The 72089-nt window shown below is 36.6% G+C and overlaps 2 protein-coding genes across 9 annotated transcripts; one reads left to right on the forward strand and one right to left on the reverse strand.

Annotated features, from left to right (window-relative positions):
- Positions 1–17180: 17180 nt before the first annotated feature.
- Positions 17181–31270, forward strand: LOC127138422 (omega-6 fatty acid desaturase, chloroplastic). 8 transcript variants are annotated; one of them, XR_007808770.1, is made up of 11 exons: positions 26933–27202; positions 27286–27337; positions 27650–27897; positions 28450–28593; positions 28745–28896; positions 29328–29450; positions 29570–29747; positions 30049–30167; positions 30407–30521; positions 30668–30884; positions 30975–31270. XR_007808770.1 is itself a non-coding variant. In XM_051064871.1 (11 exons), exons 1-10 carry the CDS (start codon positions 27164–27166, stop codon positions 30827–30829), a joined length of 1332 nt encoding a protein of 443 aa, XP_050920828.1. In that variant the 5' UTR covers positions 26933–27163; the 3' UTR covers positions 30830–30876; positions 30975–31270. The 8 variants fall into 8 exon arrangements, 6 of the variants coding, with proteins under 6 accessions (XP_050920831.1, XP_050920827.1, XP_050920828.1 ...); XR_007808771.1 differs by having other exon boundaries at positions 30991–31270; XM_051064871.1 differs by having other exon boundaries at positions 30668–30876.
- Positions 31271–31892: 622 nt separating this feature from the next.
- Positions 31893–33660, reverse strand: LOC127138424 (BTB/POZ domain-containing protein At2g24240). Its single transcript, XM_051064875.1, has one exon. It carries the CDS (start codon positions 33362–33364, stop codon positions 32039–32041), a length of 1326 nt encoding a protein of 441 aa, XP_050920832.1. The 5' UTR covers positions 33365–33660; the 3' UTR covers positions 31893–32038.
- Between the last annotated feature and the right edge of the window lie 38429 nt (positions 33661–72089).

The raw sequence follows: 72089 nt of genomic DNA on the forward strand, positions 1-72089 counted from the left end.
TCCATCCTTCTTAGGTACTGGAACGATATTTGCAACCCATGGCGGATAATTTGTGACTGCTAGAAACCCTGCATCCAACTGTTTTTGCACTTCTTCCTTTATCTTGACAGCCATCTCTGGTCTTGTTCTTCTGAGCTTCTGCTTGACCGAAGGACAACCTTCTTTGAGAGGAAAACGGTGTACCACAATATCTGTGGCAAGCCCTGGCATGTCCTGATAAGACCAAGCAAAGATGTCGACATAATCTTGCAGCAATTCAATCAACCTCTTCTTCACATTATCTTCCAAAGAAGCCCCTATCTTGATTTCTCTCTTGACGTCCTCGGTGCCGAGATTAATCACTTCCACAGACTTTTGATGCGGTTGAATGACCCTTTCTTCCTGTTTTAATAGCCTGGTAAGTTCTTCAGGGAGTTCACAGTCTTCATCACCCTCTTCTTCAGCTTGAAAGATTGGATTTTCAAAGTCGAAGCGAGCCATAGCAGAATCGTTATCAATAGGATCCGGTGATGTGCATCTGCATGAGTGATGGTATGTGCTTATGAGTGTGAAAAAATGAAAACTAAACAAAACATTGCCAAATATTTTTTTGATTTTTGAAAACTGTAAAAATGGAAAAACAGTGAACGAAATATTTGAATGCAAAAAGACGTCCTTTATTTATGATAAAAAATGCAGGTATCCACATAGATGAGCCCTACAATGAGTCATTACGCCTTGGGCGGAACGTAAGACTTGGATATGCATGAACAAACAAAGAAAATTACTCCTCCAGAAAAGTGACTTGGACAATCTCCTCAGAAGACCAATTATTGATGACTTCACCCGGGATCCTCGGACGCATCCAGTTGTCGATGTCGCAATCACTATCCTCATCTTCATCGTTGACCGCAGAGACCTGGCCATATTGAATGACGCCAGCGCTGGAGAAAGTAATCGGCCCCTAACGAGTCTGAAGTATTGGCATTGTAGAAGTCAGAGCCGGCTGATACCCAATCCCGAACTTGTCTTCTTTCATTGGTAACACCAACAGACGTCCCCAACCGGGAGCAACACCTGAATCTACCAAGGCATGTGCCTGCTTGAAGGATGAGATAGAGGCACCCATTTTAACTTCTTCCACCAGAGCTGCGTCCTTAATCCGAACTGCCTCAAAGGCCTGGCATAGGGTCTCATGAAATTCACCTTCTACCTCTACATACTTGAATGTAGACAGGTTACTGACCAGAATGTCCTCCTCACCACAAACAGTGATAATCCTTCCATTGACTGGGAATTTAATCTTCTGATGTAGAGTTGAAGAGACTGCCCCAGCATTGTGGATCCAAGGACGACCCAGCAGGCAACTATAGGAAGGACTGATATCCATCACATAGAAGATAGTGTTGAAAGTTTGTGATCCAATCAGAATTGGCAATTTTACCTTTCCGAACACTGACCTCTTAGAACCATCAAAGGCTCTCACAATAAAGTCTGAGGGCTTCAGGACCAAACCCTCCACTTCTAACCTTGACAGGGCTCTCTGGGTAGCACATTGAGAGAGGAACCTGTATCCACCAGAACATGAGATAACACGGTGTCTCTGCATTCCATCGAGATGTGCAGAGCCTTGTTATGATTGCGTCCAGCTGGTGTTAAGTCAGAATCAGTAAAACCTAACCCGTTGCTTGCATGAACATTTGCAACGATCCCTTCTAGTTGGTTCACTGAGATCTCCTGAGGCACATATGCAGCATTTAGGACTTTCAGCAGTGCCTCCCTGTGCGCCTTCGAACACAATAGGAGTGAGAGAATGGATATCTTGGACGGAGTCTGAATCAACTGATCGACTACCTTGTAGTCACTTCTCTTTATAATTCTCAAAAGCTCGTCCACATCCTTCGCAAAAGTAGGCTCAGAACCAGCCTGTGGTGCAGAGGCACCCTCGTTCATGACCTGCTTGCCTTTGGCGTTTGCCGCAGCATCAGCACTATCAGTTTGGGTAACGGGTGGTGAGAACAGTCTACCACTCCTGGTGAATCGCCCGATTCCACCAACATTGTCCACTGCGGGACCTTCAACTTCAAGCTCAGACTTCTGACCCTCTTCTACCTTCAGTGGTCGTTCTACCCCATGATCGTGCGCGTACACACTCCCCCCATAATGCCAAGGAATGGCCCTTTCGCTGGTGAAAGGTAAAGGACCAGGGGTTGTGATAGTCATAGTGGACGGTCGCGCTGGTGGCACCGGCTGCGCTTCTGGTACATTGATCTGATTAGTTTGGTAGAAAATGGTGATAGTAGCAACATCATAGTCATACTCTGAAATCTCATTCATTGAAGCATAAACATCCGAAACATCGGAATCAAGTTCAATTACATCAGAATCAACCACATTGGAAAAATTAAATACATCATCATGGATTACAGAATCAGTAGGAACAACATCTGCGAATTCATCAGTAGCATCTTCAAACACTTCTTCCTCAACCTCTTCCACAGACTCTTGGACAGACAAATCTTCAACCTGGAGGATACCTTTGTCAAGCAAGGCCTGGATACCCTACTGTAGCTTCAAACAACCTCCACTTTGAGTAGCACAATCCAAACAACCCTTCCCACAACCGGGGAAAACATCGGCCTTCAACAAGTAGCCCTTGATATCCAACAACGGGGTCTTCAGCTTCAACACATCTTTGACGGGTCTGGCTTCCCCTTCCATCATATTAACATTTGCACTACCATGCTGGGGCATGGGATTATTGACGACATTCGGAGCCGGTGCAAGGTCGATGGCCTTTGAATCTATGAGGTCCTGAACTACGTGCTTAAAAGCTTTGCAGTTCTCAATATTGTGGCCAGGTGCCCCAAAGTGGAAGCTACACCTAGCGTTGGCGTCGTAACCCACCGGAAGTCTACCAACGGGAGGAGCCAGAGTGCGCAACTGCACAAGTTGTAGTTGTTGAAGACTAGAAAGTAGCTGAGCGTACGACATTGGAAGAGTGTCGAAACGTCGGTCCATCGTCCTTTGCCTCTGTTGATAAGCGGGTCTGTTACCCGGTTGTTGTGGTTGGTACTGAGCTGGTTGACGCTGGGGTTGTTGCTGTTGTAGTGGTGCTGCAGCTGGAATGGTCACAGCCGCAACATACGGTTGCTGATGATAGTTCTGAAAGTTATTCCTCTGGTTATCCCTGTTCTGATAAGAAGATATGGCACTTGCATCCCCTTCTCTCCTCTTTTGTCCCTGAATGAACGGCTTCTTCACCCCTGATGAAGATCCACCTCCACTCTGGGTCTTGTATGTCTTCAGGTAATTCTCCACCCTCTCTCCGGTAGAGACTACATCAGCAAAGTTGGAGGCATTGCAACCCACCAGGCGCTCCAAGTAAGGTCCTGGCAGAGTGTTCATGAACATATTAGCCATTTCCTTCTCCAACATAGGAGGTTGAACACGGGAAGCTGTCTCCCTCCAGCGTTGAGCGTATTCCCTGAAGCACTCATTGCTTTTAAGAGACAGATTCTGAAGTTGAGTTCTGTCCGGAGCCATGTCTGCATTATACTGATACTACTTCACGGAAGCCTCAGCCAACTCCCTCCAGCAGCGGATGTGGGCTCTGTCCAGCCTCATATACCATTCCAGGGATGCCCCGGCTAGGCTATCTTGGAAAAAGTACATAAGCAACTTTTCATCGTCAGAGTATGCAACCATTTTACGGAAGTAGGCTTGCACATGGGTCTTCGGGCAAGAGTTGCCACTGTATTTGTCAAATATCGGGACCTTGAATTTCGGTGGCACCCTCACGCCTGGGACCAATCCCAAGTCAGCAACGTCTACTCCCAGAGGATTCTGTCCTTCCACTGCCTTCAACCTCTCTTCCAGTCTCCGAAACATAGGGTCCATACCATGGCACATACCAAAGTCCTCCTGAAGCAAGGGGAACTGATCCTCCTGATCATCATGGATGGGTTGTTGACCAAGGTTGCCATGTGGGATCGGGATAGACCCCGGTCCACTGGGTTCGTTAACCTCTCCAGCTGGAGGATCAGTCAACGTCTCTGGTTGAGTAGTGGCGGGATTCCTCTGCATCATCTGCCTGAGCTCTTGCTGTCCCTGAGCCACCCCTTGAACCACATCCATGAATTGGTTCATGCGGATCTTCATCTCGGCGAACTCTGCTTGTAGGCTTTCCATTGCTCTCTGGTGGTTTCTGCGGGTACCGTACCGGTGAATGCCTGAGTCAGCTATCCTGCTAGTGGAACACCAAACAACTGAGAACACTGCGGCAGTACCTGTTATGCAAGACATGCTAATGAATATGCAAATGCAATGACATGTTTATCAGTTCCAAAGGTATTCTACCCCCTTGATTCCAGTCTCTCATCAGATAAAATATCCCTTTTAAAAAGTACCAGAAAAACCCCGACTAGAATCAAGAAGAAGATATAAACCCCACAGAAATGGATAAACATGTGTGAATGATATGAATGCGAATGATGTGATGCAATGCAGTGACATGCAAATCAAGGTTGCTGTATCTACTTGAATATCTGTTGGGTTGCACTGTCTGAAGAGAAACCCACTGAAGAATGTAATACGAGATCAAAACTCTGCTCTAGAAAACCGGGTTGGTTGTAATTCACGAGGCACAGGATCAGAACTTTAGCATGAATTCGGAACTGGGAACCATAGAACACAGTCATCGACTTAGAACCCATACTTCAGAACCAACGGTCACGAACAAGAACCAAACAAAAGTCACCAACAGGACACGGTCACCAACAGAACAAGTCATCATCAGTACCTGTAAATGGTTCATTCCTGCCCCACTCACGGGTGTAATCTAGGCCAGGGCAAGGTCAAGAGAAACGCAGGATAAACAATCCTTTCAAGAATATCATCATGTGCATACCAGGTGTATGCAACGATAATACCCCATCAGAATCTGAACTGCTCGTGATACCATGTTCCGCTAAGTGGCGCCACACCACCCGCTTCCCATGAATCACTCTATTCCTAGGTGTCCTAAAGTTCACTCATAGCCTGTGTATTGGGCCTTTTACCTCTTGTGACTCCCACCCAACAGTGAAACAGATAACAACCAGCACAACATGCATGAAACAGTAAAGCGCACATAGGATGCAATGCAAGCAGATACGTATGCAAAGCAATAAATAAACAACCCATAATAGACAATAAACAAACAAACGCTAGGAAAGGCCCACTAGGGAAAGTAAGTGTTGGTGTAAGCCCTAGAGGCCAATACTTTTGGTACTTGTATCGAATTATTTATTAATAATAAAAGGCTTTTTCTTTATTACGTTTGTTTAATAAAGTCCCTAGAATAGCTAGTCTGTTTAATGTATCAAGTATGACTTAATCATGAGATCACATTAAACATAAGGACACTATTCTTAAAGTATCCGTAGTCGAGCTTTAGTGTGAAGTGGGATAACATTAAAGCATTAAGACTATTATGTTTGTAGACTGATGATCACATCTCATGGATCATGGATAAAGAGGTATCAAGTCTTAAACATAGGTATGAATATTAGGAGTAATATTTATACCGGATTGACCCGCTATGAGAATACTATATAGAAAGTTATGCAAAGTGTCATAAGTTATTCTCATGGTGATAATAGTGTATACCACTCTTCGACCTGAAACCACTATGGATCCTAGATGTAGAGTCGAGTGCTTTATTGCTGATCCAACGTTGTCCGTAACTGGATAACCATAAAGACAGTTGATGGGTATTCCACGAAGCATGCTGAGGGACATGAGTGACCTAGATGGAATTTGCCCATCCTGCATAAAAGGATAAATGTCTATGGGCCCAATATTGAATTGGACAAGGATGACACGGTCTATGCCTTGTGTTCAATATAGACATAAGGGCAAAAGGGTAATTATACACATAAGTATTATCACAGAAGGTTTTGTCAGATCACATGACATTTTCGTGTCTTGGGTAGCAGTGATGTGTTGCTAGATACCGCTCACTGTTTATTATGTTAAATGCGTGATTTAATATAATTGCCAACGTCACGAAAACCTACAGGGTCACACACAAAGGACGGGTTGATGAGAGATAGAGTAACTAAGGAATACCGTAAGGTACGGTGCCCTTAAGTGAATTATAGAACATCGTAAGGTACGATATACTTGAGTAAAATACGAAATATGGTAAGGTACCATGGGCTTAAGTGATTTTGGGCATATTATAAGATATGGGCCAAAATACACTTAAGTGGACTTTTTAGCTTGAAGCCCACACAAGTGGTTCTATAAATAGAACCCTTGTGCAGAAGCATTCATTGCGGTTGCATTATTTTCGTTTTCTCTCTCTCTCACTCAAAGCCTTCACTCGCACCAGCTAGCACTGAGATTGAAGGAATCCGTTCGTGTGGACTGAGTAGAGACGTTGTCATCGTTCAACGTTCGTGATCGCTCTGTGGATCCGCATCAAAGGTTTAAATTGTCAAAAGAGATCTACACCAAAGGTTTCAATCGTCACAAGAGGTAAATATTCTATCACTGATCATGACCATTCGTAAGGATCTCTAAAGGAGAAAATTTTAATTTCCGTTGCGTTTTGGACCATAATTCTCCTTCAGTGGTATCAGAGCCACTTACGAAACCATGAATCGGATAGCTGTTTAATTTCTGTATTAATATGATTAAAAGACAGAATGAATCAATTAATTAAACGGGTAATAAATTTGGCATCATGAGTGTACGAGTTGGATGATTGATGTTGACTATGCTTCGGTACCGACATTAGTATGGTGAAGCAGCGATACATCGATCGTCCATATGTTACGCAATTGAGACCGATCAACTTATATATGATACAAGTAATCCTAATGCAAAGTATGGTATATATGATATACTGTTTCTGTTTCGTTCATTCAAACACTAAATGGTTGTTTTCCTTTGAGCGATCAATGGTCATTTGCTTCGGAATCTGACATTAGTATGGGGAAGCAATGACCTGTTGATCAATCATACTGAATCAACAATCGAGATGTGTTTGACGGTCTGAAATTGGTGCATTAAGGTTGGTGACGGCGCAAGGGTTGTGCCGTCAAGGAGTTGTGAATTTAGGGCTTTTTGGAACACGTGTGTTGACTATTTCAAAGTTTGTTATTTTGGCCGCGTGACGTTCGTCACGAGCTTGTGACGATCGTAACAAGCTAGACGTGACGGTCGTCACGTGCTTTGTGACGGTCGTCACACTCACATATCCAAAATTCTAGGCATTTTTGTTTCTGGCCGCGTGACGGTCGTAACATGCCTGTGACGGTCGTAACATGCTTGTGACGGTCGTCACACTCACAGAATCAGGGGTTTCTGTTTTGTGACTGCGCAAGAGTTGTGTTGATGCAAAACGATGTCCTTAGTTATGATCGGTCGCCGAAATTTAATTTGGTTTTAATTAATTAAAGGAATTAAAAATTGATAATAATAATGTGTTTGTTATTATTGCCTTATGGTGATCAGTTATGGCCTTAGTTATCCTTTATTTTGTTTTGGGTTTTAAAATACGACCTGCGTGTCGTGCCTCTCCTTGTAATCTCTTAATGTAACTTCTTTTCTCATCTCAATCCCTCGTATGTAAAACGAGTTTCTTCTATAATGTAAAGTTATGAAGAAAGAGAAGAAGACAATGTTATGAAGAAAGAGAAGAATTCAATATCAAAGGAGGACAATGTTATGAAGAAAGAGTAGAATTCAATATCAAAGGAGGACAACCTTGAAGATCTTGCTTGGAGAAGCTTAGATCGTTATTAGGTTAGCTTAGGTTCTCTCATTGGCTTGGGAGAACAATTGCGCTAGGGGCCATAACTGTTTCATTGTGTATGTATGTTGATGCATGTGTATGTATGTTGATGCATGTGAATATATGTTGATGCATGTGAGAGACGATTTATATGATAAATAAGCCGGTGAGATCATAACAATTACAATTCCCTCAAATTAAATATTAAGTTTATGCTTTCCAAGTTTTAGCACTCATCAAGACTAGTATCGGATAATGTAGGTTTCGCCTACGCGAGGTGCATGTTCTATATTAGTAAGGTGCGATGGGATAATTGTAATATCCAACTGCTAAAACAATGGGTCAAACTTAACTAAACAAATTATAATAAGATTATATATGTTTAGAAGCAAGAGTTGGAAATGATCCATATGATGGATTGGAATAAGGAGTTATTCACCCAACTGAAATTTTCGAGAGTTGTATGAGATACAATTGGAAGGAGTTCCTACCTAAATAACCTAGTTTTATGTAATCCGCCTACGCGGACTTAGAACAAAGTGAAATATGGATCTCGACCCACTAGAAAATCTTCCAACGGGATTTTCCGAATCAAATGATGAGGGTCATTTGTTTTGAGTAAAATAGTGGGAGCATATTTAATTAAAGGCCTAATTAAATATGTTATTGATACTTATATTTTCATTAATTCTTATGTAGATTACCATGACAACAAACACCTCTAACAACATCTTACGATCAATCCTTGACAAGGAAAAATTGTCTGGGACAAATTTCCTGGATTGGCACCGAAACCTGAGGATTGTCCTCAAACATGATAAAAAGCTGTATGTCTTGGAGAAACCTGTTCCTGAAGAGGAACCTCCTAGTTCTGCACCTAAGGCAGAAAGAGATACTTATAAGAAGCATGTCGATGATGCCAATGAAACTGCTTGTCTCATGCTAGCTACCATGAACTCAGAATTGCAAAAGCAACATGAGAACATGGCAGCGTTCGATATGATCGAACACTTGAAGATGCTCTATCAAGAGCAAGCAAGGCATGAGAGGTTTGAAGTTTCAAAAGCCCTTTTTCAAAGCAAGTTAGCTGAGGGAGCCCCTGTAGGTCCCCATGTGCTCAAGATGATTGGGTATGTGGAAAACCTTGAAAGGTTGGGTTTTCCCCTCGGAAAGGAACTTGCGACTGATTTGATCTTGCAATCGTTGCCAGACAGATTCAGTCAATTTGTCCTAAATTTCAATATGAATGATATGGATAAATCTCTTCCTGAACTGCTAGGCATGTTAAGAACAGCTGAGCAGAATCTGAGGACAAAAGGGAAGTCCATTCTGATGATCGGAAATGGAAAGAGACAGAACAAAAGGCCCACCAAGCAGGGTGATAAAGGGAAAGGCAAGGAAGTTGCCAAACCCAGACCCACTGTTGCTGCTTTGAAGCCTAGTGGAGGCATAGCAAAGGCAGGCACCTGCTTCCATTGCGGTAAGATCGGACACTGGAAGAGAAACTGCCCAAAGTACCTGGAAGATACGAAGAATGGAGTAGAGACTTCAACTTCAGGTATTTTTGTTATTGAAATAAATTTATCTACTTCTGCATCATGGGTATTAGATACTGGATGCGGTTCTCACATTTGTACAAATGTGCAGGGGCTAAAAAGAAGTAGAGATTTGGCAAAAGGTGAAGTTGACCTACGAGTTGGCAATGGAGCAAAGGTTGCTGCTTTAGCCGTAGGAACTTATGTATTAACTTTACCTAGTGGTTTAATAATTCAGTTAGAGAACTGTTATTATGTACCTGCAATTAGCAGGAATATTATTTCCATTTCTTGTTTGGACAAGTTTGGTTTTTCATTTATAATAAAGAACAATTGTTGCTCAATTTATTTGAATGATATATTCTATGCTACTGCACAAATGAGCAATGGACTGTATGTCCTTGATCTCGAAATGCCTATATATAACATTAATACTAAAAGGATGAAACCTAACGAGTTAAATCCAACTTACCTTTGGCATTGTCGATTAGGCCACATAAATGAGAAACACATTTCCAAACTCCATAAAGATGGACTCTTGGACTCTTTTGATTATGAATCATATGAGACATGCAAGTCTTGTTTAATTGGAAAGATGACAAAGTCTCCATTCACAGGAAAAGGTGAAAGAGCGAATGATCTTTTAGGCCTAATACATACTGATGTATGTGGACCACTGAACATACCAGCCAGAGGAGGTTTTCAATACTTCATCATATTTACTGATGATTTCAGTAGATATGGTTATGTGTATTTAATGAAACACAAATCAGAGTCCTTTGAAAAGTTCAAGGAATTCAAGAATGAAGTACAAAACCAACTAGGTAAGAATATTAAAACTCTTCGATCAGATCGAGGTGGTGAGTATTTAAGCCTAGAGTTTGATGACCATCTGAAAGAGTGTGGGATCCTATCCCAACTTACTCCTCCTGGTACACCCCAATGGAATGGTGTATCTGAGAGAAGAAATCGAACCTTGTTAGACATGGTCCGATCCATGATGAGTCACGCCGATCTTCCAAACTCCTTTTGGGGACATGCACTATTGACAGCAACTTACACACTAAACCGTGTTCCATCCAAAAAGGTTGAGAAGACACCATATGAGATATGGAGTGGTAAGAAACCACATATGTCTTACATAAAGATTTGGGGTTGCGAGGTTGATGTGAAACGACAAATTTCAACTAAGCTTGAGCCCAAATCTGACAAATGCTTATTTGTGGGGTATCCTAAAGAAACAAGAGGGTATTACTTCTACAATCCTTCTGAGGGCAAGGTGTTTGTCGCTCGAACTGGAGTTTTCCTAGAAAAGGATTTTATTTCCAAAGGAACCAGTGGGAGGAAAGTAGAGCTTGAAGAAATTCAAGAATCACAAAGCATAGATACACCTATGGAGGAATTAGAGCAGGAAACACAAGAAGTTGTGGAAGAGCAACCTGCTCAAGTAGAACAAGACCAGCGTAGGTCAAGCAGGATACGTCAACTACCTGAGAGATATGGATATCTCATAACTGATCAAGGTGATGTATTACTCATGGATCAAGATGAGCCTGTGACCTACCAAGAGGCCATAACTGGTCCCGAGTCTGAGAAGTGGCTAGAAGCCATGAAATCTGAAATGGATTCCATGTACACAAACCAAGTTTGGACCTTGGTAGAGCCTCCTGTAGGAGTTAACCCTATAGGATGCAAGTGGGTCTTCAAAAAGAAGACTGACATGGATGGTAAGGTACATACCTATAAGGCAAGACTGGTTGCAAAAGGATATAAACAAATTCATGGGATTGACTATGATGAAACCTTTTCACCAGTTGCAATGCTTAAATCTGTTCGGATTTTACTTGCTATCGCTGCATATCATGATTATGAAATATGGCAGATGGATGTCAAAACTGCTTTCCTTAATGGAAATCTTCTTGAGGATGTGTACATGACACAGCCTGAAGGATTTGACATACCAAAGGAAGTCCAAAAGATATGTAAGTTACAAAGATCAATCTATGGATTGAAGCAAGCTTCCAGAAGCTGGAATCTTCGTTTTGATGAAACAGTAAAACAATATGGATTCATCAAGAACGAAGACGAGCCTTGTGTCTACAAGAAGGTTAGTGGGAGCATGATCGTTTTCCTGGTATTATATGTAGATGACATATTACTCATTGGAAACGATATCCCTACCCTACAACAAATAAAGTCTTGGTTGGGGAAATGCTTTTCTATGAAGGACCTAGGTGAAGCAGCCAATATATTAGGAATCAGAATCTATAGAGATAGATCACAAAAACTGCTTGGCCTAAGTCAGAGTACATACATAAACAAAGTGTTGAGACGCTTTAATATGCATGATTCCAAGAAAGGATTCATACCTATGCAACATGGCCTGTGTCTATCAAAAACACAATCCCCTTTAACTAAGGAAGAAAGGGATCGCATGAATAAGATTCCATATGCATCTGCAATAGGATCTATCATGTATGCCATGTTATGTACTCGACCAGATGTCTCGTATGCTTTAAGTGCAACGAGTAGGTACCAATCTGATCCTGGTGATGTTCACTGGGTAGCTGTCAAGAATATCCTTAAGTATTTAAGAAGGACTAAGGACTCATTCTTGATATATGGAGGTCAGGAAGAGTTGGCTGTAATTGGATACACCGATGCTAGCTTCCAGACAGATAAGGATGACTTTAGATCGCAATCTAGTTATGTGTTTTGCTTAAACGGTGGCGCTGTGAGCTGGAAAAGTTCAAAGCAAGATACAGTTGTTGATTCTACAACCGAGGCCGAGTATATTGCTGCCTCAAGTGCAGCAAAGGAAGCTATTTGGATCAAAAAGTTCATTAGTGAACTTGGCATAGTTCCTAGCATTGTGGATCCCATTGGTCTCTACTGTGATAACAATGGTGCTATCGCACAAGCCAAGGAGCCTAGATCTCACCAACGATCCAAACACATACTTAGGCGTTATCATCTCATTCGAGAGATAATAGATAGAGGAGATGTGAAAATATGCAGAGTACCTACACTTGACAATATTGCTGACCCACTGACAAAGCCTCTTGCGCAGCAGAAGCATGATGGCCATACTAGATCTATGGGTATTAAGGGTATGCCTGATTGGCTCTAGTGCTAGTGGGAGATTGTTGGTGTAAGCCCTAGAGGCCAATACTTTTGGTACTTGTATCGAATTATTTATTAATAATAAAAGGCTTTTTCTTTATTACGTTTGTTTAATAAAGTCCCTAGAATAGCTAGTCTGTTTAATGTATCAAGTATGACTTAATCATGAGATCACATTAAACATAAGGACACTATTCTTAAAGTATCCGTAGTCGAGCTTTAGTGTGAAGTGGGATAACATTAAAGCATTAAGACTATTATGTTTGTAGACTGATGATCACATCTCATGGATCATGGATAAAGAGGTATCAAGTCTTAAACATAGGTATGAATATTAGGAGTAATATTTATACCGGATTGACCCGCTATGAGAATACTATATAGAAAGTTATGCAAAGTGTCATAAGTTATTCTCATGGTGATAATAGTGTATACCACTCTTCGACCTGAAACCACTATGGATCCTAGATGTAGAGTCGAGTGCTTTATTGTTGATCCAACGTTGTCCGTAACTGGATAACCATAAAGACAGTTGATGGGTATTCCACGAAGCATGCTAAGGGACATGAGTGACCTAGATGGAATTTGCCCATCCTGCATAAAAGGATAAATGTCTATGGGCCCAATATTGAACTGGACAAGGATGACACGGTCTATGCCTTGTGTTCAATATAGACATAAGGGCAAAAGGGTAATTATACACATAAGTATTATCACAGAAGGTTTTGTCAGATCACATGACATTTTCGTGTCTTGGGTAGCAGTGATGTGTTGCTAGATACCGCTCACTGTTTATTATGTTAAATGCGTGATTTAATATAATTGCCAACGTCACGAAAACCTACAGGGTCACACACAAAGGACGGATTGATGAGAGATAGAGTAACTAAGGAATACCGTAAGGTACGGTGCCCTTAAGTGAATTATAGAACATCGTAAGGTACGGTGTACTTGAGTAAAATACGAAATATGGTAAGGTACCATGGGCTTAAGTGATTTTGGGCATATTATAAGATATGGGCCAAAATACACTTAAGTGGGCTTTTTAGCTTGAAGCCCACACAAGTGGTTCTATAAATAGAACCCTTGTGCAAAAGCATTCATTGCGGTTGCATTATTTTCGTTTTCTCTCTCTCTCACTCAAAGCCTTCACTCGCACCAGCTAGCACTGAGATTGAAGGAATCCGTTCGTGTGGACTGAGTAGAGACGTTGTCATCGTTCAACGTTCGTGATCGCTCCGTGGATCTGCATCAAAGGTTTAAATTGTCAAAAGAGATCTACACCAAAGGTTTCAATTGTCACAAGAGGTAAATATTCTATCACTGATCATGACCATTCGTAAGGATCTCTGAAGGAGAAAATTTTAATTTCCGCTGCGTTTTGGACCACAATTCTCCTTCAGTAAGTCCCCAGCAGAGTCGCCAGCTGTCGCAACCTAAAAAATATAGTATGCGAAAAAACACCCGACGAGAAAGAAGTGACAGAAGAGTCGCCACCGTGCGTTATTTATCCCAAAGGAGGGAATGTAAACGCTCGAAGTAAACCTGGGAGAAAGGAAAGGAAAAGACAAGGTCTCGCAACCAAATCTTGGGTTCGGGAGCCAATTATGCGAAGGGAAGGTATTAGCACCCCTACGCATCCGTAGTACTCTACGGGATCCACTTTTGTTGTTCTTGTCTAAAGGGTGCGTGTATATCTAATGTACTACTTACTAAAAGGGGGGTCAAAATAAAATGACTCGCACGGATGTCGCGTCCACTGCATACGTATCTCATCTGAATATGAGAATCAGAGTCTTTGTAGCTCGGCTACCTAGGGGTTAAAGAGGAGTGTGCTCGCTAAGACATCGCGTCTTATGCCTACGTATCTCATCTGGAATGAGAATCAGAGCAAGCCGTAGTTCGGCTACCTACGGGTTAAGGGTTGTGTTTTTTAGATGAACGGCGTTACTACGCAATCTACCAGATGCTCGACCTTTGGAGACTTACTCGCCTGTAGTAGAAGGAGTTAACGTGTTCTTAGGAGAAGAAAAATCAATGAGTTGGTTTATGTTTTAGGAATGCTCATGCAAAAAGGAAGTCCTAGACGAAGGAACAGTGCTACCTTAATTGACATGCAATGAAAGGCTATACGAAACCTAGCAACCTTATGGGGAGACGATCACACCATACAAAACAAACATGCATAAAGTAAAATGCCAACAAGGGGCTCAAACATACATGGGTAGGGCTTTAGTCAAGAGGGGTCATATCAACCTCGACAAACAAGCCATGGAAAGGTAATCAAATGGGCTCTTAACCACTGACATTGAACGTCAGGGTGAGCAGATCAAAAGGGTAATGAGGATAAGACCTCATAGCTCTTAACCCTTGCCAGGGTGAGCTTATGACAAAAAATGGGGATTCAGGAAGGTGGAACCCTCTCCACTGACTGACCGGACAAAAGATCTTGGGCTTTTGTTCTGAAGCATCGACACGTAGTGTGATCTTAAAGAACGACACACTGAATAACGGGGGATTGACTACTAATCCCTTTTATCCGTCAATTGCCTCGGAGGGAGGTCTTTAGCACTGATGCCTCTTCTTGGAGGTCTTTGGGCACAAAAGTAAACAAACAAAAGAAAACATTGCCTCCTATTGAGGTTTTCCAGCTAAGAAAGCGGTAAAATGCGGGAAAGATAAAGGATCAAGAGATCTACCACACGGATAAAGATCCGAAGTAATAACAGCTAAAGAAATAAGAAACCCAGAGATCTCTCGAGCTGACACCATCAAAGAAAGCAAGTCAATACAGGTAATCGGAATAAATCTCCGAATGGTATAATAAAATGGAATGCCAAGCAAGCTATCCTTTCAGGAGTCATGTGAGCCCTCACAAAAAAACTCAACAAACAGGTTAGAGTGACAAGATGGGGCGCAATCAAGAGTTGTCCCAAATCAAAATGTAACCACATGAATCATGCCATTAAAATTCACAAAAAGAGCTCACAAAAAGCAACCAAGTGTAGGAGGCCTAAACCTCTTGTCAAACACATGCATCAAAAGGGTATCAAAATTCAAAGTCAGGGGGCAAGGATCCACACATCAAGACATGACATGCATATTAAAACATGTGCCCACATGCAAAACCTAACGATACCCACTCTTCCAAATTCACCCATAATACCTCATACATTCAGAGCATTCAAATTGAAAGCATAGAGTAATGGAAATAGGGCAAACCTGATTGGAGAGATCGAATGAAATTGAATTGCCCGGTTGGGTTTGCAAAGCAATCTGAGGGTTTATATGAGATGGAATTGGCTCTTTGCAGATGAGTTCCTTTCAGTCTCTAGAGGTTGCTCTGAACTCTGTTAGCTCTTCTCTCACTATCTTTTTCCAGGGTTTTTTGGGAGATGGAAGTCTAGAATTTATAACCTGATTTTTGTGACTTTGTGGGCTCAAAAGAGAGAGGTCCAAGTCCAAAATTTTTCTGTTATATTTTATTTATTTATTATTTTTTTTTCTTTTTCGTTTTTTTTTCCATTTTTTTTTATTTTTTTTTATTTTTTTTTTTAATTTTTTTTTTCGAAACGCGTGGGCTTTGCCTAGCGAGCATGACAGTTCATGAACAAACTTTTGCTCCTTCAAGATTAACGTTTTGACTGATGAATAGACCCCATTTGAACATGTTGGAAGTATCTCAAGTCATTCCCTTGTGTTGACTGATCACCCAGATAGGACCCACAAAGTGTCTTGGATGATATTCAAGCTTCTTGGATCTAATTCCGATTGACATGATGAAATGCAATATGAAATGTTAAATGACCTAAAAATGAATGCATGAATGAGAGGGGCAAATTTTGAGGTATTACAAAATGCTATTAAATTATATGAATAATTTGAATTTTGCATATGGAATAAAGAAAATTTTAACCAAATGGGTTAATCATTGTTAATTGTCATCCGATTCCTTAAGGCAGATTAGCGTGCCTGACTTCAATCTTCATCAAAGACTGCTTCCTGCAACATTAAATTATGGTTATTCGTAAAATATCTGCCAGGAACCCCCTGTCCTTTTTTTTCTTCCAGGAGGTACAATTACCATTTACCATAGTTATTTGATGAAGGAGACTACATTAATCTTCATAGATTTTTCCTTGTCATTTCGTTCTGAATGAATTGCAAGGACTTATATATCCTCCGAGAACCCTTGTTACTTCTCTCGAAAATTCAATTACCATTTCCCCTAGCTTGTTTGGTGATGGAGACTATGTTAGTCTTCAAAACCTTTTGTTTGCGTTGAAAATAGAAGACCAAAACCTTTTTGACCGCGTTGAAAATAGAAGACCAAATTGCAATTAAATCCATTTTTTAATAATATTTATAATTAAAATATCAATGAATTTTATTTTGATTTAAAAATTTCAACAAAAAATTAGAACAATACTCCATGTATGTGGTCATATATGGGTTTTTGATTAACTGCATATTTATAGCAATTACTACTAATAAGTCTTCTAAAATCATGACGACGATTGGGTATGGTACACAAATTTGACCATTAGTATTCTAAAATGCCACCCTAATCAAATATGCATCTCGTGAGAAGTGAAGCAAAAAGATACATATATGCGGCTGCAATGGGCTATCCATTTGCATCCATATTTGGTGGGGCCCACAACTAAACAATCTCGCTAACTTCCTCTCTTCTCAATCCAATTGAACTCTCTTTCTCTCTCTCTCTCTCTCTCTCTCGCGCGCGCGCGCGTCAAATATAAAAACAAAAAAAAAGAAGTTTATCTTTTTTTCAGAGAAAGCTCAATCTCCTCTCAACATGGCTTGCACCTCTGCAAATTCATTACTCCAATTAAAGGTTTTCATTCTTTTCCCTCTCTTTCCTTTTTCTCCTTTCAATATTTCAACTCTTCAATTCAAATTCACCTTTTCTTTTTGCAGTGTTCTTCTTCCCACCAGACACCACTTTTGAATTCAAGGAGAAACATTTATGGTATTCCATGTATCTTACTCCTTTACTTAACTTTTAATGAATTATTTTATTAATCACTAGTTTGAGTTTACCATTGTATTGTCTGGACTAACATTTTGTTTCAAATTTCTCTATTCTTGATTTGTCTGTCTTTTACTCATTGATACCATTCTTAGTGCTAAAGTTTCATTCAGTATCAGTATACTTAAAACACATAAGTAAATTTTATATAGAAATAGAAGACAAACGGGCAATACATAAAGTTTATACTTAATGAATAATGTATGGATGATATGGATGCCTTTACAATAATGAATTGCTATCATTTCGCAGGCTCGTTTAACCTAAAGGGTGGCGGGTTAATCCATAAAGGGTTTGTGTATCGAAGTCAAAGACAATTTATACCTAGGAGTAAAGTGGCGAGTTAATCCATTATTGTTCATAATTAGTTAACTTTATTTTCTGTTTCTAAACAACTATCACCTTTGAACATCATGCTTGAACCACCCATAAATGTGTCTAGTGGAAAAGCTTCTTCTTTTAGCTCTGAGTCAGAATATGATGAAGTTGGATTTGAAGCTCACCTTAACCTCAAACTTGTAATCCATACATCTGTCTTTACTAGACCTATCCAAGCCATTCTTATTCAAACATTCTCTCTTCAAGACCTACCATCTAATTAAACATGCTCTGCTTCTGAAGTTGAACATGTAACCTTAATCCAACCAGAACCTACTTCTCCACCAGAAACTCAACCACCTCAACCATCTCCCAAATCTAGCCTCATAAAGAACCTAGCCATGTTCAGACTCAACTCCAGAATCATGATACATTTGAACTCTAGATTGAAACTGAATAAATTGTTCAGGATCTATCTCTAGTTCAATTTGTATATGAACCTATAATTGAATCCGAACATATCCCTTTTGACCTTCTTCATATAGAAACTCCCATAAACCTAACTATCCAATAAAACCAATCCTCTGGCCATTCACAAACTAACACTTCATCTCTTCCACATGTTATCCAAACAAACCTAGAAGAAATCAAATTTATCTTTCTTGATAAAGTGCATGATTTGGTTGATGAGAGAACTTATACTTCTGACCTAATACCTTATACTTCTAAGTGGGATTCTCTCCAAACCTCTGTTGTATCAGTTATTCAGATTTTGAAGGATGCCACTTCAGAATCTGTCACCTCTTCCAGGAAAAGACAAGAGCTTTTGGAAGCGAAATTGGCCTCTTTTGCTGCTACTCAACAAGCCATGGCTATCAAGCAAGCTGAAATAGATGGGAGGATGAAGTCTATGAATTCCATACAGGACATCATGGGTGATGATCTTAAAGTTGTTCTAGATCTTCTGAAGAAACCATAGGCTTAAGACTTATAACCTGCTTCATGTTTTCTTTATTCATCTTCTCAAAACTGATTTTATTTAATGTTAATATTTACTTAAAAATCTTATCTTCTTTTTTCTGTCTCATTTGCTTGTGTGTGTTATGTTATGAGCTATATTCTTCGGGAATCTTTATGGCTTCTGATAAAATTAAAACTGCCTTTTTTAATTTGTACTCAATTGGTTGAAATTTCTTTTACTTCTTTAACAATGGGATCATTGAAAAGGAATCGAGTGACTATGAACATTATCATTGCAAAAAGATGAAAGCAAATTCATATTCATTAATTGTTTTTTTGAAGAAGAGTACAAAATAATAAATCTACGTAATTTTATCTAAATCACCAAAATATCCTCGAGCATAAAAGGTTGTCTCATACTCTATATCTGGCTCCTCCGAACCTTCATCAGAGTCAAAGTAGACAATCTTCTTTAACACCTTCTTTTTCTTTTTATTGAGTGTATTCTTCTTCTTGAATCCTTCCTCATCCCGAGTGCCTCTATAACAGTGGTTGACCCATAAGGTTGGGCTTCCTCATTTGTTGATTGCTGGTGATCCATAGTAGTGTTGGTCTCTCTCACCATTGCGGTCTCTGTCGAGACAATGACTTTGGTTGCTTTAGAAGGAGTGCCTGAGAAGGAAAATAGTTGGATGAAGATGTAAGAATTCAGACTATGGAGGTGTGATTTTAAAGAGGATCTTGAGTGTCTCTTAAGTTGCTTATGAAGGTTAAATCACTTATGCTCTTTAATGATACTCTAGGTCTTCTAGCTCATTATTGCAATAATTACTTATGATGATTCAAATTCCTTGAAACTGAAAGACGCGAGTCTGACCATCTTGAGAAGTGAAGAATTTTTTTCAACCAATCTAAGTCATTTCTCTTTCCTTTGAAAATAGTGATTAACTTTTCTTGGAAGTGCAAAAGTTGTTTTTACTTATTTTTATCATAATTTAAATTTTCCCACATATTTTTATTCACTTTTTGTTGATGACAAAAGGGGGAGAAAATTATGGGAGTGTTTAAGAGGATAAAAGTATTTTTGAAATGCTTTTATATACATGAATACCTGAACCCTCATCAGAACTTATTTAATGCTTATATCTGAACATATATGTTTTATGCTATCAAGATAAGTTTAATTAACTTGGATAAGACTTAGAGGGAGCTTACAAAACTCACCCTTGGAACTATTAGACTCAGGGGGAGCTTACAAACCTCAGATTCTGATGTTGTAAAGTTAGTTAAACTGACCAACCATTATTCTTAAATACATTTGTTTGTCATCATAAAAAATTGGAAGATTACTGGAACAAGATTTGTTCATATCCCTCGAGTTTTGATGATAACAAAATACTTAAAGAACAATTGGGTATAGTAACATATGTTCAACTGTGCAGGATCATAAAGCTTGAAGTCCACTCAGAAATAGCCCTACTAAAAGGATTTGTTGACAAGCTGAATGTCTTAGATTCTGATGGATCAGAATATGATGACTCTGAAGGATTAACTTCTGAAGGTTCAGACTCTAATCATGGTGCTTCTGCTCCTAGTGATATCTCACTCTCTAGAGACCTCAACTTGAAAATCTTTGCCTCTTATCTATTCTCTGTTCCCATAGCAAACTTATCTTGTCAACACCAGACTTAAGGAAAAAGTCAACTAGAGTCCCTTAGTGCAAGGTTAAAAAAAATTTGATGTGACTTCTCTATTTCGCCCCCTCATCTAGTTTATACCTAGTTTGATAAAGATTCATTGGATTATGTTATTACTCGTTGGTTGAAGATCTTAACATGATTCATCTTCCAACTTCTCTCTCTTGGAGCTGCTGTATTTCAAAAGGTCACATGTGCAAACAACTTTCCAACGACTATTTTTCCGTCTCTATAAAAGGGAGTTGTAGATTTGAAAGAAGGTTAAAAATCATCAAATATCTTAACATAACACATTGAGTACAAACTTTAAGCTAAATTTTCATCTGTTTGTTTGCATAAGCTCTTAAGAATTCTTATCTTTGTATATTTTAGAAATCTTACCTCGTTGACATCCCTAATCCTGAACGAGATATTTCCTTTTGTCATAACGGCTACCATAGCCAATTTTGATATGTTCAGGATCTTCATTAAAGGCAATAATTCCTGTGACATCATGTACACATATCTTTTTTGAAAGATTGAGACTGAAAAAGGAGAAATTATGGTCTTATGAGGGATATGAGCAACATGTTTTCAATGACACTGTAACTCACCCATATGGATGTATTGAGTTCATCTTAACCTTGGAAGAAGGGGGAGACACCTGGGGGAAATGAAGGGGAATCAATATTTGGCCTGACACAAGCCCCAGAGATATCCAATGAAACTTCGAGCACAACCTCAAAGAACAAGCTATATCCCAGAAAAACAAACTCGTGACTTAAAGTAATGTTGTAACATGTAAAAATAAAGGTAACTAATAGATATTAACATACACACTTCCAAGCAAGAACCATGAAGTTTATTTATTCAATGGAGTTACATTGTGTACGAACAACCCGGATAAAAAAATCAACAAGGGACTAAGCATCTGACTCATCCATAACGAAGATTAGCTTTCCATTAAGCATTTCTAGATCAGGACGAACTCGTTTTCGCGAAAAATTCACTTTAAGATAAAAATATTTCGCATGCTGCAATGTATCATCGAAAGATACATGCACGAAGGAGAAACTCTTTTCCACTATCTTTGCATACTCTTTTGATCTCCCGTAGACCGTCCTTAGTATTCTTCCAACCTTCTCGACCCTCTTTTAGAGATTCCTTCAGCTCCTCTACCGTCTTGTTACTTTTCTGGAAAATTCAATTACCATTTTCCTTGACTTGTTTGGTGATGGAAACTATGTTAATCTTTAAATAAGTTGATTGCGTTGAAAATAAAAAAACAACATTTTTTTCTTACGTAGAAAATGTAAGAGATTAATGGAATGCGTTGCCTTTTCATTAATCTGAATAGGGTATATATACAACAATGTGTAACGTATGTAATTATGATACAATCCTAATTATAGGAAATTATTTATGACTAATAATAATCAAATATTCTATTCTATCACACCCCCACAGTCGAAGCGGGAGGTTCACGGACGCTTAGACTGTTCCGAAAATCATCAAAGAGAATGCGAGGAAGTCCTTTGGTGAAGATGTCTGCAATCTGATGTCTGGATGGGACATGAAGGACGCGAGCCTGACCACGCGCGACCTTTTCCCGAACAAAATGAATGTCCATCTCAATATGCTTAGTGCGCTGATGCTGCACAGGATTACCAGATAGATAGATGGCACTAACATTGTCACAATACACCAAAGTGGCCTGAGGAATAGGAAAATGGAGTTCTAGGAGAAGATTGCGAATCCAACACGATTCTGAGACAACATTGGCAACTCCCCTATATTCGGCTTCAGCACTAGAACGGGAGAGAGTAGGTTGTCTTTTTGAAGACCAAGAAATAAGGTTGTCCCCTAGAAAAACACAGTAACCAGATGTAGACCGTCTGGTGTCAGGACATCCACCCCAATCAGCGTCAGTGTAGGAGATCAGTTTTGTAATAGGAGATGGTGATAAATGTAATCCAAAATGTAAGGTGCCCTGAACATAGCGCAAAATGCGCTTAAGAGCAAGCATGTGTTCCGTGCGAGGGGCGTGCATATGAAGACAAACTTGCTGAACAGCATATGATATGTCAGGTCGAGTGAAGGTGAGATATTGTAGGGCCCCTGCAAGACTCCGATACATGGAAGGATCCTCATAAGAAGTGCCGGAGGAGGTGCTGAGTTTCTGTTTGGTGTCAATAGGAGTGGCTGACGGTTTACAAGACGCCATGCCAGCACGTGCAATGATATCTGAAGCATAAGTGCTTTGACTGAGAAACATACCTCCAGGATAACGAGATACCGCAATACCCAAAAAGTAACTCAGAGGACCCAGATCCTTCATTGCAAACTCAGATGCTAAGAGTGACATAATTGATTTGCAGAGGACCTGAGTGGAGGTAATGAGGATAATGTCGTCTACATACAACAAAATGTAGGCGATGTCTGAACCTTGTCGATATATGAAGAGAGAGTGATCTGATGTGCTATGACGAAAACCAATAGTGGCGACGTAGTCAGCAAAGCGTTGGTACCATGCCCTGGGCGCTTGCTTAAGACCATACAATGACTTCTTCAACCGACATACATAATCTGGATGACGGAGGTCGCGAAAACCCAATGGCTGATGCATGTAAACAGTCTCATGAAGATCACCATGTAAAAATGCATTCTGGACATCCAGTTGATGAATGGGCCATGATTTGGATAGAGCAATGCTGAGCACTGTTCGAATGGTAGCTGGTTTCACCACGGGGCTGAAAGTCTCATCACAATCCACACCTGCAATCTGTGACCTGCCATCACCTACAAGACGAGCCTTATAACGCTCAAAGGAGCCATCAGAATTCTTCTTATGTCTAAAAATCCACATACATCGAATAAGATTAGCATCACAAGGACGGGGAACTAAATCCCACGTCTTATTTCTAATAAGAGCATCAAATTCAGATTGTATTGCAGATTTCCAATTCGGGTCTGATAAGGCTAGTTTAGGATTTTTAGGTATGGGAGAGATGGTGTGGTCGGAGTGAGAGATTGATAAGTTAAATATTTTGCGGGGTTTAACAATGCCTTTCATGCTACGTGTGGTGATGGTTCGTGTAAGTGGAGGTGGATGTTGTTGAATTTGTGGTGATGTGGGAGAGTTTATTGGAGTCGGTGGGTTGGTCTGAGAGGTAGGAGATGATGATTGTTGGTTTATTGAGGGGAGTGGCTGGTCAATTTTGCTTGTGGGTGTTGATTGGTTATGTGCAATAGGTGGTGAAATTTGATTTTGCCACTGATGTATAAGGTAGGGGTGAAGGTCATCATCTAGGAATTGATAAGAGTGAGGTGAAGGGGAGTGTATCTTGGTGAAGGGAAATTGAGTTTCATCAAAGATAACATGCCTTGAAATTATTAATTTTCTATTAGACAAATCAAAACACTTGTAACCTCTATGATTCGGTGGATAACCCAAGAAGACACACGGAGTAGAGCGGGGTTGTAACTTATTGATGGTAGACGACGGGAATAATGGATAACATAGACAACCAAAGACTCGAAGGTGTGTGTATGTGGGATCACGACGATACAGAAGTTGTGTTGGTGACTGATTATGACGTGTTTTACAGGGAATAATATTTAACAAATAAGTTGCCATGAGGAGAGCATGATGCCAAAATGAGGGGGGGACATAAGAATGGGCTAGCATAGTGCGTATCATATTATTAATGGTTCTTATTTTACGTTCCGCTTTCCCATTTTGTGAGGATGTGTGTGGACAAGAGAAACGAAAAATTAGACCATGATCTGTGCAATACTTTTGAAAAGGCTCATTATTATATTCACCGCCATTGTCACATTGAAATGTTTTGACTTTTTTTGAAAATTGAGTTTGAATGAGTTGAGTAAGTGACTTGAACGTTTCAAACACATGGGATTTTCTGCTAATAGGAAAAGTCCACAAGAAGTTTGTAAAATCATCTAAGTATAATACATAATATTTATGACTAGCAGAGCTTAAAATTGGAGACGTCCATAAATCACTATGTAAAATATCAAAAGGCATCAAGGTCGTAGTTTGAGAATCAAAAAATGGCAATTTAACCTGTTTGCCTAAAACACAAGAGTCACAAACAACAGAAGAATTAAAAGGTTCACAACATATGAACTTATTTTTGCGAAGGGAATTTAAAACAGACACGCCAGGATGACCAAGACGACTATGCCAGAGACTGGAAGTGAGACCGGCAAAACTAGGAGAAGTGGTAACTGGATAAAGATCTCCACGACTGTCACATCTGAGAAGGGAGATCCCCGTCTGAAAGTCAGAGACAGTAAAACCAAAAGGGTCAAAGGAAACAGAAACATTGTTGTCAGTGGTGAGTCGTCTCACAGAAATTAAATTTTTAATAATTTTCGGGGCATGCAGGACATGTTTAAGGTGAAGTGGTTGGTGAGATGTGGTTATTTGTGTGTGTCCGGTGCCGTGAATTGGAATTTCATGGCCACTGCCAACAATAACTTTCTGATTTGAATTACTTATAGGAAAATAAGACGAGAGATTACCTTGTGATGCAGCTGTGTGAGATGTTGCGCCCGTATCCATGTACCACTGATTGTCAGGAGTGTGGAGTGACATTGTGTGCATTGCGGTCTCAATGTCTGTCGGTATCTGAGAGGAGGTAGAGGCTGCATACACCTGAGGACGTTGTCCTAGAATGCCTGGTTGCTTAGGAGGACCGGCAGGGCGTGCCCACTGAGAGGTGGGATATGGACACGGTGGCATAGCCCATGGTGGTGGAGTCCAACCCCATGGTTGCCAAGTTGGGTACTGTTGTTGCTGCTGCCAAGGAGGAGAGGACCATGATGGAGGAGTGTTGGGAGCTCCAGGCTGAGGACCACTGCGGTTATTGCGTCCCCCTCCGCGGCTCTGGTTGCCACGAGAACGAGAACGGTTGTTGGGGCGGCGGTTGCCACGCTGAGAGGTGTCTTCAATAGGTTTTGACTGAGTGGTGTGCATGGCAGCATGAGAGCCTGTGTTTGCCATCTTAGCCATACCGGCTTCTTCCAAAGTGAGCATTGAACGAGCCTGATAGAATGCAGGGAGAGGATTACTCTGGCGAATCAAGGTGGCAACACTACGGTAAGCTTCTGGGAGACCCGATATCAGCTGAAGGACAAGACGATGATTGTTGACAGGGGAGCCGACATTTCTCAATTGATCAGAAAGCATCTTAAGACGCTGACAGTAAGCAGAGACATTTGGAAAATCCTCCATACGAGTGTTAGAAAACTCTTGCTCAAGAGTGACAACTCGAGCATTTTGGTTGTCCTGAAAGATATCTTCTAAGCGATTCCAAGCTTCTACTGCAGTCGAGTTGGGTTCCAGGATAGTGGTCAGCAAATCAGTAGAAATGGTGGAATAAATCCACTGGAGAACGGTGGCATCAAGAGTGGTCCATTGTTCATGCTCGGCATCGGTAGGGGCTGGAGGTGCTTTTTCCGTAGATGGAACAATGTGATGCAAGACTCGATGTGAGCGAGCATGAATTCGGAAAAGCTCGGCCCATGTTCCATACTGATCTTTTTCCATCTCAAGAATAATAGGAATGTGGTTCCTAATGTTGGAGACAGCAAGAGCGGGATGAAAATCATGTTTTGAAACACCGGTGGCAGCGACGGACTGCTCGGAAACATTGGCTACAGTGGGAGTTTTCTGAGTATTGTGGTCGCTATTGCTGTTTTCGGAATCAGACATGACTGCTTCTTGTTTCACAGTAACAATTCACGAGTAGAATACAACAACAGTGGACAACACGGACGCGCAGAGGAGAGAAATCACGGCGTTGTGGTGTGCTATCGTCGGAACAGAGATGTGAAACCCAAAAGAAAGGAGATCTGAATTGCGAACAGAGGCGAAGAACCAGAACAATCCGCGGATTCGGCGGTGGTTTTCGTGCACGGTGGTGCGACGGCGGCGGCGCGAACAGAAAAGAGGATGTGTTCGGCGGCGGCGGTATGTAGAGGACGAAGGTCCGGTGGCGGCGGCGGCGGCTGCTTCACGAAGGAGAATGAGGAAGGCGGCGGCGGCTGCTTCACGAAGGAGAATGAGGAACGCTTCTGTTTTGTTTTTCTGATACCATGTAAGAGATTAATGGAATGCGTTGCCTTTTCATTAATCTGAATAGGGTATATATACAACAATGTGTAACATATGTAATTATGATACAATCCTAATTATAGGAAATTATTTATGACTAATAATAATCAAATATTCTATTCTATCAGAAAATAGAAGATGAAAGTTATAATTAAATTCATTTTTTAATATCATTTATAATTAAACATATCAATTAATTTTATTTTGATTTAAAAATTTCAACAAAAATTTAGAACAATACTCCATGTATGTGGTCATATATGGGTTTTTGATTAATCGCATATTTACAGTAATTAGACTCATAAGTCTTCTAAAATCATGACGACGATTGGGTATGTGGCACACAAATTTGACCATTAGTGTCCTAAAATGCCACCCTAATCAATGGTGCATCTCGTGAGAAGTGAAGCAAAAAGATACATACATGCGGCTGCAATGGGCTATCCATCTGCATCCACATTTGGTGGGGCCCACAACCAAACCACTCTCGCTAACTTCCTCTCTTCTCAATCCAATTGAACCCTCTCTCTCACTCGCCAAATATAAAAACCAAAAAAAAAGTTTATCTTTTCTTCCGAGAAAGCTCAATTTCCTCTCAACATGGCTTGCACCTCTGCGAATTCATTACTCCAATTAAAGGTTTTCATTCTTTTCCCTCTCTTTCCCCTTTCTCCTTTCAATGTTTCAACTCTTCAATTCAAATTCACCTTTTCTTTTTGCAGTGTTCTTCTTCCCACCAGACGCCACTTTTGAATTCAAGGAGAAACATTTCTGGTATTCCATGCATCTTACTCCTTTACTTAACTTTTAATCAATTATTTTATTAATCACTAGTTTGAGTTTACCATTGTATTGCCTGCACCAGCATTATTCTGTTTCAAATTTCTCTATTCTTGATTTGTTTGTCTTTTACTCATTGATACCATTCTTAGTGCTAAATTTTCATACAGTATCAGTATACTTAAAACACCAAAGTAAAGTTTATACAGAAATAGAAGACAAACTGGCAATACAGAATGTTTATACTTAATGAATTGTGTGTAAATGATATGGTTGCCTTTAAAATAATGAATTGCTATCATTTAGCAGGCTCGTTCAACCTAAAGGGTGGAGGGTTAATCCATAAAGGGTTCGTGTATCGAAGTCAAAGACAATTTATACCTAGGAGTAAAGTTGGAGTTATACGAGCTGTGGCAATTCCGCTCGAACCAGCTCCGGTGGAAAGTGCGGAGTACAGAAAAGAACTAGCAGAGCGCTACGGTTTTAACCAAATTGGAGAGCCGCTTCCGGATACTGTTACGTTGAAGGACGTCATCACTTCTCTTCCTAAGAAGGTGAGGTGTTTTTTCTTATAATCTATGTCATGTTTTGTAGTGTCAGGAGTTTATCATGAAATTTTAGAATGTAGGGTCACTTCTTTAGATTCCTTTATATTCCTTAGGGTGTTTCTTCTTGCATAACAATATTAAGGAGTCGTTCCTTGTAGCACGATTCGGTACATGTTTATAATTTATAATAAAACATCAATGACGAGAATAACATTTGCTTTATGAGTAAGAGAAAGTGTCGATGACTATATATGATTAATCTATCTCTACGCCATTTTTTTTTTCTTTCACCCTATGCTTTGGGCGGAAAATTATACTAGCCAGAAAGAAAGAAAGATAGGATGTGTTCTTCCTTTTGTAACTCTTGAAATTTGGGTTGGGTCTAACTCAACTCTTATAAAACCGGCTTGTAATGTGAGCTATCCACTACTTATAAACACAAAGTCATACTAAGACCGTGTCTCATCTAACGTGAGACTCTTAAGAGTAACCATTCCACGATATTGATATTTTCAATATTTATTTATATTTAAATAATAATCACTTTACATTTTGAAGGTTTTTGAGATTGATGATGTTAAAGCATGGAAAACTGTTTTGATATCGGCCACTTCGTATGCGTTGGGGCTTCTTATGATTTCTAAAGCACCCTGGTATCTACTTCCTCTGGCTTGGGCTTGGACGGGGACTGCTGTAACTGGGGTTAGTTCAACACGTATTTGACTTATGATTATTCGTTACTGATATCTCAAATCATTTTAACTCATATCTTGAAGATCTTGGCAAGCTTCTTCATTTTAACTCATATCTCAAATCATAAGTTTTGTAATCCTCTTTCCATTATTCCACACAGTTCTTTGTTATAGGACATGATTGTGCTCACAAATCATTTTCAACAAACAAATTGGTAGAAGACATTGTTGGAACTCTGGCCTTTTTACCACTAATTTATCCATATGAGCCATGGCGATTTAAGCACGACAAGCATCATGCAAAAACAAACATGTAAGTGGTGTTCCCTTCTATTTTTTGTTTTTTAGGTGCATCTTGTAAATCATTTGTAGCATTAAATTTCTGTCGTAGAGGGACTTACTAATACTTATACTCAATGCATGAAGTGTGAAACTTGTGTTTTTTTGTGCCTTGAAAAACCATTATTAATATATACTTCAGTAGATTGGTCAAGGAAGAAAAAAGAGATTCATAGCTTACTTAAAATTATTAACGAGGTATCACGTAGTTCTGTTAAATGTGATATTTCCTTTTCCAACGTACATGCATGTAATCCAATTGAAAGTGTAAAATTCAGGCTGCATGCCGTATGCATAAATCAAAAGCACTGTATAAGATGTGTAATGTTAACATCCATGTATGGACTGAAGCTGTAGCTTTTCTGTTTCATTACTTTCAATTGTAAGTCATCTCTAATGATACAGGTTGAAAGAAGATACTGCTTGGCAGCCTGTTTGGAAAGACGAGTTTGAGTCAAATCCACTTTTGAGGAAAGCAATAATAAATGGATACGGTCCACTTCGATGCTGGATGTCTATAGCTCACTGGTACGATCAACTATGCCTTGAAATGCATTATACACTTCCTAATCAGCCCTGCTTTCAATTATTTTGACATTTAGTATTTTAGTTTATACAGAATCATGACGTGTCCTAATTTCTTTCAGGTTGGTCGTTCATTTCGATTTGACGAAGTTCAGACCAAATGAAGTAAAGAGAGTGAAGATAAGTTTAGCTTGTGTTTTTGCCTTCATAGCAATTGGATGGCCATTAATTATTTACAAGACTGGAATCATGGGATGGATAAAATTCTGGTTGATGCCATGGTTGGGCTATCACTTCTGGGTAATTTCACTTGTCGCATAAATTAATATTTTGTTTATCACCATTTACCTCAAAAGAGAAAATTGAAAGGAAGATTGAAGCATATCCAGATTAGTGAAGATTGATTTTCAGGATTAACTTGGATGAGTATAGTTATATTAAAAAAACTAAACAACTCAAGGCAAATGAATCAGAGTATTCATTTAATAGCTAGAGCATATAATCAACTTCTGTATCTTCATTGAATTGTTTTACAATGATTTAATAACAGTTGAAATTTATAGTCCAAATTTAAGAGGTATTCTTTTGCTCTCAATCATAGATGAGTACTTTCACCATGGTACATCATACTGCACCACACATACCGTTCAAATATTCAGAAGAGTGGAATGCTGCACAAGCACAGCTTAATGGAACGGTTCATTGCGCTTACCCTCAATGGTAATGTATTTTTTCTGCTCTTTGTATTCTAATGTATGTTTTTCTTGCCAATAAATAGACGCATGAATGTGGTATATCCTGCATAATAGATCAGCTGCTGTTGAATGTTTTTTTTCTTTCATTGCTCATTGAAGATATCTGTTCTTTTTATTCTGTTGATGTCTTCAAAGTGCACGTTTGCAGAAATAATTTGATGGCAGCTTGACTAATTGGTATATTCTGACTTCTTTTTTGAACAGGATCGAGATCTTATGCCATGATATTAATGTCCATATTCCACACCATATATCCCCGAAAATACCGAGCTATAATTTACGAGCAGCCCATAAATCTCTCCAAGAAAATTGGGGAAAGGTAACATCAATAATGCCAATATCTTTTTATGCTTCTTCATGAAATAAATGAGGGCCAACATTGAACTCTAAAACATTACCAATGTCCGAACTAAAAAACACTTCAGCTAACTATTGGTATCTTAATTTTCTGTGTTGGAAAAACAGTATCTGAATGAGGCTAGTTGGAATTGGCGATTGATGAAGACAATCCTGACGGTGTGTCACGTGTACGATAAGGAGCAAAATTATGTTTCCTTCGATGAAGTTGCCCCTGAAGAATCTGGTTCAATAAAGTTTTTGAAGAAAGTAATGCCTGATTATGCTTAACTAGGTCCGAATTGACTTATTCTCATACAAATTTTTTATGTATCAAAGTAAGAAGGTATACCATTCATTTTCTTTTATCCGATCAATTTTGTTTAGTATGGTTCCATTTTTTGTATCACATATAACAAGAGGAAATTGTTCGAAGCTCTCTTAAAGTTCAGGTTTTAACAAGGCAAGCCCCAAGAGACATTCGGCGTGTGTTTACTTTCATGGTGGAAAGCCTCAAATGCACGAATAATACGAAGCTACAAAAGGTAGCTTCTACTGGAACGCGATATTAATCGAGGAAACAAACATACTATCATTAGGTCAATGTAGACGTTATAGTAATCTCGATCACATTGGAAGAGTGTTATTATATTATACTTAAACAAATGTCTAACAGATAAAATATCACGTGGAGTGTGTGGTTTGAACTTAATGCATGAATGAGTTCTGACATTTTTGATCCTTTGTTTTTATACATTACTGACATACTAACATTTAAGTAGTTGTTTTCTTTTTGGTCTAAGAAAAAGCTCATATTCAACCATAAATGTTTGCAAACTTCAAAGTGAAGCAATATCCTAAACAATACGTCAATATTGTTACTATCTTCTGTTCCACTGCATAATATCCAAGTTTGATTAAATTAATATTTAGAACTTCTGCATAGAAGATAGTGGTTTGGTTGATTACCACATGTTAACATCATAATAACTTGAGACCTTTGATTTATGCAACATTTGATGGATTTGGTGCAATGCAACCTAAAGAATTCAAAGTACTTTTATGCAATATTAATTAAATAGGGAAAGTAAAAGTGACCTAAAAGCTGCAGATGCAACTCACCCCACCCACCACATGCTAAGAAATTTCTCATTATTCTCTTCACCATTCTAATGCTATCAAAAGAACTTCACCTCATTTTACTCCATGTTTGTAAAAGAAAAAGGTTAAAAGAAACAAGTACAAAGTTGGATATGACCATCTCAAAAGTAAAAGAAGGGAATAACTTAATGATAGTGAGAATTTAGAATCTTCAAGAGATATAAAGTGATGTATGAAATCTGATTCATTAGAGTATAGAAAAAGAAGCAATCCACATTTATAATATCTTCTGTTGTGTATATACAATGTTTTAGATTCAGCACTATCTATAAAATTGCAGAAGAAGCAATTTGGTTATGAAAAAACTAACCTTAAACTAAGCGAAAAAACACAACTAAATCATATAATTGGTGGTGTTGGAGTCTCCCATATATCAAAAACATTCTCTTCACTATGAAGTGCAAAAAGCCTATCACCTCCAATGGAAAAATCACAGATTGACCCACCATAGCTACGTCGAAGTCTCGACGTTAAAACCCATTCAGGTCCACAAAACACCGAAATACAATCATTCATGGAAGAGAAAAGTTGTCCCCCATGCAATGCCAATTTAGGGTAACATGGTTCTTCAGGCATCTTCCCTTTCATCAACCTACTTCTCGAACTCCACCTCACACTTGCAGCAGCAGAGCTTCTCAAATCCATGAAACCTAATTCCTCAAACTCATTCACCACACAAATTGATCTGTTACCCTCCATTGCTATAGCATCTCTCACCCTTTTCTCATCCACAACCAATGTAGCACCTACATCAGACCAACACCAAACCATTTTCTTCTCTCTGAAATCCAAAAGACTAATGTAACAGTTATCTTTTCTAGGAAACATTGTAGCAACTAACAAACAGTTACTACCCTCTAACCATTGAAGCTTATCAGCATCGCCGAGCGACCAACCTAAAGGCTCATAAAAAAAATCAACTTGTTTACCAGTAACTTGGTCCCAAACACCAACACCATACTCATTACTTCTACCTTTACAGCTAGAAAAAATCTTGTAATCAGAACTAAAACTCAAAGCACCAGCAGTGTAACTTTTAACATGATTTTCATGACTAACATGAAACTTGTACCTAAGTTCACCATTATGTGAACTAAACAAACCCATTCCACCATCACCACGACCAAGTCTTTCACTCACACCTATAACTATGTTGTTAGGGTCAACCCAACCAACATCGTTGACTCTTTGGTAATCAAGGTTAAGAGGATTGTGTTGATCTAACATCCAATCATAAACATGAACCATGCAACCATGTGCAACACAACAACCACCATCTGGACCAGCTCGAATTGCTGTTCCATCACCAGGTGCTTGTCCTTGAACAGACCTAGACAACCTTAACCTGTTCCCATCAAATTGACCCCATTTTGCAGAGCGAACATGGTCTAGAACACCATAATAAAGAGCTTCTCTGTATAAAAGCTTCTCAGGAATGTTCTGTGGGATGTAAAGTTCACCAGTTCTTAACAGATCCAAGATAACAGAGAAGCAATCTGCGTTACGATCCATGAATTTCTCACTTCCATTATCTAACAGATTCCAATTCTCATCTAACATTGCACCCAACATGGAATCTCTCCCAGCATTTGCAAGTGTTGTTGATGTCGTTTCAAATACTCTGCCTCCAACATTGAATTTCACCCTATCGTTTTTAACCCCCATGATTTCTTTCCTTCAAATTTCGAAACTTTTTCAGAAACCCAGATGGGGATTGAGTTCAATTCAACGAATTGAATCAATTAGTTGAATAAAAACACGGTTTCGGAAATAATGAGGTTGTCGTAAAACAAGACATGGATGTACACTGAAGAAGGGAACATTAAAAAAAGGTTTAATGAAATTGTGGGATTTGGTGAAAGAAAGAGAAAGAATAAAAATTTGTTGGAGCGGTTGGAATTCAAAACCGAATTGACTCAGTTTCATGATCTCTTCTTTCTTCTTCTCCCTTTTAATAACTTACTCTGTTTTTCTTTTTTTTTTCTTTCTCTTTTGTTTTTAATAAAAAAAAGAAAAAATGAAGAATTTCCACGTGTTGGGTTTATTGATTTTCATTGGGTTCGATATTTAATGTAATGTATCTTTTGTTATTAAATAAAATAATTGAAGTGGGGTCCATTAGATCGAACGGTTGTAATGAAATGAGCTTAGGGTGAGTGCGGTTGCATTGGATAGTTACTCTTTTGCTGGCTGGCTCGTTTGTTAGTTCTTCACACGAAGTCAGATTTGCGCGGTCTTCGCCGTAAAGAAACCGCGTCATTATGATTAGAAATTGATTAATTTAATTTATTTAATTTGGAATAAGAAAGTTTTATTTAATTAAAATAAGATAATTGAGATTTTACGAGTAATCTCTTTTTGACTCAAGATTTTACGAGTAATCTTTTTTTTGACTCAACATTTTATGAGTATCCTATTTTGTTTGAAATATCCTATTTATCTAATTTTTCTTTTTTAATATAATAATTATTTTAAAATACTAATACAATATTTTTTTAATTATAATTATTTTAATAAATTATATTAATTTTATCTTCAAAGTTAAATCCATTTCATTTTTTTTTATGAATGAACTACATACAAAACAATTAAGGTGTTTTAGAGTTATTTTAAAAAGTTTTATTTTATATAAATATCATATAACTTTTGTGAGATTTTAATTTTATAAAAGTATTTAAAAATAAATATATAAGTTATTGACCATTACAATTGTATTTTTTATTTATAAAAATTAATTTTAAATATATATTTTATTTTTATATTTGAAGAATTTTATTAAAAAATACAATTTTTTAAATCTAACAAATAAATTCTATCGCTTTAAGTTTATAGTTTTTTTAATTTTTTTTAAACAAGTCAAAATTAATCAAATAAATAGAACAAATTCAATTAATTATTTTATTAACTATCTATCAATAATTAATTTATAAATTATAAATTTTTATACGCTAACAATTCATTTATTATTTTGAGTGATTCACAAATCTCATATGACATATGATATGACATATGACAGAAATATAAGATTATCCATTGAATCTAACCAAATAATAATTTATATGAATCAAACATGAATATTCTAATAGATTATTCTTACTATTTTTTATTTATTCATGTTGAACTAAAATTTATCCATTATGGAAAACTCGTTTCACCGATGCTATTTCACTTCAATCATAAATTATTTCTAATTTTTGAAGTGAACATTTTTAATAATTTATAATTCTTTTAGAAAAGAAAAGAAAAATAGAGACATAAAAATATAAACATAATAATTTGGTTGTTTCTTCCATTGGCTACTTTATTGACTAGTTACATGTCAATTTTGTTGTTTAGTTTATTATTATTACTTCATTGAAGTATTTTTTCTTCTTCTTTTGTTTCTATTCCAATCCAAATAGAATGCAATCCTTTTCATGTTACTAGTCAAGGTAGAGGAAATTGCACTATCTTGTGTGACATTTGATTGTACCAAGTTTCACCTAATAATACTAAATTAAAAAAAATGTCCACTAGAGAGTTTTTCCTTTTGAAGAAATCGATGGTTATCTTTAACGTAAGATAGATAAACACAACAAAAAAAAAGTTACGTGTCAGCGTTTATGAAGTAGATTTAAACTTTTCTACTTTGTCTTTTCATGATAAGATAGTACTATTATTGATAGTAGTAGTAGAAGTTTGTTTTTCCAGTTTGTGCTAAAACAAATCAATAAAAACTCATAGTATGTGCCCTCTAATTATAGTATTATTAATTCTTTACCAATAAAAATGGAGCAAATATTGAAGTATGAAAGTCTATTTCGACCTTTGTTGTTGTATTGGTTTGAAGTAGTGAGTGACCCACCACCACCACCACCGCTTTAACTCCAAGTAGCGGGCCGTGGACGGCAAAAAATCTTTGTATTACAAAGCAGCACAACTTTCCTACTTGACACTAATTTATTACACATTTCTTTAGAATTGCTAGTGCATTTGAAATAGTCTATATATTTTAAATATTACTTCTGTTCTTTTATAAGTGTAGTTTTTTTTAAATTATTATTTTAAAATTTAAATTAATATTAATTATCTTTTTGTCAAAATTATTCCTAAATAATTATATAAAAAAAAAGATAAAATAGATAAAAAATTATTGTTTGCAAAATACTCGTTCCGTTTCTTTTTTAGTGTCTCTTTTTTGAAAAAAAAATTATTTTTTTAATTGTCATTTATTAAATTTAAAAAGTAGTATTAATTATATTTTGTCAAAATTATCTCTAGTTAATTATTATAAAAAGAAAAAAATAAAAGAAAAATGATAAATAATTAAGGATATCATAGGTAAAAAAAAATTATTATTGAAAAAATAAAAATAATGATTAACATTTATGTAAAAAGTAAAAAAAAAGGTAAATAATGATGATGATTAACTTTTTTAATATATAAAAAATAGAAAAAATGATAATTAAAAAGGAACGCAAAAAATAATACTAATTTATAAAATAAAACATCAGTTAACAAAATAACACAATTATTAGTTTAAGATTATGTAGTTTGAATTATTGGTGCGTCAACCGAATTATCTTCCTTTGAAAAAAATTAATTAATAATAAAATCAGTTAATTTAACATGTATTAAGACTATAAAATTGAAATAAAATTTTATTTTAAAAATAATAGAATATAAAAGAAATTAAATTATTGTATTTTATATTTTAAAGATCTAAAACTGTTTCGGTAGAATGACTTCAGTTGATTAATTTAAAATAATTCTTTTTTAATTTTTTAATTTCCATATATTTCTCACAGAAAAGTAATAATTTTAGAATATTATTTTTTTCAATGAAAAACTATATATTTATCACATGTGAAAGCTTAAAATAAAAATAAAAATAAATAATATTTTTAAAGTAATCCAACTTAATTTAAGAAAATGTGTGTACACTTTTAAGATCTAAAAGCCTTGTTTGATTTAAATGTTAATGAGCTTACGAGAATGAGAATAAATATGACATATGAGGGGTGGACCTTAGTTTTGATAATTGATAGCTTGACAATAAGATTTCAGACCATATATTGCTATACCGTTCAGTCTCTGACAATGTTTGTTGCCTGCTATGTGAATAGGATGGTCACTATCTTCTTTTTCCATTTTAACTTTTTAGATAAGGGAGAGAGGAACATTATAGGTGTAAGATTAGTTCAACAATTCCAAAACTTCATAAATACATAAACATAATTAGATAACTATTTTACTATTACTTAGTCTCAAAGATATTATAGAAATCATATTTAACTCATTATCTATATCTTCTTCCTCTTATCTTACTTTTGGTGGGTATAACTTAACATTTCACTAGCAACTCACAACTGTCATACCATATATTTGTCTAGTAAGTGTCATTCATTATGTTTGCTTGTAACTGTGATATTTCAAATCCAAATCAGATTTTTTTTTTATGTCAATATTTAGAAGCATTTACAGACTAAAAATAATTATAGTAGTTGGACTTAGATCGGATACTCTATATTTTAATATTAATATTAATTTTCTTAAATAAATATCAAATATAATATCACAACTATATTAAAATATTAATTTTATTAAATAAATATTATTTTCACTTAATGCTCTATATTAAGTGAAAATAAAAGACTTAAAAAAATTATTTTTGAATATTTATTCAATAATTTGTTTTTATTAAAAAAATATTTAGAATCATTTTTTTAAAATTAATTTTTATTAAAAACTAATTTTATCACGATAAACAAATACAAAATAATTTTTTTTAAATTGAAAAAACTAAAAAAATTAATATATAAACTATTAAATATCAATTTTTTTTATAATTCTCATAACAAACAAATTATTCTAAATTGGACTCAAAGGCCCAAATCAACTTTGGACCAAATCTTAAATATAAACAGGCATAGGTTGGATATCTCCTTCATGAAATTTTATATAATATCTTCTCGGACATTAAAACTTATTACGACTAATCACTCAAAGTTGTTTAGAAATTATGGTTTTTAACCGCCTATCATTACTCCTTCCCAAATATGATTGATAATAAGATATATAATCTCTAATCTTAATATTCCACTCTCATTGCTCTCATCTACTTCAGAAATATGAGTGTTTGTGGGTATCCCCCTCCAATCACATCGTTGTGAATTTGACTTTCGAGTCTGACCAACATTTTCCGTTTAATAAGATCAATAGCGCTATCTAAGGAAAATAGTTTCACTCATCTCAAAATAAAGATATAACCCATAACTTATACTAATCAAATATGTTCAACTAAGAATGATTTTTGAAGATAATACTCCATGATTTGGTTTTTATGACAATACAATGTTAGGGAATATTTTTATAGTCTAAATGTTTGTTATTTGTGTTGAAAGTTTTAAACAGATTCAAGTTAATCTATGCTTTAGAAAAAGTAATAAAGTTTGAGAAATGATCATACGGTATAATAGATTAATCTAGAAGATTTCATCTAAATACAAGTGATCGTTAAGCACAACCATGAATTGATCCAAGAATTGTAGGTAGGGCACGATCTCCATTGATCTATCAAGTTCATATCTAGGGTTTGAGACCCTCATGACAAAGAGCACAACCATGAATTGATCCAAGAATGGTTATTAGCATCATATATGAGTTCCATTTATTCCTACATGTTATATTGATCACGTTTTCTTCAAGAGTTTGGAGGTGATTTGCCTTGGAAACCCTAGTTTGTCTGGGTATCTTGAGTAACTTCTCCAATAAGCTATCTCACCAATTGATCAAATTTCTTAAGGGACACTTAAAAATTAATCATCTTATGCATATATAATCTACCATGAGCCAATAAAGTCAAGAGAATTGAAGGATAGCAAGTTGGTTGATGGTGGTTGGCCAGATGAATTCATCTGATCAAAACTGGGTCTCCCTAGACCCTATCTCCTACAATTTTCACCATATGAAAATGATTCCAAGATCAAAGTTACTCTAAATGACATGCAAAAGAACTTTCATGTTGAGACCTAGAGCTAGTTTTTCTTGGAAAATCATTTTATATGTTGAAACATTATATGTCATTTTGTCTAAACCTTAATTTGAAAGTCAACTTCCCAAGGCCATAACTTGCTCAATTTTTATGATATGAAAGATTTTCAAGCTGCACAATCAATTTCAAGATATCTAATTTAACTTTTATGTTTAGAGTGAGAGCTAATTCAACTTTTATGAGCATGTGATATGAGGTTACATTATAGGCCACTTTTGACCTATACCATTGAACAAGTGATTTTTCCAAACTTTAAAAATGCATAACTCTATCATTCCAAATCCAAATTACATGAAATTTATGACCATTTGAAGGTATTTGAAAGAGATACAAGTTTGATGAAGACACGTTTCTCATTTGAAGCTCACATAAAAAGTTAAGCAAGATGGAATATTGAGATATATGGCTTGACACTTAGAAATTTTTTCAACATGTTAAAATTTCCAAACTTCCACCTCAAACTTCATCATAATACAAGCTTCAAATGGAAAAGTGTTGAATTTGAAAGTTGTTCCTCTTGATCTAACCTTTCCCAAAAGTCCAATTTCATCCATTTTGGACAAGAATTGCTAGGGCTGCGCATGGCATGAATATTGCATCATCAATTGGCAAAGATCAAACTTCAAGTCTTCATATACATTTGCCTTGCATCCCAAGTTGATTTCAGACTTACTCACGTTCAATTATGGATCAAATTGAATGATTTCATAGACCTGTACACGCCCATGCACACATGCATCACTCATTGCCAATTTTGGAAAGTCATTTGGAAGGTGCAAATATCACATGATCCAGCTATAAATAAAGCTCCATATGCTCAGAATTGAGGACCCCTACACGCCAGCTTTGATCCCAAACACCTAACCCTTCCATTTGAGAGGATAAGCCTGAGAATTTCCTTTGGAAATTGAGTTGAATTCTTACTTGTCGCACCTCGAAAAAATGAGAACACGACTTAGCGAAGCGCAATCGCACGCTCGCATGATGGACTGAACAAAGTTGCCACCGAACTTTATTTCTTCCCAAATAGGGAAAGGGAAAATATCTATAAAACCCCTAAAAGAAAGGATAAGATATGGTCATCGCAACCAATATCTGGGTTCGGGAGTCAGTTACGTAAGGGGAAGGTATTAGCACCCCTCACGTCCGTTGTACTCAACGAAAACCATTAGGTTAATTGTGCGCGTTAGTGTTAGCTTAAAATGTTAGGCTTCTCAAGATATTAGGAGGGAAAGAAAGATAGGATCAAAAGAAAAGAGAAGATGTTTTTGGATTCTTGCAATAAAGGGGACTAAACCTAAGTTTTTTATTAATGGGCCTGACAAGATTTTGCAATCCTGCTCCTACGTATCTCAATAGAGAACTCAAGGCTTACCTAGTTCTGGGTAGAAAATGTTTGTTTATTGGTCGATTTTAGCGAAAGCTATATTATATTAATCGACGAAAACATTGTTTTACCCAAAACAGATGAGGAGCGGACATATACCACACATCGAATGGATTTACAAATCAACATTCGGAAAAACGTCACTTATCTCAACTCAACAATTATGGCCGAAGCATTGCTTTGCATCATCTCAAGACAAGATGTCTTTCGTTTATGAAAAGAGGTTTTTGATTAATCGCACGGCGGCGAAAAAGAGTTTGATTGGTTGGATGTATTTTTGGGCTTGAAAGACGAGTATTTATGACTTGGAAGCTCTTACAACTTGGGTCTAATACTCGGGACTACGTCTGGATATTTCACTCAGGTAATCTTTTTCTTCCAATTTTATTAAGAAAATGGTTTTAATATTTACAAGGGTTTTGGAGGGAAGACGAACACTTATGGCTTACAAGCTCTTACAACTTGGGCCTAGCATTCGGGACTACGACTGGATATTTCATCAAGGTAATCTTTTTCTTCCAACTTACTTATGAAAATGATTTGAATATCAGAGCGTTTTGAAGAGAAGACAGATATTTATGGCTTGCAAGCTCTTACAGCTTGAGCCTAATATTCGGGATTACAACTGGGTATTCCATCCAGGGTAATCTTTTTCTTCAGATTTTCTTATGAAAATGATTTGAATAAAAAGGTTAAAGTGAAGGTTTGAGACTAAAATAACCGAAATAGTAGTTTAAAAAAAGAAATTGAATGGAGGATCCAACAAAGACTTGATGTGGAGGAAACCAAAATATGTTGATTATAAATAAATAAATAAAAATAAGAATAAAAAAAAGGGGTTTCGTTTTGAAGCATAAAAAACAAAAACAAAATAATAATAAAACAATCTTTTGGGATAATTTGAATTAAATGAGATAAAAAACTAACCTAAATTAAATAGTTAAAAAAAAATCTACCAAAAAAAATTAAATGAGAACAAAATACCTAAGCCAAGAATTGAATTGAGAACCTAATAAGAGACAGAAGAAGTCTCAACCACCGGGCTAAAAGCAGTTGGTTGGAAGAAGTCTTCACCCAACAATATAAGACATGATTTAAATGAAAATTTTTAAATAAAAAAAATGGTCCACGGATGAATGGCCCATATGGGAAACTTTTGGGCCTTGGACGTGGGTCAGGAGCTCCGGGTCGGAACTCAACTGACCCGCCCGAACTAAAATACAAAGAAAAAAAGCTCTTCCTTTGGAGGAAAACCCTAACGGCCGTTCACTCTCTTTCTTCATCTGTCTCCCATCTTTTCATGAATCGTGACCAACAGACACAAACACAGAAACAACCCTATGGACAAATGAAAGAAACGACGGTCGAATGGAGCGTAGCCAACGGAGTTCGTCGTCGACTCTCTGATGGCATTCCTGCTTAGAAATCAGATGTTGCTGCTCCTATATTGACAAGAAAAGATGTTGTAGCTACACACATACAAACAAAAAAGACCACTAACCAAATCAAGTTTTAAGGGTACCTCACTTGAACATATTTTCTTTTTTTTTTAAAATATAATTTGTTACTGTAAAAAAAAATTTGTACATGATTATAATGTAAGAAATTATTTTTATATTTTCTGAATTTTTTCTATATTTGTGATGTAGAAGACAAATTATAATGTAAAAACATATTTTCTGAATTTTTTCTATATTTGTGATGTAGAAGACAAATTATAATGTAAAAACTTATTTTTTGAATTTTTCTATATTTGTGATGTAGAAGACAAATTATAATGTAAAAACTTATTTTCTGAATTTTCCTATGTTTGTGATGTAGAAGACAAAGTGAAATTAAATGTAACTATTTTTTTGAATTTTAAGATATAGCAATGATATTTATTTATAAAATGTGACCAAATATTTTACTTAAATCCAATTAACAGAATCAAAATAAATTACCATGACCATGAGTACCTTTTTTTTTAAAACAAGCTTTAATTATTATTATTACTACCACTCAACATAAAAAAATCTCTTGCTATAACCTAAGAACAATACCATGACAAGACCATTAGAACCTAATTTTTTAGAATGCAAAAATATAACTCTAAATAATTAAAGTTAAACCCACAAGCACCCAATGTAATGCAACAAGTGTCGATTATGGGTATGTAGTGTATGATAAAAAACTTATGAAAAACAAATGTATGAATGACATGGTAAATGAAAATCTTATTATAAATATGAATGCTTATGAATGAAGATCCTATTTTTTTTTATGTGAATTGGTAAATAGAAAAAAAAATCGAATGAAAATTAAATAAATGTCATTGAAATGAAATAAAAAAAATGGAATAATTTATGAATATGAATGCTTATGAATGAAGATCATGTTTTTTATGTGAATTGCTAAATAGAAAAAAAATTCTAATGAAAATTAAATAAATGCCATTAAAATGAAATTAAAAAAATGGAATAATTTATGAATATGAATGTTTATGAATAAAGGTCATGTTTTTTTATGTGAATTGATAAATAGAAGAAAAAAAATCTAATGAAAATTAAATAAATGTCAGTGAAATAAAATTTTAAAAAATGGAATAATTTATGTCAATGAGTGGATGCAAATTGATAAATACAAACGCTTGAAATGTAAATGAATGCCTTTAGGCGGGGCAAAATTTAAGGTATGACATCACTATTTTGAGATTCAAAACTCTAGGGATCCAAGACCTTTTATGCATTCTAATCTACTCCTGCAAGACACGAGCCAAACCAAGAATAGTTGAATCCAGACCTGCATTGAAGGTATTTTCCAGAAAATTTCATCTATTCGATTCTTTCTTAATTCCACTCAATTCTCTTGAATCTTTGGTTGTCTGAAGTCCTACCAATGTAGGCAAGAAGATTGAGTTGCTTAGAGGTCAAATCGAAGCAACTCAGTTGACACACCTCAAAATTCAACTCCTCATATCTTTCTATATATGTGGAGTTAGTTAAAATTGAGGTCAGATTCGTGCTCTACGCCATTTTTTCTTTCAGATCATGTCCTCCTTTTTCATTTTCTTGATGGTGATGAGTGAACCAGTCCTGCCAGGGTCACCGGAGAAGATGATCGACCTTTGGACGCCGGTGATGTGTTGGCATGGTTTAGAGCCATTGATCCTTTTCAATTTGTTTTAATCTCACGCGTTGGTTCTGATTACCATTCTTGTGGCGCATTGACTCAAGTCCACGATGGAAAGCACGCTGAGGACCACTTGATCTGCCACCTCAATTAATGAGGGAGATCAAGTGGTCTACGTTTTTTTGTTATTTTCTGATTTTCTTTTATTCCTTTTATTTTCATTAATTCATATTAATTTCAATATTGATCCAAAAAATATGAGAGTTTCACCAAAAATTTTCAAATAATTTCCTCTTTCATATTCTGAATTAAAATTATTTTTTGGATCATTATTAGTATTTTTCATGATTTAATTGATTTTGCATTTGTTTTTAATTGTTTAAAAATACTTTTAAGTCCTTAAAAATTCTGAATTTTTTTCTCCAAGGTACTTTGACATTGTTTGACCTATGATAAATTTCATGACCATTTATTTGGTGTTTTGATGAGCTTTTAGGAATTTGACAAACCATATTTAACTTAAATGCCTTATTTTAGTATTTTTAATTTGAATAAATGCCAAATAATTTTGTTGACCAATTGTGATGACTTGTTTGTGTTTGTCTCTTGTTGTTGGGCCTTGGTCAAGGTTGATTTGACTTTGTCAAGTTAATATCATTGGATTTAGGGGATGGATGGAATGTACATTCCATCTCCCAAAATGAATGGATGATATTAATTTGGTAAAAATCCTCCTTTGATCAATTTGAGTTTTGATCCATTCCCCCCCCTCTTCATCTCATTCCCTTTCTTTATGCATTCATCTCATTTGGCCTATGATATCTCAAAATCCTAAAACTAGTTGATTGAAAAATTAACATAAGTATGGATGAGATTAGGCCACCTCTTTTGCATATTCTTTTTGTGTGTGGTATGTTTCATGAGCATAGTCCATTATACTATGTCTCTAACATGCATTAACACCAAAATTCTATTGCTCGGCCTCAAATAGTTGTGACTTCTACATAAGTCCAATTACGATTGCTTAACATAACGCTAAATTTGTGACATAAAAGGCATAACATTCTAGTTAGTGAGATTGTAAGTCTCCCTTCTTTCATGGTATTGTGTGGAAACTTGGCCTTTTTTCCTTCCTTTGGAAGATGTCTTGGCTCAAGGATCCATGCTTGTGATAAGTGGGTTGAGTGTTCTCCAAAGAATGTCTTAAAATGAAAAGCAAAAGCAAAACAATACTAACTTCTAACTCATTAACAACTAACTTTTAATTTCAAGCTATTTACTTTAATATCATTTAATTCTTGCCTTTATTCATTTGCCATTGTTCATATCATTCTAATTGTTTATGTTAATGCAATTTTCACTTTATCCATCTGGACCATATTGTGTGATATATCTTGTTTGTGTATACTTTGCTTGTTTGTATGGTCTTTGACCATTAATGTACATAATAACAACAAAAAACCCTAAAAAACTTTTGTGTGGACTGTTGAGTTGATCTTGGACAAATGGACTTAGAACTTAGGTAACATTCTTATGCTAAAGGACTTGGCCAATGCCAACTTATTGAGAAACCAAGTGCTTGCAATTTGAACTTCATCTAATATATCATTCAGGATCCCTCTGAGTTCATCTGCAACATGATTATTGTGAAGCTTTTATTTTGAACCTATGACTTGTGGAATTCATCTGCTACATGGGCTAATCTTGAAGAAGATCATGGAATGGCTAAAGCTTGGATGTGGCTATCTTTATTTTATGCCTTTGCTCTTCAAGGTAATATAATTGTGCATTTGTGTGTTGCTTGATTCTAAATGTCCAAGGGAATTCTAGGTTTTTTATTGACATTCTTGTCTATTGGATTGCTACCCATTTGGTAAGATCTTTTCAACTCTTAACTTTTAATTTTGTGCATATGATTAGTCTCTTCATCTTCTCCCCATTTCTTTAATTTCAAAAATCTCTCCCTCCCTTTTCAAAATCTTCTTTGTTTGAACTTATTTTGTTCCAAACTTTGACCACTTTGCAAAAAGATAGAAACTTTGGCCTTATGCCATTGCATTTTTCAAACTTCTCTTCTTAAATCAATTTTGTAAATAAACTTAACTATACTTGACTTAAACTTTCAAAAAGCCAAAAAGAACTAACTCATTCAAACCATTTTTAGGCCTTTGTGTCTTTCAAACTTAATTTTGTTAAAAGCAATGCAACCACTTTGAAATTTGTATCACGAACTACGAGGTTTTGATCCCTCATTTTTATGTTGGTACGTAGGCACAAGACCGAAGGTCTTGTCAAACACAAAGATATAATTAATGAATTCTTTTATCACCCCCCATTCTATTTGTTTGTAAATATCATTTTTGTACAAAATACATATGCACACAAAAAGGGCTCCCTAGGAGTACCTAGGACACTTTGGGTGCTAACACCTTCCCTCTATGTAACCAACCCCCTTACCTGTAATCTCTGACATTTTATTAGTTTTGATTTGAAAACTTCTTACTTTCGGGTTTTGTTCGTAGTTTTTCCCTTTTCCCTTGGAAACAATAAAAGCGCGGTGACGACTCTTGTTATTTGATCTCTAGCTTATCCATAGCTCGATGATCATGAATTTACCGCTACAGAAATTAAGTGGCGACTCTGTTGGGGAATATGAACTCAGTGGGTTTAGCCTACTTTTCTTGTGTATATATTTGCATATATGTGATGTTTGTATATATGTATGTGTGATATAATCTGCTTGTTGTGCTTGGTGATCTCTGAGTGGTGAGATAAGTTCTAACCTGAACTTGAGTGCAATTAAGATAGGAGGATGGTATAGTCATGTTCGACTTGTGTGGAGTAGTCCTTAACAAGTTGGCTTGAGATCCATCTGCTCAGTGGTGACTCTTTTGGATTTGGAAATGTCACACGAGTACTTGTGGTTAGGCATTACTATCTCTAATTTGGGTCTGCGAAGCTGAGGACCGTAGGACATTTACCCCCTTTTGGCCTATTTAGGACGTAGTGCGGAAACTGTTCAAGTGTAGACTTGATAACAGTTGCTACGCGATACTACACTCAGACGAGTTTCTCTTGAGAATATTATGGGTCGATGAGCCAGTCATCTTAACCTGTAATATTCGATAGATGGAATTAAGACTCTGGGAACTTTTTAGAACATGATTTACATGTTTTATCCTTAGTTCACTCCTTTGGGATGGTCCTTACCCAGGCTCCATGCTCGTGACTTGCAACAAACCTTTGATTCTTGGTTGATCCAATCAAGTCTTGTCAATATCAATGGAACTTGGGTGTTGATAAGGTGTAAAACATAATCCACCCAAATGGATGATTGATCTTCACAATGACTTGATTCATCCCTTGACCTTTGTTTGCCTTGTGTGTGATCCCTTATTTGTGATTGTTGCATTCATGCATTCATGCGCATCATAACATTCATCACACGAAAATTTCAAGGAACTAAGGTATTATTTGCAAATATTTTCAGACCATGGATTATGGACGAAGGAACACTAAGAAGTACAGTTTCAGATGTCCCGACTTTAAAGAGTTAAGGAAACTAGCATATTTTATAATAGATCCCTTGGACTTCAAACAACGTCATGGGAAGTTATTGTCTATCTTATCTGCTGATGTGGTTGAAGGACTCTTGAGTGTATTGGTGCAGTTCTATGATCCTCTCTACCGTTGTTTCACTTTCCTAGATTTTCAGCTTGTGCCTACCTTGGAGGAGTATTCTCATCTTTTGGGGATACCTGTTTCTAGTAGAGTACCTTTTAGTGGATTGGAAGAGATTCCCGGATCTCATCTTATTGCTGAAGCTCTTCACTTGAAGAAGTATGAGATAGAGGCTCATTGGGTGAAGAAAGGAGGATTGTTTGGATTGACTTATGAGTTCCTCATCAAGGAAGCCACTGGCTTTGCTCAAGCCGGTAGTGTGGATGCTTTTGAAGCTATCTTTGTGCTGCTCATCTATGGTTTATCCTTTTTCCATAACATTGACGATTTTGTTGATGTTAACACCATTAGAATTTTCTTGATTGGGAATCCTGTGCCTACTCTGTTAGGAGATATGTACTTTTATTTGCATCTAAGGAATTCTAAAGGTGGTGGAACTATTGTGTGCTGTGTTCCTCTTCTGTACAAGTGGTTTTTTTCGCACTTGCCTCAGGCGTCTGATTTTGTGGAGAACAAACAATGTCTACGGTGGTCTCAGAGACTTATGTCTCTCACTAATGATGATATAGTTTGGTATGACCCTTCATTAAGCAGTTTGGAGATAATTAATTGTTGTGGTGAATTCTCTAATGTGCCTCTCATTGGTACACAAGGTGGAATTAACTACAACCCTGCTTTGGCTCGTCGTCAACTTGGGTTCCCCTTGAGAGATAAACCTAATAACACTTTGTTAGAAGGTCTTTTCTATCAAGAGGGTAAAGATCCCCAACATTTGAAGCAGAAGAATGTGCATGCTTGGCATAATATGCATAGGAAAGGAAAATCCGAGCTTGGTCCGCGCAATTGTGTAACTTTGGAAGCTTACACTCTTTCGGCGAAGAAGAGAGCTTTGGAATTGAAGATGCCTTATCCTTGTGAAAGACCTATGTCTATGGTCGTGGTTGAGCCATTAACTCTCCCTAACCAAGATGTAGAGGAGTTGGAAGACGCGCTATCCAAGATGAAGCAAGAGAAGGATATGTGGGAAGAGCGTTTCTGTGCTTTGAGCAAGAAGCATGAAGAGTTGCAGTTGGAGTCTAAGGACAAAGATGCACTCATTGAGCTACTTGAAGACCGAGTGATAAAGAGACAGAGAGAGCCAGAGATTTCATCTTCTAGCATGCCTCAGCCTTCCGTTGCTTGGAAGAAGATTATTGATTAGCTTGTCCTCGAGAAGACTCAGATGAAGGCTTCTTTTGAGACCAAGATCCGTCGTATTCGAAGGAAGTACGCGCCTTCAGCCAGATCTTCTGACGTTGTTAGGGATCCTTAGGATGACTAGTCTCCTTTTCTCTTGTATTTTTCATTTGGTTTCTGAAATTGTACTCAGTGTAATCCTTCCAATTATATAAATGAAAAGATATTTTTGGTCATATAAAAATTAATGCAATTATTGATATATATATATATATATATATATATATATATATATATATATATATATATATATATATATATATATATATATATATATATATATATATATATATCATTTGCAATATATATATATATATATATATATATATATATATATATATATATATATATATATGTTTGCAAATGATATATATATATATATATATATATATATATATATATATATATATATATATATATATATATATATATGTTTGCAAATGATATATATATATATATATATATATATATATATATATATATATATATATATATATATATATATATATATATATATATATATATATATATATATATATATATATATATATATATATATATATATATATATATATATATATGTTTGCAAATGATATAGTAAGTTCCTTGAAAACAAAAATAAATAAACAAGCATTGCATTTCATGCATCATTTGCATAAGCAGGTTTCTCTTTCTCCAGATGTCTCATTGGTGTTTCTTTTGTGCTTTAGCCAAGCTGACTCATCGGTATAACACCCGCGCTAATCATCTCAGAATTATGGAGCATCTAGAGCAAGAGAACAGAGAGCTGAAGGACGAGATCGCCCACCTGACTGCCATGATGGAGTCATTTCTTGCTGCTCAGAGTCAAGCTTCTCCAACACCTACAACTCCTCCTGCGAGGACGGTTATTTCAGAGGTGGCTACCTCTACCATGCCTACTGCTACCGCTCATTTTGTGCCTACTATGCCTGCCGGATTCCCTTGGGGAATGTCGTCCAACTTTGTGCCTGAAGGCTTTGCGCCTACCTTTGCTTCCATGCCGACATCTAGCCCGGTCATGTCTATGCCACCTCCCGTTGTGCACACCTTACCTCGTGTAGAGGACACCATTTATCATTCCGAGCCGTCTGAGGGTCCGGATGTCTACGAGAAAATGGATGAAATGAAAGATCAGTTTCTTGAGTTGCGCAAGGAATTGAAGACGCTGAGAGGTAAGGATTTGTTTGGGAAGAGTGCTGCTGAGTTGTGTTTAGTGCCCAATGTCAAGATCCCGGTGAAGTTCAAAGTGCCTGGCTTTGAAAAGTATAAAGGGAATACTTGTCCGCTCAGTCATCTAGTGATGTATGCTCGCAAGATGTCTACTCAGACTAATAATGATCATCTGTTGATTCATTATTTCCAAGATAGTCTGACTGGTGCTGCGCTCCGGTTGTATATGGGGTTGGATAGTGCCAGCATTCGTACTTTCAATAACTTGGGAGAGGCTTTTGTCAAGCAGTATAAGTACAACGTGGACATGGCGCCTGATAGAGACCAACTGAGGTCTATGTCTCAGAAAGATAAGGAGACATTTAAAGAGTATGCGCAGATATGGAGGGAGTTGGCTTCCCAGATCACTTCTCCTTTGGAGGAGAAAGAGATGACAAAGATCTTTCTAAAGACCCTGAGTTCATTTTATTATGAACGAATGATTGCTAGTACCCCTAGTGACTTTACCGAAATGGTAAACATGAGGATGAGGCTTGAGGAAGGAGTTCAAGAGGGACGTTTGTCGAAAGATGAGGCATCAACAAGCAAGAGGTATGGCAGTAGTTTCAGTAAGAAGAAGGACAATGAAGCAAATGCAATAAACAGTGGGAGGCAGAGGAGGCCTTAGATCAGAAGGAATCAATCATCCTGTCAACATCATCATCAAGTATCTTCCGTTATCCCGGTATTTTCTAATCAACAATCAACACTAGTTCAACAATTACAACGTCACCAACAACAACCGCAACAACGAACGAACACCTACAACAACAACAATACCAACAACAATCATCATCAACAAAACTTTGAGAGGAAAAAGGTCTCTTTCGACCCGATTCCTATGTCTTATGCAGAACTTTACCCGTCCTTGGTTATGAAGAACCTAATTCAACCAAGAAACCTGCCACAGATTCCAGAACCACTTCCATGGTGGTACAAGCCTGAGCTCCGTTGTGCTTTTCATCAAGGAGCACCCGGACATGATATTGAGAACTGTTACCCGCTCAAGTATGAGGTTCAAAAGCTGATGAAGAGTGGAATGGTGTCTTTCGAATACCGTGTGCCGAATGTGAAAGAAAATCCTTTTCCCGCTCATGGGAACTCTTCTGTGAATATGGTGGATGGTTGTCTTGGCGAGTTTAAAGTTTTTGATGTGTGGTTTATCCGAAGATCCTTGGTGTAGATGCATAAGGATGTTTGTTTGGTAAGTGATTGTGAGCACGACCATGATGGTTGTGCTATTTGTAGTGTTAACCCGAGGGGTTGTGAAGTTGTGAAAAGGGACATCCAGCGACTGATGGGTGAAGGCATGATTCATATTGTTCAATCCCGTCATGTAGATGACGATGTAAATGTCATAGTTCCCATTTTCAAGCATCCAGAGAGGTTGGTAATCCAGTACGACAACAACAACAGTAACAGTGTCAACAATAGATCAGTATCGCCGTTGGTTACACGGTTAGCGGGCCCAGTCCCGTATTCGTATGATAAAGTTGTACCATATAAGTATAATGCTACAATGATAGAAGGTGGTCAAGAGGTCCCGTTACCTACGACTAACTCTGTGGTGAGTATTGCTGATGTTACCAAAGTGACCCGCAATGGTCGAGTGTTTGGGCCGATGTTCCTAAAGGATAAGGAGGAAATAGTTGTGAGTAAGAAGGTGGAAGTGCCTGTTGAAGATCCAGTTGGTGTTTCAAAAGGTAAGTCTAGTGAATCCAGCAATTTGAAAGCTAACGATGATGATGAAGTACTTCGATTCATTAAGAGAAGTGAGTTCAATGTGGTGGAGCAGGTGCTCCAAACCCCCTCAAAGATCTCAGTGTTGTCTCTACTCATGAATTCTGAAGCACACAGAGAAGCACTGCAGAGAGTTCTTGAACAAGATTTTGTAGAACATGATGTTACAATAGACCAATTTGATCATATCGTGGCTAACATCACTTCTTGCAATAATCTTAGCTTTTGTGATGAAGAACTCCCTAAGGAGGGCAGAAATCATAATTTGGCTTTGCACATTTCTATGAATTGCAAAAAGGATGCTTTGTCGAATGTGCTTGCTAACACCGGGTCATCGCTGAATATGCTTCCGAAGTCGACTCTGTCAAAGCTATCATACCAAGGAGTGCCTATGAGGTATAATAGTGTAATCGTCAAGGCCTTTGATGGTTCACGCAAAACGGTTATTGGTGAAGTGGACCTTCCAGTTAAGATAGGTCCGAGTGATTTTCAGATTACTTTCCAAGTAATGGATATCCACCCGGCCTGCAGTTGCTTGCTGGGAAGGCCATGGATTCATGAGGCAGGAGCTGTTACTTCAACTTTGCACCAGAAACTCAAATTTGTGAAGAATGGCAAGCTAGTGATTGTCGGTGGAGAGAAGGCGCTATTGGTTAGGCATCTGTCATCTTTCTCTTACGTTGAAGCTGGGGATGAGGTTGGAACTCCGTTCCAGGCCTTATCTATTACTTCCGAAAAGAGAGTTGGGGCACCTATGTCCTCATTGAAAGATGCCAAGAAGATTGTGGAAGAAGGCAATGTTGATTAGTGGGGGCGCATGGTAAAGGTCTCCGACAACAAAGGCAGAACCGGTTTGGGGTTCCAGAAAGGTTCATCAACTGCAAGGACTGAAGATATGCAACTTAGCTTCCGTAGCGGAGGGTTCATTCATGGCAATGAACAACACTTAGCTGCTGTGCTAGAGGATGACGAAGAGGAAGACTGCACCAATTTTGTGACGCCTGGAAAGGCTTGCGACAATTGGACTGCTATTGATATCCCTGTTATTTTGCATCGATCTAAGTAATTACTTTTATATGTTTTAAAATCCTTCTCCTATGCCTAAGGGAGAAGTGAACATTGTTTGGGCATTTTCAAATTGATCATTAATAAAGTTAATTCTATTCATCCAGATCTATGATGTTTTGTTTTTACTTTTTGCTTTATTCTGAAAATGGTAATCACAAAAAACATAAATAAATAATATAATTGTCCATCTGCATAATATTTGGTCACAAATTCACTTCTCTAAAATCAAAATATCAAATCATTATGCAGGTTGGTTCCTAACCCCATTGAATACAATGATTCTTCCCATTCTCCAAATTTTGAATTCCCTGTGTTTGAGGCCGAGGAGGAAAGTGATGTAGAAGTGAGTGATGAATTATCTTGTCTTCTTGAGCAAGATGAAAAGATCATTCAGCCGTTCGAAGAGCACATTGAGCTAGTCAACTTGGGTTCCGAGGATGATGTGAAGGAAGTCAAGATTGGGTCTTGCCTGTGTTCAGATGTCAAGAAGGGGTTGATTGATCTTCTTTGAGAGTATTCATATGTGTTTGTTTGGTCCTATCAAGACATGCTTGGTTTAGATTATGAGATTGTGGAGCATAGATTGCCATTGAAGCCAGAATGCCCGCCAGTCAAGCATAAGTTGAGAAGAACGCATCCTGATATGGCTGTGAAGATCAAAGAGGAAGTGCAGAAGCAGATTGACATCAGTTTCCTTGTAACCGCTGAGTATCCGCAATGGGTGGCCAATATTGTGCATGTGCCAAAGAAAGATGGAAAGGTCCGCATGTGTGTCGATTATAGAGATTTGAATAAAGCCAGTCCGAAAGATGATTTCCCTCTGCCACACATTGATATGTTGGTAGATAATACTGCTAAATTCAAAGTCTTTTCGTTTATGGATGGATTTTTCGGATATAATTAGATCAAGATGGCACCCGAAGATATGGAGAAGACCACATTCATTACACCTTGGGGAACATTCTGTTATAGGGTGATGCCTTTCGGTCTAAAGAATGCTGGTGTGACTTACCAGAGAGCAATGACTACTCTTTTTCATGATATGATGCATAAAGAGATTGAAGTATATGTCGATGACATGATTGCTAAATCAATTGATAAAGAGGAACATGTTGAGCATTTGTTGAAGCTATTCCAGTGTTTGAGGAAGTACAAACTCCGCTTGAATCCCAATAAGTGTACTTTTGGTGTTCGTTCTGGTAAGTTGTTGGGCTTTATTGTCAGCGAGAAGGGTATTGAAGTTGATCCTGCCAAGGTCAAAGCAATACAAGAGATGTCTGCGTCCAAAACTGAGAAGCAAGTCAGAGGTTTTCTCGGCCGCTTGAATTATATTTCCAGATTCATTTCCCACATGACTGCCACAGGTGCGCCTATATTCAAGCTTCTTCAGAAAGATCAGTCTTGTGATTGGACCGAAGACTGCCAGAAAGCTTTTGATAGTATCAAGGAATATTTGCTTGAGCCTCCGATTTTGTCTTCACCTGTTGAAGGAAGACCGTTGATCATGTGTTTGACTATGCTTGAAGATAGTATGGGTTGTGTTCTTGGTAAGCAAGATGAGACTGGAAAGAAAGAATTTGCAATCTACTACCTCAGTAAGAAGTTCACCGACTGTGAGACTCGGTATTCTATGCTTGAGAAAACTTGTTGCGCATTGGCTTGGGCTGCTAAGAGTTTGCGTCAGTATATGTTAAATCATACCACTTGGTTGATATCCAAAATGGATCCAATCAATTATATATTTGAGAAGCCCGTTGGCAGATGTTGTTATCAGAGTATGATATCGAATACCGATCTTAGAAAGCAATCAAAGGTAGTATCTTGGATGACCATTTGGCTCACCAACCAATTGAAGATTATCAGCCAGTGCAGTATGATTTTCCTGATGAAGAGATTTTGTACTTGAAAATGAAAGATTGTGATGAACCATTGCTTGAAGAAGGGCCAGAACCTGCTTCCCGTTGGGGCATGGTATTTGATGGAGCTGTTAATCAGTATGGTAATGGCATTGGGGTAGTGATCATTACTCCTCAAGGCACGCACTTTCCATTTACAGCTAGATTGACTTTCAAGTGTACAAACAAGATGGCAGAGTATGAAGCTTGCATTATGGGCCATGAATCTCAGAATCAAGCATTTAGATGTCTTTGGAGATTCCGCTTTGGTTGTAAGTCAGATCAAAGGTGAATGGGAGACAAATCAACCTGGTTTAATACCATATAGAGATTATGCGAGGAGGATTTCAACTTTCTTTACAAAGGTTGAGTTTCATCATATCCCTCGAGATGAGAACCGGATGGCAGATGCTCTTGCAACGTTGGTATCAATCATTGTGGTAAAGTATTGAAATAAGGTTCCCAATTTGTCTGTGATGCGTCTTGATAGGCCAACTCATGTGTTTGTTGTTGAAAAGATCAAAGATGAGAAGCCGTGGTATTACAAGATCAAGTGTTTCCTCCAAAGTCAGATTTACCCGCCTGGGGCATCTTTGAAAGATAAGAAGACTTTGAGAAGATTAGCCGGTAATTTCTACTTGAATGGTGATATACTGTACAAGAGAAACTTCGATATGATTTTGCTCAGATGCGTGGATAGACACGAAGCAGACTTGTTGATGACTGAAGTGCATGAAGGTTCCTTTGGTACTCATTCCAATGGACATGCAATGACAAAGAGGATGTTGCGAGCAGATTACTATTGGCTGACAATGGAATCTGACTGTTGCAAATTTGTGAAGAAATGCCACAAGTGTCAAATTTATGCTGATAAGGTTCATGTTCCTCCGACACTATTGAATGTTATCTCTTCCCCATGGCCCTTCTCCATGTGGGGAATTGATATGATTGGGATGATTGAACCCAAAGCTTCGAATGGACATCGTTTCATTTTGGTGGCAATTGACTACTTCACAAAATGGGTTGAAACGACATCGTATGCAAATGTAACCAAGCAAGTTGTTGTAAGGTTTATCAAGAATCATATCATATGCCGTTATGGTGTTCCAAGTAAGATCATTACTGATAATGGATCGAACTTGAATAATAATATGGTGGAAGCTCTTTGCAAAGACTTTAAGATTGCACACCATAATTCTTCTCCCTACAGACCTAAGATGAATGGGGTTATTGAAACTGCAAACAAGAACATTAAGAAGATTATTCAGAAGATGGTTGTCACATACAAGGATTGGCATGAGATGCTCCCGTTTGCTTTGCATGGGTATCATACATCCGTCCGCACTTCAACAGGGGCAACCCATTTCTCTCTTGTGTATGGTATGGAAGCAGTGCTCCCCGTAGAGGTTGAGATTCCTTCATTGTGTGTGCTCATGGAAGCTAAGTTGACTGAGGCTGAATGGTGCCAGACCAGGTTTGATCAGCTGAATTTGATTGAAGAGAAGAGATTGACTGCCATGTGTCATGGTCAGTTATATCAGCAAAGAATGAAGAAAGCTTTTGATAAGAAGGTCAAACCTCGTGTGTTCAGAGAAGGTGACCTTGTGCTCAAGAAGATCTTGTCATTCAAACCAGATTCTAAGGGAAAATGGACTCCCAATTATGAAGGCCCATATGTTGTTAAGAGAGCCTTTTCAGGCGGTGCTTTGATTCTTACAACTATGGATGGTGAAGAGTTCACTCGTCCCGTGAATGCAGATGCAGTCAGGAAATACTTTTCCTAAAAAGAAAAGAACAACTCGCTAAGTTGAAAACCCGAAAGGGCGGCTTAGGCAAAAATGAGCGTCTCGGTGGATTGAAATTCCGAAAGGGCGATCCAGGAAAAAACTAGAGACATAAAAACAGAAAAAAATTCCCGATAAGTTGAGTACCCCACCTTGGGGCAACTTATGCAAAAATTAGGGATTATGGCAAGTAACTTCATTCTGCTGATCTTCAAATTTTGGAGAACTTTGAGCACACGGTTTGAAGTCAATTCATCATCCCAACAACGGTCAAGAGCACAGTGAATATCAAGAGTTGGTAGAAGGATTAAGGATAATTTGTATTCAATGTAACCCTTTTCCATGTAAATTACCATTTTCAACTTTGTAAAAATCCATGGAGTCTTGTCATTTACAGACTACCATCCCATTAAATAAAATTGAGCTTTTATCCAATTGTTTCTGCTCTTATTTACTTCAGCCAATAGTTTAAATTTTATTATGATCATTTTGAAAATTTAAAATTTTTAATCAAAATCTTTTTTTCTTAAAACATATAAAAACAAGAATTTTTCAAAGCAATTAAAAGAGAGTATCAACAACACTTTAAAGAGAAGCAAATCCTTAAGTGCGAAACATCAGAGGTTCCTCAAGCAGTTGACCCTTAAGGTATCCCTTTTTGTTCGTGTTGATCCGGTTCCCCTGCAAAGTGTTTGTTCCCTAGCGGAGTTCCGATCCTTTTTCCTAGCTAACTTGGTTGATTCAGTACCTTGCGGCGTGTTATTTCCCGACAGTGTTTCTGTATTCCCCAACGGAGCTCACGTTTCTTTAGCAGGGTTGATCTTCAGCAGAGTAAGATCTTTTCCCCAGTATATCACATTGGTTTTCCCACCAGTCACCATCAGACTCGCTCCTAGTCAGAGTTTCCTCCTGGTTTGTGAGCAGTTATTTGTGTTTATCTTCTGCATGGTTGTCTCCCATTTAATATGGCGTTGACCTAAAATTCCTCGCAGACTCGATAACTTTGCCTCTCCTCAGCAGATCTCCTCCCTCGGCTAGGTTTGGGCCTTTGAGTTGTGATTTCTCTGTTCTCCAGCAGTTGTCTCTTTTTGTGGATTGACCGAGGATTGTACCGATGATTCAATTTCTTTGTGACACCTTTATATCCTTTGTGATCGTTTTGTCAGCATAATCATCATATGCATATACATTCATATAACTTCATAATTGCATATTGGCACCATCATATTTGTTTGATTTGTCGATTTGAGATTCTTATTCTCTGTATGGCGGTACTTTACCCCATACAAATTTCGGTGTCTGTCCTCCCTCAATTGTAGAGCGTCAGCTCCTTAGGCACAAAGACTTTAAACTTTCCCCTCTTCCCCACTGAGTTGTTCCTCGTGGATGATTATTACTTCAGTTTCCTTTCTAGTTGTTTATCTGGATGGAATCACTCCCCTTGAGTTATATCCTCATTGGGTTGAGTCTTGATTGACCGTTTCTGTCTAGCTTTTACCTAGATAGGTGCTTTGAGTCTCCTAAGAGTCTATTGCCCAATAATTGGTAATATTCTTCTTAGTTTGCAGTTTGTTACTTCTTACCCAATACCCAACAAAAGTATCCTAGTTTTCCCAGCAGTAGATTCCCCAGTGGATCTATTCCCCAGGAAGTATATCCTTGATATGTTCACCCTAGCCGGTGACAGATATCTTTCTCTCCCCTTCCTGAGTTTATCCTTGATATGTTTATCCTAACCGATGTCGGATATTCTCACCTTTGGTATTCTACCCAGTAAAAAGGTAGTTGTAATCCCTATTCTTGTTTCCCAGAGAGTTAATCCTTGATGTGCTCATCCTAACTGATGACGGGTTTCCTTCTCTTTGCGGTCTTCTGCCCAGTAACCGGTAGTTGTAAATCCTGCTTTTGTTCCCTCCGTAGAGTTTATCCTTGATATGTTCACTTTAACCAGTGATGAATTCTCTCTCTCTTGGTATTCTATCCATTAACTGATATATGTAATTCCTATTTTCTCCCCTCTTAGAGTCTATCCTTGATATGTTCATCTTAACCGGTGATGGATTTTCTCTTTGGTGGTCTTCTATCCAGTATTCGATAGATGTAATTCCTACTTTTTGTTCAGATGGTTTATCCTTGATATGTTCATCTTAATCGATGACGAATATCCTCCTTGACATTTCCCAGGCAAGTTTATCCTTGATATGTTCATCTTAACCGATGACGGATTTTCTTCCCTATCGAGTTTATCCTTGATATGTTCATCCTAACTGGTGACAGATACTCTCACCTTTGGTCTTCTTCCCAGTAACTGGTAGTTGTAAATCCTATTTTCTGTAGTTCTCCCCAGCAAGGCTATTCTTACCCAGTAACCGATAATGAATACTCTATCCTAGCTTTCCTCAGCGAGTCATCCTTGATATGTTCATCCTAACCGATGACGGATGTTCTCTCTGTCATATCTTTATTATCTCCTTACCCAGTAACAGATAGTAGATAATAGATTTCTGCTCCTCCTGTGTTGAAGTTTATTTCTTCCCTAGTTGAGTTGAGTGTGTATTTCCTTAGTGAAATCGCTTTTCCTGCATGATTCAAGTATTTCAGTTTTATCCTGACCTACTCGTATCCCCTGCAGATGTTGTTATTTCCCCGGCTGAGTCTTTTCCATTTTGGTATGGAATTCCTCAAGTCCCCCCAGTAGTTTTAAGTCGTAGCCTGGCCTACGCATAACTCGTCTTCCCCCCCCCCAGAGTCTCTATCTCCCCAGTGAGTTTTCATTACGAAATATATTATACTCCTGCGGATTTTCGGTCTCTCTGATTTCTTTTCCTTTGTGGCAATATTTCCCCACAGAGCATTAACTTTTACATTCATATCATTTGCATCATGAGGTCTCTTAGGGACCAAAATTTGTTTCTATGTGTTGTTATTTAAGCCCATTCTACTGAGTCGACATGAAGATTTTAACCTTCGCCTCCTCAGTTAGAATGTCCTTAAATAGGGGCAGCTGTAAGACCCTAATTTTGACCCTAAGATCCCTCATACAATTTCATCATATGCATTAGCATTGGGATCATACCTTGGCATCCTCCTTACCCCTCTTGGGTTTGTTTTGGGAGAGATCACCAAATACTTTGTATATTATCATACCTTGGCATCCTCCTTACCCCTCTTGATTGTATCATACTTGTATATTATCATTTTATTAACCAAAATACAAAAATATGTCTTTGCATTTGCCTAACCCCTTTGTAGGTAGGGCACGATCTCCATTGATCTATCAAGTTCATATATAGGGTTTGAGACCCTCATGACAAAGAGCACAACCATGAATTGATCCAAGAATGGTTATGAGCATCATATATGAGTTCCATTGATTCCTACATGTTATATTGATCAAGTTTTCTTCAAGAGTTTGGAGGTGATTTGCCTTGGAAACCCTAGTTTGACTGGGTATCTTGAGTAACTTCTCCAACAAGCTATCTCACCAATTGATCAAATTTATCAAGGGTAAATTAAAAATTAATAATATTATCCATATATGATATACCATGAGCCAATAAAGTCAAGAGAATTGAAGGATAGCAAGTTGGTTGATGGTGGTTGGCCAGATGAATTCATCTGATCAAAACTTGGTCTCCCTAGACCCTATCTCTTACAATTTTCACAATATAAAAATGATTCCAAGAGAAAAGTTACTCCAAATGATATTCCAAACAACTTTCATGTCGATACCTAGAACTAGGTTTTCTTGGAAAATCTTTTTCTATGTTGAAACATTATAGGTCATTTTGTCTAAACCCTAATTTGAAAGTCAACTTCCCAAGGCCATAACTTGCTCAATTTTTATGATATGAAAGATTTCCAAGTTGCACAATCAAATTCAATATGTCTAATTCAACTTTTATGTTTGGAGTGAGAGCTAATTCAACTTTTATGAGCATGTGATATGAGGTTACATTATAGGTCACTTTTGACCTATACCATTGAACAAGTGATTTTTTCAAACTTCAAAAATGCATAACTGTATCATTAAAAATCCAAATGACATAAAATTTATGACTACTTTGAAGGTCTTTGAAATAGATACAAGTTTGATGAAGACACTTTTCTCATTTGAAGCTCACATAAAAAGTTAAGAAAGGTGGAATATTGAGATATATAGCTTGACACTTAGAAAAATTTTCAACATGTTGAAATTTCCAAACTTCCATCTCAAAATTCATCATGATACAAGATTCAAATGGAAAAGTGTTGAACATGAAAGTTGTTCCTCCTGATCTAACCTTTCCAAAAAGTCCAATTTCATCCATTTTGGACAAGAATTGCTAGGGCTGCACATGGCATGAACATTGCATCATCAATTGGCAAAGATCAAACTTCAAGTCTTCATATACATTTGCCTTGCATCCCAAGTTGATTTCAGACTTACTCACATTCAATTATGGATCAAATGGAATGATTTCATAGGTCTGTACACGCCCATGCACACATGCATCACTCATTGCCAATTTTGGAAAGTCATTTGGAAGGTGCAAATATCACATGATCCAACTATAAATAGAGCTCCATATGCTCAGAATTGAGGACCACTTCGCACCAGCTTTGATCCCAAACACCTAACCCTTCCATTTGAGAGGATAAACCTGAGAATTTCCTTTGGAAATTGAGTTGAATTCTCACTGTTTTGAGATTCAAAACTCCAGGGATCTAAGACCTTTTGTGCATTCTAATCTACTTCTGCAAGCATCATGAGCAAGATCAAGCACGAGCCAAAGCAAGAACAGTTGAGTCCAGACCTGCATTAAAGGTATTTTCCAGAAAATTTCATCTATTCGATTCACTCTTAATTCCACTCAATTCTCTTGGATCTTTGGTTGTCTGAAGTCCTACCAATGTAGGCAAGAAAATTGAGTTGCTGAGAGGTCAAATCGAAGCAACTCAGTTGACACACCTCAAAATTCAACTCCTCACATCTCTCCATATATGTGGAGTTAGTAAAAATTGAGGTCAGATTCGTGCTCTACGCCATTTTTTCTTTCAGATCATGTCCTCTTTTTTCATTTTCTTGATGGTGATGAGTGAACCAGTCCGACCAGGGTCACCGGAGAAGATGACCGGCCTTTGGACACCGGTGATGTGTTGGCATGGTTCAGAGCCATTGATCCTTTTCAATTTGTTTTAATCTCACGCTTTGGTTCTGATTACCATTCCTGTGGCGCATTGACTCAAGTCCACGATGGAAAGCGCGCTGAGGACCACTTGATCTGCCACCTCAATTAATGAGGGAGATCAAGTGGTCCACGCTTTTTTGTTACTTTCTGATTTTCTTTTATTCCTTTTATTTTCATTAATTCATATTAATTTTAATATTGATCCAAAAAATATGAGAGTTTCACCAAAAAATTTCAAAAAATTTCCTCTTTCATATTCTGAATTAAAATTATTTTTTGGATCATTATTAATATTTTTCATGATTTAATTGATTTTGCATTTGTTTTTAATTGTTTAAAAATACTTTTAAGTCCTTAAAAATTCTGAATTTTTTTCTCCAAGGTCCTTTGACCTTGTTTAACCTATGATAAATCTCATGGTCATTTATTTGGTGTTTTGATGAGATTTTAGGAATTTGACAAACCATATTTAATTTAAATGCCTTATTTTAGTATTTTTAATTTGAATAAATGCCAAATAATTTTGTTGACCAATTGTGATGACTTGTTTGTGTTTGACTCTTGTTGTTGGGCCTTGGTCAAGGTTGATTTGACTTTGTCAAGTTAATATCATTGGATTTAGGGGATGGATGAAATGTACATTCCATCTCCCAAAATGAATGGATGATATTAATTTGGTAAAAGTCATCCTTTGATCAATTTGAGTTTTGATCCATTCCCCTCTCTCTTCATCTCATTCCCCTTCTTTATGCATTCATCTCATTTGGCCTATGATATCTCAAAATCCTAAAACTAGTTGATTGAAAAATTAACATGAGTATGGATGAGATTAGGCCACCTCTTTTGCATATTCTTTTTGTGTATGGTATGTTTCATGAGCATAGTCCATTATACTATGTCTCTGACATGCATTAACACCAAAGTTCCATTGCCCGACCTCAAATAGTTGTGACTTCTACATAAATCCAATTACGATTGCTTAACATAGCGCTACATTTGTGAAATAAAAGGCATAACATTCTAGTTAGTGAGATTGTAAGTCTCCCCTCTTTCATGGTATTGTGTGGAAACTTGGCCTTTTTTCCTTCCTTTGGAAGATGTCTTGGCTCAAGGATTCATGCTTGTGATAAGTGGGTTGAGTGTTCTCCAAAGAATGTCTTAAAATGAAAAGCAAAAGCAAAATAATACTAACTTCTAACTCATTAACAACTAACTTTTAATTTCAAGCCATTTACTTTAATATCATTTAATTCTTGCCTTTATTCATTTGCCATTGTTCATATCATTCTAATTGTTTATGTTAATGCAATTTTCACTTTGTCCATCTGGACCATATTGTGTGATATATCTTATTTGTGTGTACTTTGCTTGTTTGTATGGTCTTTGACCATTAATGTACATAATAACAACAAAAAACCCTAAAAAACTTTTGTGTGGACTGTTGACTTGATCTTGGACAAATGGACTTAGAACTTAGGCAACATTCCTATGCTAAAGGATTTGGCCAATGCCAACTTATTGAGAAACCAATTGCTTGCATTTTGAACTTCATCTGATACATCATTTAGGATCCCTCTGAGTTCATCTGCAACATGATCATTGTGAAGCTGTTATTTTGAACCTATAACTTGTGGAATTCATCTGCTACATGGGCTAATCTTGAAGAAGATCATGGAATGGCTAAAGCTTGGATGTGGCTATCTTTATTTGATGCCTTTGCTCTTCAAGATAATATAATTGTGAATTTGTGTATTGCTTGATTCTAAATGTCCAAGGGAATTCTGGGTTTTCTATTGACATTCTTGTCTATTAGATTACTACCCATTTGGTCAGATCTTTTCAACTCTTAACTTTTAATTTTGTACATAGGATTAGTCTCTTCATCTTCTCCCCATTTCTTTAATTTCAAAAATCTCTCCCTCCCTTTTCAAAATCTTCTTTGTTTGAACATATTTTGTTCCAAACTTTGACCACTTTGCAAAAAGATAGAAACTTTGGCCTTATGCCATTGCATTTTTCAAACTTCTTTTCTTAAATCAAATTTGTAAATAAACTTAACTGTACTTGACTTAAACTTTCAAAAAGCCAAAAAGAACTAACTCATTCAAACCATTTTTAGGCCTTTGTGCCTTTCAAACTTAATTTTGTTAAAAGCAATGCAACCACTTTGAAATTTGTATCATGAACTACGAGGTTTTGATCCCTCATTTTTATGTTGGTACGTAGACACAAGACCGAAGATCTGGTAAAACACAAAAATATAATTAATGAATTCTTTTCTCATCCCCCCATTTTATTTGTTTGTAAATATCATTTTTGTACTAAATACATATGCACACAAAAAGGGCTCCCTAGGAGTACCTAGGACACTTTGGGTGCTAACACCTTCCCTCTGTGTAACCAACCCCCTTACCTGTAATCTCTGACATTTTATTAGTTTTGATTTGAAAACTTCTTTCTTTTGGGTTTTGTTCATACTTTTTCCCTTTTCCCTTGGAAACAATAAAAGCGCGGTGGCGACTCTGGTTATTTGATCTCTAGCTTATCCATAGCTCGATGATCATGAATTTACCGCTACAAGTACCGTTTCTTTTTTGGTTTGGTTTCTATTTCCTTTTGGTATGTATATGTTATTTTGATATCATTGTGGTTATGTCGTGTGTTTTTTTTCCGATTTTGTTTACACTGTTGGTGTTATAGTTGACTATATTTTCGTAAACCGGATAAGGTATATTTTTATGCTTGTTCTGATTCAATTTCATTGCGATGGCAATATTTTTGTTTCTTATGTTTTGTACAGTGAGGAACTTTGAAAATAACTTAGGCAGTAATACTCATATCATGTGTCATGTGCATCGATCTCATAATAGTTATCAGAATTTTATATTAAGTCGGTCATTTTGATTTGGTTTGGTCTTAAAAGTTGACTATCTTATCATTGCAACTATAACTAATCTCTATGCTGCATTGAAAGAAGAAGGCGAGTGAAGTTGCAGAAACTTTTTGCATGCTTTCTTTTTTGGTTTTATTAAATTTTCTATTTTATTATATTGATGATATTTATTTAGTTTGGTCTCTTTTTTTTTGTTTTTTTATTAAATATCTTTTTTATTTTATTTTTATAAATGTGAGGTTTGAGCTTGATTCCACATGTTTGTTTAGGCCCATTAAGAAATTGCACATCCTTTGCTTTTTAATTAATTTGCAAATATTATATTGAATTTCTACTGTTGGTGGATTCATTTCTTTGTGTTAAAAATCATATTTTTATTCCGCGGATTTGATACTTTAATGTCGTTATGCTGCCGGATTTTTATCGATATATTGATTGTATTTCGCTGCGTTATGACCTTTTGTATACGACATTCCATTTTTTGTCGATACATGCGAACCGACTTTGAGCATATTACTAATAGTTTTGCGTGCATTTCTTGACTTTTCTCTTATTTTAAATGACGTTTGTGAGGTTTACCTAATCAGGGCTTGATACCGTGTGCCATACCATTATGTGAATTAAGCCTCACTTTATGATTTCATTTGTTTTGTGTTTGAGTCCATTCCCTTCCTATTCCATCTTGCAATGATACATTTCACATTAGCAGTTATTTTGATTCATGATAACATACAATGATCCAACGTCATTGCATTTAAATCGAATTTGAACTCTACTTTCAGTTGCTTTATACGTCTTTGCGTTCTATGACATTGATTTGCGTCCTTACATAATGATCTTGATTTGTGCATGTCCCATCCTTGTTTTACTACTTTCGATTTAATTAAGATGAAAGTGTGTTATGCATTTGACGGGTTTATCACTATCTCTTATCTTTTGGCTAACTCTTGGTCCTTTTTACAATGAGACCCTTTTTGTTCACATACACTTCCTTGCTTGCATTTTCTTGATTGAGTTTACTTTAATTGTTTCATTATCTCATATCCCCATTCAAAAAAATGTATCCCACTCCCATGACGTGTAATAATTTTATCACTTTATTCTTGATTGCTTTTTATTTAGGTAGTTTCTAACACAAGAATAAAATCAACTTTTTTTCAATAAAGAACAAAAATAAAAACTCGATTCAACATCAAGTGTTTTTCTTAAAAAACCAAATCATTTCAAACCTTTCTTTTCAATCCATTTCTACCATTCCCGATTTCGCAAACTTTCCATCTTCAACCATTTTCAAACTCTCCAACAATTATGTCAAACCTTTCTGCAATCGTTAATCAAATGCTTGATCCAACGTCAAGCCATTTTCACAATGAAAATAAAAAACACTTAATTCTTATTAAACACTTTTCAATAAAGATGGAAATGGAACATGGTGGATACCACAAGCTCTAGAGACTAAGATTCGAGATGGATATATCGCCCATCCTAGTTCTCACTATCATTCAAAACTTTCAATGCGACTTCTTCAAACCTTTTCTTAATCAAACCTCAAAATATATAAATATATCAAACCATTTTTCAAATAATATGGAAAAGGAACATGGTGGATACCACGAGCTCCAGAGACTAGGATTCGAGATGGATATCTCGCCCATCCAAGTTCTCGCCATTACTCAAAAGACATACGACCAATCAAACTCTTTTTCAAACCAAAGGTATTTCATCTCGAGACGATGAAAGACAATGTTTCACCCACATATATGTGTAAGTAAGATAACGATGTTTCTCGCAAATGTTGATTTGTAAATCCATTCTGTCGTGATGTAAACATTCCCTTCTTCACTTGTTTTGGGTAGCAAGCAATATTGTTCTGTCGATTGATACAAAACAGGTTTTGCTAAAATCGACCAACAAAGAAGCATTTTCTACCAAGAACAACTTAAGCCTTGAGTTCTCTATTGCAACCGGAGATACTTATGAGTATGGTTTTTAAATCTAATCAAGCACATTAATAAAAAATCCAAAAACATTTTATCTTTTATTTTGGTCCTATTCTTCTTTCCCTCTTAATAATTCGAGAAGCCTAATATTTATAAGCTAAAACTAACGCGCACAACTAAAAAATGGTTCCCGTTGAGTACAATGGATGTGAGGGATGCTAATACCTTCCTCCTACGTAATCGATTGCCGAACCTTGGTTTGTTTGCGATGACCAATATCATTGTCGTTCTTTGTTGTGTTTTTATCGATATATCCCCTTTCTTTTTTTAGGAATAAATAAAGTTCGATGGCGACTCTATTTAGTCCATCTGCGAGCGTGCGATTGCGCTTCGCGAGTGTCGTATTCTCATTTTTTCGAGGTACAACACTGATATCAGAATCAAACACAACAACGTAAATAAAAAGTTCAGAGGTAAAAGCAAGCAACAAGCAAAGATTATCTTGGTTCCTCTCCTCAACTGAGAGTAGTACAATTCCCTTGCGTTAACAAGAGCTTTTCATTATAACTAAACAAGTTAAAAATTTCTTAAGTTTACTTGCAAGAGACTCCAATGCTCAATCAACCTAGAAAGAGACTTCTGCTCAAGTCCTCAGACAAAAGACTTCCTTTCTCAATCAACCTAGAAAGAGACATCCTTGCTCAAGTCCTCAGACAAGATACTTCCTTGCTCAAGCATGCATGCAAACAACTTCATCTACTTTAAACAAAAGTTTAGTAGAAAAGATAACTATTGTACTTTGGTACACAATCATAAGTATAATAGTTGTACAACAATCACAAAGTTTCTATAACCTATTAAGATTTCTAAGATAAATTAAGATAAGAAATCTTAAGATATTTAGGCAATAACTGTTACACGAAATAACAACTTAAAGTTATGCTTAAGATATTTAAAATGTGTTGTGATGTTCTAACATTCCTTTGAGTCTTCAACTTCCTTTTATAGAGGCCGAGAAAGAGTCGTTTAAACATAACGAGTAAAGTTAGTGAAGAAGTATGCCAAGAGAGACGTTGGAGGATAGCATCTGGTCTAAAGTTTTGTCCACTGAATAATAGCATTACTAACAACATTTTTCGAAGTACTAGGTATCTACCAAAAGGTAGAACAGACTTAAAATGCCACATCTCTATTCCTTAAGCCTTGCAAAATGAAACCCTAGTTGACTTTATTCAGAAATCTGGGGATTTGATAAGATAAGTCTGCTTCAGTACAATGTACGAATCAGATGCCCTTCAACCTTTCAGAATCTGAGTTGTCATCAGAAGTTGAGTCTTGAGACCAGAGTCTGAACCTTCAGAGTTTGATGCCTTCAGATGCTGATGAACCAATTTAGATCCTGATCAATCAAAATTAGGCTAACATTGCTTCTTCAAAGATCCTAACAATCAGGATTAACTCTATGCTTGTGATCCTGCACACTTAAACAAATGTTATGATACCCATTTGTTCTTTAAATACTTTGTTATCATCAAAATCAAAGAGATATGAACAATCTTTTTCCAAAAATATACCCTATTTTATGATGACAAACAAATATATTTAAGAATAATGGTTGATCAGTTTTAACTAACTTGACAACATCGGGGTCTGAGGTTTGTAAGCTTCCCTTGAGTCTAATAGTCCATAGGTTGAGTTTCGTAAGCTCCCCATAAGTTCTATCCAAGTTAATTTAAACTTATTTTGATATAAAAATATTTTGAAGAAATTAATTTCAAAATAACTAAATAATTAGGGTTCAAATACTTTTAACATTCTTAAATATTCCCACAACTTTCTCCCCCTTTTGTCATCAATAAAAATATAATAAATATAGATAATGATGAGAGATAAGCATATGAATCACATATTTCAAGATGGTCAAAAGTAGACCGTGACATCATGGTTTCCAAGAAACAGTAAGTTCAGAAGCACAAGACTCAAAGACACAAACTTCAAGATAGAGGAGATGTTAACGAAAACCCTTATAAAAATAGATATAGAGCCAACACCAAGTCACACAGCTCACAAGAACGGGAAAAAGAATACACTCGAAGTAGATAAGTGGTATTTTGAAAAAGAAATCCACAATGTGATGAGAAAAGATGCTTGGGAAGAGAAAAAGAAGAAGAAGGATGTGGAACTAGTAAAAACTTAGAGAACCATACCAGCATATGAAGAAAGCACATCTAGTGGAGTGACTGAGAAGAGCAAGATTCCATCACCATATGAGGAATGGGATGAAGAATATAGGAATTTTCTAGAGACTTACAAGGGAACAGAAGACCGAGAAGGTAATGTTTAGGAACTGTTCTTGTAATTTCTTATGAATAAAATTACCATTTCTTTTCAATAGTCACACGGAATTATTGAATTATTTCAAAATATTATTTATGCTTAAAAATCAATCAGTATGAGAACCAAGAAATATTAAATCAAAAAGAGAAAATAAAGAACTTTTCATTAAAAAGAAATATAAGCTACATAAATAAACCATAAAAAAATAAAATAGCTAAGTAGACGAAGACGATCCATCCATAGAGTTATGATGTAACCTCAGTCATAGTTAACATAAGTCCTTGTTGAATGGAGAGTTCTGAAAGAACCCTTCCATGAGGAATGAAACACGACTTTCACTCTCTAAAGGAAGTGAGAGTCATTTTCAATTAATTAAACATAACTTGAGGGAGGTTAATCTTCATATCTAATTTGAGAAGTAACATAAAATATTGTTCATCAATATCTAAAGAAGTCAGATCCTTGTTCTTTGGCAAGAAGTTTGAGATCAGTAGATGATACCAAACTAATATTTTGGAATTAAGACTAGAAACTTTGGATAGGTCAGAGAGATAATCAAAGATAAGATGAAGAGACAGATAAGATTCCCAAAAGATCATACCCAGAACCACACCTTCATCCTCACAATTTATTGTATTAGCAATAACTGTGGAGGTGATGGTGATAGGAACACTAAATACAACTGAAAGAATAGAAAATTCTAGATTTAGATCCTGAATGGAAGCATTTACCCAAAAATTCTTGATCAGGTTAGGGTAAGTAGGAACATAAAGCATATCAAAGAAATTATCCCAACCATTTTGGGAGACAGTGTTTTGAAGATCAAAGCCAAGAGCCATCATTTCTTCAAAAATCAACCAGTCCTTCAATGATTGCATTCAACTAGTTTTACATACCAAGGTTAGATCTAGAAGCCATCTTAGATAGGGAAAGATATGAGAAAGAAATAATCAAATAAACAAAAGGGTTTTTTCAAAGATATACAAAAAGACTTGTCAGAAAGTTCAAGGTAACTGTCTATACTTTAAGACCACACAAATAAAATCTCTAGAAAACAAAACAATAAACATAAATAAACAAGTAAGCAAACATGAGGTGATGACACAAGGGTAATTTTATAGGAATCAATATCATTACATAATAATCTTTACCCAACCAGCTACTATGCAAGATAATTATCAGGCATGTGAGTGCAATCTGAAGCAAATAATCCACCTCCGGAGTCCTAGAGTCTGATAATTTTCCAGAAGCCACTTTTCATCAGAGGCAGTTTCCTAGACTCTAATTGAAGCTACTTCTGATCAATATCAAACTTTGATACTCTGATCAAATACAAGCATTATTCCTCAATATAGACCATGTTCAGATTCTTTTTAATGAAATTAAATATTTAAATAGCTAAGGGTTTTGTAAATATGTCAGTCCATTGATGATCAGTATTAATGAACTTAATATCTATAACTCACTTCTGAACACAGTCTATTATGAAGTGATGTTTAATCTCAATATGCTTGGTTGTAGAGTGTTGAATTGGATTCTTTGTTAAATAGACAGCAGTAGTATTATCACATAAGATATGGATATTATTTCCACAAATCTGGTAGTCCTCTAACTGGTATTTCATCCAGAGTAGTTGTGTGCATCACTTAGCAACATATATGTATTATGCTCCTGCTGTAGAGAGAGAAATAGTTTCATGTCTCTTGGTAGCCCAAGATATTAGGTTTTCACCTATGTATTTAAATTTTCCACTAGTGGATCTTCTTTCAATTCTATCCATAACATAATCAACATCACATAATCCAATCAACTTATAATCCAGGGATTTCTTATAAAGAAGTCCCAGATTTATTGTTCCTTTCAGATACCTAAAGATTCTCTTAATAACAGTTAAATTAGTTTCTCTACGACCTTATTGAAATATTGCACACAAATAGACACTGAATAAAATATCAGGCCTAGAAGCAGTTAAGTAAAGCAAATAACCAATCATACCTCTAAAAAGCTTTTGATCCACTTTATAGTTGTTTTTCTCATTGTTCAGGCTACATGTAGGATGCATAGGAGCTGTAATAATCTTGCAGTCTTCAAGATTAAACTTCTTCAGAAGCTCCTTTATATTTGGACTGGTGACATAAGTTCCATCCTTGCCTTGGTTGATTTGGATTCCTGGGAAAAATTCCAGCTCTCCCATCATGCTCATCTCGAATTCATCCTGTATTTCCGTAAATAATTCTTGACACAAAGAGGCATTAGTGAAACCAAAAATTATGCCATCAACATAAATTTGAACAATTAAGATTTCCTTGTTCAGAGTCTTTCTGAACAGTGTAGTGTCAACTTGCTCATTTTCAAAACCATTTTCCAACAAGAAATTGCTTAGTCTCTCATACCAATCTCTAGGAGCTTGTTTGAGTCCATAAAGTGATTTCTTTAGTTTAAATACATAATTTATATGACTGAATCCTCAAACCCAGGGGGTTGTTTAACGTACACTTCTTCAGAAATGACTATATTCATAAAGGCATTCATAACATCCATTTGATAAAGAATAATATTATGATTGACATCATAAGAGAGAAGGTGTCTGATTGCCTCTAACCTTGCCACATGAGCAAATGTTTTAGAGAAATTTATAGCTTCCTGTTGACTATAGCCTTGAGCTACCAGTCGAGCCTTATTCCTTACCACTTCTCCCTATTCATTTAACTTGTTTCTAAACACACACTATGTTCAAATAATATTCTTCTGATCAGGTCTTGGAACCAGATCCCAAACATCATTCCACTGGAATTGATTCAACTCTTCTTACATTGACATAATCCATCCATCATCTGATAAAGCTCATCTACAGAAGTTGGCTCAATCAAGGAAATAAACCCTAACATGTAGTTATCATATCTGAAGGCTGGTCTAGTTTTCAAGGGACCATCCTTATTTCCAATGATTAGATCTTCTGGATGAGAGCCTTTATATTTGAAGGAATTCTTAGGCTACAAAAACATTTCTGAACCATCTTGGGCTTCTTCTGAATCCTCCATTTCTGGAAGAGCTTCATACAAATGATCTGCTTCTGGTTCAACAACTTCTGAACCTCTGACTTCTGAGATACTAACTTCTGAAGATCTACAACACTTTCAACAGATTCTGACGTATCATTGTTAGGCCTTTTGTCATCAAATTTTACATGTATAGACTCTTCAACAATCTTGGTTTCATAGTTATACACTCTGTATGCTTTGGAGCGATCAGAGTATCTTAAAAATATACCCTTTTGAGCCTTAACATCAAATTTATTTAAATAGACTTTGATGTTCATAATGTAACAACTACATCCAAACTGGAGAAAGTAAGATATTCTTGGCTTTCTTCCTTCGAACAATTTATATGATGTTTTATTCAGAATTATGAGTGCAACTTTCTGTTAGATGTATTTTGCATGATGTCAAAACTATGATACTTTAGTGTTAATGTATATTGGACAATATTGATCAGTGCATTTTGATACATTTTCTTCTACTATTCTACTTAGGCAACTCTATAGTTTATTATATTATTTTTACTATTTTAGTGTGTTTTTATATTTAAGCTTATTTTTGGTTTTATTTTATTTTCGTACTTTATTTTCAGCATAAATAGTTATTTCATACCTTGTTACTATGAAGATCATAACTTGAGCTACGACGATCAGATTGATGCGTTCTAATATGCGTTGGAAAGCCGAGAGGTTAAGCTAAAAGTTTCATGTTTAAGTTAGAATATGATTAGGACTTAGGAGTGAAGAAGAGTCAAATAATTCGTTTTATTTCTAGATTAAAGAAAATACTTAGTTTTTGGGCCAATTTTGTATTTTTTCGGGTCGGTTGCTATTAGGCCCAAATTCT

Source organism: Lathyrus oleraceus, chromosome 4 (genome assembly GCF_024323335.1).
Source record: "Lathyrus oleraceus cultivar Zhongwan6 chromosome 4, CAAS_Psat_ZW6_1.0, whole genome shotgun sequence".
Taxonomy (NCBI): domain Eukaryota; kingdom Viridiplantae; phylum Streptophyta; class Magnoliopsida; order Fabales; family Fabaceae; genus Lathyrus; species Lathyrus oleraceus.

Coding starts and splice junctions, on each gene's coding strand:
- LOC127138422 (XM_051064870.1), top strand. CDS start 17,237: ATGGCTTGCACCTCTGCAAATTCATTACTCCAATTAAAG. Junction 17,276..27,285: donor ATTCATTACTCCAATTAAAG/GTTTTCATTCTT, acceptor TTCTTTTTGCAG/TGTTCTTCTTCCCACCAGAC. Junction 30,522..30,667: donor TCCAAGAAAATTGGGGAAAG/GTAACATCAATA, acceptor TTGGAAAAACAG/TATCTGAATGAGGCTAGTTG.
- LOC127138424 (XM_051064875.1), bottom strand. CDS start 33,364: ATGGGGGTTAAAAACGATAGGGTGAAATTCAATGTTGGAGGCAGAGTA.